This window comes from Setaria viridis, chromosome 2 (genome assembly GCF_005286985.2).
Source record: "Setaria viridis chromosome 2, Setaria_viridis_v4.0, whole genome shotgun sequence".
Lineage (NCBI taxonomy): Eukaryota > Viridiplantae > Streptophyta > Magnoliopsida > Poales > Poaceae > Setaria > Setaria viridis.
Genome location: NC_048264.2, coordinates 22,647,993 through 22,720,081, shown reverse-complemented (window position 1 = coordinate 22,720,081; position 72,089 = coordinate 22,647,993). Strand labels below are relative to the sequence as shown.

At 42.8% G+C, this 72,089-nt stretch overlaps 2 protein-coding genes and 2 pseudogenes across 4 annotated transcripts in view; 2 read left to right on the top strand and 2 right to left on the bottom strand.

The window, feature by feature from the left end:
- LOC117845920 (zinc finger protein WIP2) overlaps positions 1-28 on the bottom strand; it is a 2,760-nt gene extending 2,732 nt beyond the window's left edge. The window contains exon 1 of the mRNA XM_034726991.2: positions 1-28. This exon is cut by the window's left edge and continues 473 nt beyond it. Coding sequence (XP_034582882.1) covers positions 1-16 — 16 coding nt within the window. The 5' untranslated portion in view covers positions 17-28.
- Positions 29-39,100: 39,072 nt separating this feature from the next.
- On the top strand, positions 39,101-41,454 carry LOC140221867 (uncharacterized; annotated as a pseudogene).
- A 9,036-nt stretch (positions 41,455-50,490) lies between these two features.
- LOC117841957 (protein ENHANCED DOWNY MILDEW 2) lies at positions 50,491-66,433 on the top strand. Of its 3 annotated transcripts, none has more exons than XM_072292168.1 (19): positions 50,491-50,687; positions 50,881-51,301; positions 51,391-51,487; positions 51,985-52,032; positions 52,121-52,281; positions 52,861-52,957; positions 53,042-53,137; positions 56,666-56,913; positions 57,573-57,656; positions 57,739-58,161; positions 58,460-58,601; positions 58,690-58,791; positions 59,459-59,551; positions 60,517-60,558; positions 63,484-63,594; positions 63,899-63,970; positions 64,049-64,167; positions 64,277-64,340; positions 64,429-66,433. In XM_072292168.1, the coding sequence occupies exons 2-19, from the start codon at positions 50,889-50,891 to the stop codon at positions 66,058-66,060; spliced, it is 4,044 nt and encodes a 1,347-aa protein (XP_072148269.1). In that variant the 5' UTR covers positions 50,491-50,687; positions 50,881-50,888; the 3' UTR covers positions 66,061-66,433. The 3 variants fall into 3 exon arrangements, with proteins under 3 accessions (XP_072148269.1, XP_034578173.1, XP_034578174.1); XM_034722282.2 differs by having other exon boundaries at positions 50,784-51,301; XM_034722283.2 differs by lacking the exons at positions 50,491-50,687; positions 50,881-51,301 and having other exon boundaries at positions 51,394-51,487; positions 52,131-52,281.
- Positions 66,434-71,205: 4,772 nt separating this feature from the next.
- The window catches only part of LOC140221866 (protein ALP1-like), a 1,878-nt pseudogene continuing 994 nt past the window's right edge, over positions 71,206-72,089 (bottom strand).

Below are 72,089 nucleotides of genomic sequence, written 5' to 3'. Positions count from 1 at the left end.
TGTACGGGTTGTCCATAGGGAGCTTGAAGAGATCTCTTGCTGGAGTGGATGAGCACTACGCCCAGAAGCTACCTATTATACATGGGGTGCTGGAGAGAGACTGTCACCCGTGATGTGTTTGAGCCTCAATCACAGACTTTTGCATCTATAACCTTGCAGACCTTGTAGCAATCTTAGCTACTTGTGATCCGGGCTCTCATTCAATTCTATGCATTATGGTCTTTTCATTCTGCTGTTGCCTTTCTTTTTCCATGGAATAATGCATATATGCCAGAAAAATACCTAAATTTCTCTGCGTTTGCGGCCCTACAAGAAGTGGCATGTCGCGTGCGGATGAATGGATGATTAATTATTTCTTGGGCTATTAGCAATTCTACCCCAATTTTGACTTCCAACCACTATGCCAGACACGATTTGTGTTGGCACGTCGAAATTAGCGTGCTGGCAGGCGGAATTGACGTCCGCCAGCACAAAGGTGACCAGGGCCACCGGGTTAGCGCCCGCCAGCACGCTAGGTCATCAGCACAAATCTCATATGTGCTGGTGGGTGCATTAGGTGGCCCACCAGCACAAATAATGCCGCCCAGATAAAGCCGCAAACAGCTTTCTAGCCAACCTTCCATTTGGAGCTTGCCCAGAGGAGCTCGGGAAAACCTCCAAAACTACCAAATCTAAGGGGAAAGGTTTTGCTCTTGTTTTCTTTGTAGTAAGTGGCTATAAAATGTAAGTTTGTGCCATTCCAACCTTCTTTTTCAACTTCTATCCATCATTTCTAGCTTCATTAGGTTGTCATCTAGATCTAGATCTAAACCTAGAAGAGAAAGGAGGGAAGAGAGAGAAAATAACTAGAGATGGATTATTTTTGTAAATAAAATTCTATGGTTATATTATAACCATTACAGTGCTATATTTGTCATTTTAATGTAATATAGAATTGAGTTTGATTATATTTTTCCTATTTAATTATTACATCCATAGTTTTAATTAATGAGTTTGATTGAATTTAATATATAATTGTGGTTGATTTTTTTCCTTCGACTTATTAATTATTACATCCGTAGTTTAATTGAGTTTCATTTAGGGTAATATAGAATTATTTTTATTATATTTCTTTCTACTTTTTAGTTAATACATCCATAATTTAATTGAATTTATAGAATTGCGACCCATAGCTCATTAAATTAGTAAATATAATATAGATTTGTTGTCATAGCTTGTTAAAGATGGATCACAGAGCACAGATGTATGGCAGATGTATGGCATACGGAGGCATTCGCATACATTCATGTCAGAGGTATCAAATTGTGGAGGCTGCGGAGACAAAGCAAATACGTTATTCGTGTTTTGACTGTAGCAACAATATTATATGGGAAGATACTTATATCATCAAGAGGTATTTGATAAACCGAGGTTTGTGGATGGATACACAATTTGGTCCCACCATGGTGAGGTAGGAGGTACTTTCAACAACACAAACATCGATACTGGCTCTGATAAAGTGGGTGGTGATGATGCAAATGAAAATGATCATTTTATGATGGATGATGATTATGACCGTGGAGATTAAAATAGTGATAAAAAAGATGCGCGTGTGGAACCACAAGTAGACGAGGAATGTGATGTTGATATGGTGGACATGTTATGCCACATTGAACCGGAAGTGTTGCTAGCGAGTGCTAAAGGGTTAGAGAATTTCGAGACACTCAAGAAGGCAGCAAAGGACCGTATGTATGAGGGATGTAGGAAGGAGTGGACAGTGTTGCGTTTTGTCCTTCATGTTCTTATCCTAAAGGCTAAATTCAGCTGGTCAGACAATAGTTTCAATGATTTCCTTACACTGCTAGGCAAGTTGCTCCCGAAGCCTAACTTTGTGCCAAAAAATACATACGAAGCAAAGAAGATTATCAATCCATTGAAGATGCGTGTGCAAAAAATACACGCGTGCAGGAACCACTGCATATTGTACCGTGATGAGTATGCAAATTGCGATGCTAGCCGTTACAAAAGTAATGCCGATTTCTATAAGGACTGTGCCAGTTCCTCCATTGGGAATAAGACGAAGAAGGGTGCAAAGAAAAGTGCTGGTGCTCAACTAGAGGACGAGCCCTGGTACTGATACGACGACTCAACGCAGAGTCTCTGCCTTGGTGATGTGGTATTTGTTGGTGGTAGACCGTCTGAAGCATTTGTTCTCAAACCCAAAGACCACTGAAATGATGACTTGGCATGTTGATCGCCTAGTAAAGGTTGACAGAAAGCTTTGACATCCTTCCGATGCTCGCCAGTGGAGGACCTTCGATGCCAATCATCTAGAGTGTTCAAATGAAAAAAAGGAATGTACGGTTCGCGTTGAGTATAGATGGTATGAATCCGTTTGGTGAAACAAGCAGCACGCACAACACATGGCTAGTGCTGATGACCATATACAACCTTCCCCATGGCTATGTAACAAGAGAAAGTTTCTTTTGCTAACCATTCTCATACAAGGCCCGAAGCAACTTGGCATCAACATAGATATTTTCCTTGAGCCATTGATGGAGGATATGCAGAAGATTTGGGAAGATGTGGTTTGGATGTGAGATGAGTACGGATAGGAGCACTTCATACTAAGGGTCATTATCTTTGTTACCATCAATGATTATCCCGCCCTATTTATCCTGACAGGTCAGGTAAAAGGTAAGACAGCATGCGTAGTTTGCTTGGATGGTACATCATATGTGTACCTTAAGGGATCTATGAAAATAGTGTTCATGTGGCAAAGGCACTTCTTATTGAAGACGCACAAATACCGCAGGACTAAGGACTTTTTTGATGGCCCAAATGTAAATTGACTACGGGTAAAATAATATTTGAAATGTGCGGAAGGTCCAGTTCAAACTCAGTAAGAAGTCATTAGGTGGTGCTGATAATTCGAAAAGGGGAAGGAAGTAGGCTGAAACTACAAACATCGACATACCATTTAAGAAGATGTCTATCTTCTTTAAGTATTTGCCATACTGGCAAGAGCTGTCGGTGCGCCATGCCATTGATGGGATGCATCTTCAGAAGAATATGTTCGATAGCACCATTAGATTCTTGGACTTATCAGGCAAGGCAAAGGACGGACTAAAATCACGTAAGGATCTGGTTGACCTTCAAATTAGGCCAGAGATCCACCCGCAAGAACTTCCTAGTGGTAAGCAATACCTTCCCCCGGCTAGCTACAACTTAACACCAGATGAGAGATTGGCTATGTGCAAGTGCTTGCGCAGGTAGAAAGTGCCGACTGGATTCTCATCCAACATCCAGTCGCTAGTCTCATTGAAGGACATGATGCTTGCCAGCTATAACTCTCATGATTGCCATGTGATGATCACAGTTTTTCTCGCTATTGCGATCTGGGCTATCAAACCAGTATTCGTAAAGATGGTTATCACACAGATGTGTTACTTCTTCAACGTGATTTCATAGAAAGTGATAGATTGTGTCGAGTTGGCTAGACTTCAATTGTTTGTGTCGGAAACTCAAGCCCAGCTCGAGATGTGCTTTCCAGCATCCTTTTTCGATATCATGGAACATCTCATGGTCCACATGGTCTAGCAAATAACTGAAATAGGGCCTATGTACTTCCATCAGATGCGGACATAGGAACGGTTCATGTTGACTCTCAATGGATACATGAGAAACAAGACCTTTCAAGAGAGTAGCATGATCGAGAGCTACCGTACAGAATAGAGTGTTGATTGCTGCATATATTACATAAAAGATAAGAGAGCTATTGGTTTACTAGAATCTCGACACGAGGGTAGATTGTCCGGGAGAGGTACCATTGGAATGAAAAGATTCATCGATAAGGATAACCAGCAATTGGAGAAAGCGCATTAAAGTATTCTACAACAACTCACAATAGTCGAGCCCTTCATCGAGCAACACCTAAATGAGGTCCGTGGACAAAGTAATGGTCACTCGGAGGATTAGATCATCAAAGAGCAAAAGCGTTGTTTCCCATCATGGTTAAAGGATACACAATTTGAAGGAAATTCCACAAATGAAGTAACATTGACCAGGTTGGCGTCTGGCCCATCAAGCAATGTCACCTCATGGCAAGCATATGAAATTAATGGATACACATTTTATGTCACCGCAAAGGACAACAAAAGTGTGGCGTACAAAAATAGTGGTGTTCGCATAGAGGCGATTGATACATCCGGATATTCTCTCCATAGTCAAGTTCCCATATTTCCTCTATGAAACCGTAGTAACTTATGTTCTATCCAGATGTACTTTTCTTTGCACCCTTCTTCCTCTTATTCCAGATGCAGGAACCAGCACGGTCCTCACAGAAAATCAGCATTACTTTTGTAACAGCTAGCATCGCAATTTGGACACTTTTCCAATGCTGCGTACTCACCGCGGTACAATATGTAGTGGTTCCTACACACGTGTATTTTTCGCACACGTATCTTATATGGATTGATAATTTTCTTTGCTTCGTATGTATTTTTTTAGCACAAAGGTAGGCTTCAGGAGCAACTTGCTCAGCAGAGTAAGAAGATCATTGAAACTGTTGTCTGACCAGCCGAATTTAGCCTTCAGGATCAGAAGATGAAGGACGAACTGCAACACTATCCACTCCTTCCCACATCCCTCATACATACAGTCCTTTGCTACCTTCTTGAGTGTCTTGAAAATCTCGAACCCTTTAGCACTCCCTAACAACACTTCCGGTTCAATGTGGTGTAACATGTCGTCCATATCAACATCACGTTCCTCGTCCACCTGTGGTTCCACACGCGCATCTTTTTGATAACTATTTTGATCTCCACGGTCATAATCATCATTCATCATAACATGATCATTTTCATTTGCATCATCACCACCCACTTCATCAGAGCCAGTATTGATGTTTGTGTTGTTAAAAGTACCTCCTACCTCACCATGGTGGGACCAAATTGTGTATCCATCCACAAAACCTCGCTTTATCAAATGCCTCTTAATGATATCAGTATCCTCCCACAAAATATTGTTACTATAGTCAAAACACGGACAACGTATTTGTTTTGTCTTGCAAATGTGAGCGTGCTTCTCCGCATCATCCACAAACTTTGATACCTCTGACATGAATATATGTGAATGTCTCCGTATGCCATACATCCATGCTCTATGATCCATCTTTAACAACTTATGACAACAATTCTATGTTATATTAACTAATTTCATGAGCTATGGGTCGTAATTCTATAAACTCAATTAAATTATGGATGTAGTAACTAATAAGTAGGAAGAAATATAATAAAAAATAAGTCTATATTACCCTAAATGAAACTCAATTAAACCATGGATGTAATAATTAATAAGTAGAAGGAAAAAAATCAAACTCAATTATATATTAAATTCAATCAAACTTATTAATTAAAACTATGGATGTAATAATTAAATAGGAAAAATATAATCAAACTCAATTCTATATTACATTAAAATGACAAACATAGCACTGTAATGGTTATAATATGACCATAGAATTTTATTTACAGAAATAATCCATCTCTAGTTATTTTCTCTCTCTTGCTCCTCTCTCTTCTAGATCTAGATGACAACCTATTGAAGCTAGAAATGATGAATAGAAGTTGAAAAAGAAGGTTGGAATGGCACAAACTTACCTTTAATAGACACCTTCTCCAAAGAAAACAAGAGCAAAACCTTCCCACTTAGATTTGATATTTTTGGAGCTTTTCTCAAGCTCCTCTCGAGCAAGCTCCAAATGGAAGGTTAGCTGGGGAAGAAGTTGGTTGCGGCTTTATTTGGGCGGCATTTGTGCTGGTAGGCCACCTAGTGCACCCGCCAGCACAGATGCATCCCATCTGTGCTGGTGGGCGCTTAGATTGCCCAGTGCTGGCAGGCACTAGCCCGGCGGCTCCAGTCACCTTTGTACTACGAGTGCCAATTCCGGGCGCCAACACGCTAATTTCGACGTGCCAGCACAAATCGTTTCTGGTGTAGTTTAACATGCTTGACTAGGACATGTATATATATGAACCTAGCTAGATAATTTGAGTACATATGATACCTTTTTGGTTTCCTCATTCCATTTTGCATAACGCCAAGCTAGGTACTTAAGAGTTGCTTCTAACCAAGCTATTGGCACTTCAAGAACAACTGGGTTCATTTTGGACCACGTTTTGAGACCAGATTCAGAGTTCTGCATTCTTTTGGGGTAAGAGGTAGCTCGGATTGTTCTCATCAAACTTATAATTATAATATATTTGATGTACGGACTCGTGGCACGGATTTGATATATGGACTCGTGGTTAAAACTTGATGCATGGACTTCTTATATATATTGATGCAATGTGCTAGTGACATGTATCCTGGTCATGAAGTATATATTATAACTCTGATGATATTAGGTTCAAATTAAGAGCTGGTGGTGAAATTAACTTTCATTGCTGGTCCAAACCGGCAATGAAACGGACACACCTCCACTGGTTTGGGTCCAAGACCCGCGGTGAAAGAAGTATTATCACCACCGGACCGGCGGTGCGGTTGTTTTCTCAAACCAATGGTCATGTCTGTTTTTACTGCTGGTTCACAAAGTATTTATTATCACCGTCAGTTCCTTCCTCAAACCAAAGTGATGTGTGTTTTCACTGCTGATTCACAAATCTGCAGTGATAATCTATATTATCATTATTGCTGACTCAAATCCAAGGCTTCCCAAACCAGCGGCAAAGCAGCGAAAACATCTGTGTAGTAGTGTGGAGCCTAAGAAACATATGCATGGCTAATCATGCGCAAAACTAAACAAAAAAAAAAGAAGTATCACAAAACCTTGCACAATGTCCAGAGAGCATCATTCACGCCAGTTTACCTCTATAGTTGATCTATCTCAGGGAAGCTAGCATAGAATAGCAAATCTGCCTAGCCTGTTAGCATGTGATAGCACAAGTAAGGCATGATGTGTAGGCAGTATATATGCGCAACTACGCTATCTGTATACACTTCATCATATATATGATCAGACGACAGAGACAGGATTATTGAATGAGAATTTAATTGTGTACAGTAGCATCTTTGTTGCCTTTGGGTACTATGGCTACAGTGTGAGCGGCTGAGCGCTACTCTATTATTCCGACACCCTGTAGGCATGTGACTATAAGGGTTCAACAAGTCCTGATACTGTTTGTGCCTGGGCATTATCAGTACCCAGTGCTCTGCTAGCAAGCTACAACTACGTTTTTGTTGTCTACCGAGGTTGGGCAGCTAGTTTTCAAAACGACAAAGACAGCGAGAGAGATGGCGGTCCTCCACAATCGATGAGAAGATGATCAGCCTGATTGAACATGGAATTTCTTTAGCAAGATGTAGATGTGCATGCTGCGCCTCGATGGTGTGCTACGATGCACAAATACTTCCGAAGGTTCACGTATCCATATCCGATACTTCTCAGATACTGATACTCCTTCGATACTTGTCGGACATGTTGAAAGATAAGATAGTTAGTTGCGTGTGTATTGTAAATCTCTTGTGTACATCTTGTGGTACAAGTCCAGGAGGTTAGGCTTGAGATATATTTGTTGTAGATTATTTAGATTTGTGTAACAAACCTCCTGGTATATCCCGTGATGTACAAGCTGTATAAAAGCCACGCGTGGGCTGTTCCACGCACATTAACACGCATACGTTAAGCACCCAAGTTAGGGGCCGACGCTTCCAAAAAAACACATCTAATCTTTCAGGGTAATCAGAGACAATCCTCTACAACACAACCATGGCATCCTCCTCTTCAGCGCCGCTCCTTGCTCTGCCGGTCACCGAGAAACTTACCAAGAGCAACTTTATTCTTTGGCAAGCTCAGGTGATGTCGACAATCCTTGGTGCCCAGCTTGAGTCGCACAGGCCAAAGGTAAGGAGGTCAAGCAGCCAAATCCAGCATATGCTGCCTGGATTGCAAAGGATCAGCAGGTTCTGAGCTACCTGCTGACCTCCATGACCTGCAATATCATGGCGCGTCATACTATGTTATAGCCCGCCCTTGCCTACTTGACAGCTTTTGCTTTTGATATCTGCTTTTATGACTCTATTGACCGTAGGCTAACGTTTGACTTCCTGGAAAAGACAAATGGCTACCTACAAGACGGCAGCCAAAGTATGGGCGGTTGTGGAGGTGATCTTCACCTCGCAGACCAAGGCATGTGAGAACACGCGCATTGCCCTTGCTACTACCCAGAAGGGTAGTTCTACCATGGCAGAGTTCCTGGCGAAGATGAAGACCTACTCCGACGAGATTGCATCGGCAGACCGTCCCCTAGAAGACAACCTATTCATCTCCCACGTCATCACCAGCCTCGACTCTGATACAACCCAATTGTCTCGGTCATCCTTGCAAGGACTGAGCCAATTACACTAGAGGAGTTCTACTCTCAACTCCTCAGCTTTGAGATGTGTCTTGAGCTACAGCACAATGGCAGCCAGTCCTCTTCATCGGCAAACATGGCCTCCCGTGGTGGCCGTGGCCATGGAGGCTATCGTGGTCGCGGCGTGGCTCGTGTCGGGACTACTCCCTGGACCCACGAGTAGGCCTTGGACGGCCCACTAAGGGACGTACTTGGACGTGATCAGAACAAGGATTGGCGTATCCTACTCGGACTAGTCTTGTATGTTTATGGAAAACTACTCGGGACGATACCGAGTAGAACTCTGTAATAGTACCCGACTAGGACTCAGACTTGTCACCCTGCCCTCCCGGGTATATAAGGCCGAGCAGGGACCCCCCTCAAAACAGATCCCTCAGGACCAGAACATACATCAATACAAACCAACACACAGGACGTAGGGTATTACGCGATCTAGCGGCCCGAACCTGTCTAAATCGTGTTCCTTGCGTCACCATTGATTCCTTGATTCTCGACGATCCTTACCGCATAAAAGACCACCTAGGGTACCCCCTAGGCGGGTTGCCGGTCTAAAACACCGACAGCTAGGGCTAGACTCAAGGACAAGGGCACGGCAGCAACAATGGGAGGGGTCGAGGCAACTTCAACAACACTCGCCCCTCCAATAATGGCTCGCATGGTGGAGGCAGCAATAGTCGAGAGAAGTGCTAGCTCTGTGGCTGTGGAAATCACACAATCATCGATTGCTAGTACCGCTTTGATGAAGATTTCGTGCCGCGAGAGAAAAGTGCATCTGCAGCAATGAACTCCTATGGTGTGGACACGAACTGGTACACCGACACGGGAGCTACCGACCACATCACTAGAGAACTCAATAGATTGACTGTCCACGACAAGTACAACGGCAATGACCAGATTAAAACGGTAAGTGGTGCAGGTATGGACATTGATCACATTGGTTATGCTACTATTCCTACCCCTAGCCATTCCCTTGATTAAAATAATGTTCTCCACGTGTCTAGTGCTAAGAAAAATCTAGTTTCCGTTCATCATCTTGCTATTGATAATCATGCCTTTTTAGAGTTTCATCCAAATTCTTTCTTTATAAAGGACAAAGCTACGAGAAAAACTCTGCTTTGAGGCAAGTGTGAGGGCGGTCTCTACCCTATCCCAATCGAATCAAGAAGCCATGCTCTAAGCGCAATAAAGCCGACTGTTGCAAGATGGCACAACCGGCTAGGACACTCATCTCTTGCTATAGTTTAAAGAGTTGTTAGCAATTTTAGTCTTCCTTGTTCCAGTAGTGAAAATAAAGACTCCATCTGATGCTTGTAACCATGCCAAGAGTCATTAGTTACCTTCTCTGATGTATGGGTCCTGCTATTGATTCGGTTGGAAGAAAACAACATTATGTTAGCTTTATTCATGATTTCAGTAAATTTCTTGGATTACTTGTTGCGCCATAAATCTGAAGTATTCTAGAAATTTCATGACTTCCATAATCTTGTTGAGCGCCTCTTTAGTCGAAAAATCATTGCTGTCCAATCGGACTAGGGGTGGAGAATATGAAAGACTCAATTCCTTTTTTACAAAAATTGGTGTCTCACATTGTGTATCCTGTCCTCATGCCCATCAACAGAATGGGGCTGCAGAACACAAACATTGCCATATAGTTGAAGTAGGGCTGTCCCTCCTTGCTCATGCATCTATGCCCCTAAAATTTTAGGATGAAGCTTTTCTTGCTGCCACATATTTAATCAATCGCACACCCAACCGTGTCATTGACTATCAAACTTCCTTGGAAAAACTCTTCAAGGAAAAACTATATTATGCTTCTCTCTAGGTATTTTGGTGTGCTTGTTGGCCCAACCTACACCCCTTCAACTCAAGAAAGCTCCAATTTTGCTTAAAACGTTTTGCTTTCCTAGCATACAGTAACCTTCACAAAGGATTTAAATGTCTTGATATTCCCACTAATCGAGTTTACATCTCTAGAGACGTAGTCTTTGATGAAAATATTTTTCCCTTTGCTGACCTGCATCCTAATGCCGACGCTCACCTTTTTTCAGAGATCCTTTTACTCTCACAACTAACAGGGGTACGCTAGTACATAATCATGTGACTGATGCCCCTAATAATAACCTGACTAACGCCTCACCAAGTTCTGCAAAAAATTTTATTCAAAACCATGTTGTTTCAGGCCCATATGATGGTGATTTCATGCACACATGGACCGGCGCAGTACCCGAGGATGATCTACCTGCTGTCCTAGGCGATGCAGGAGAATCTGCTCTAGGATCGCCACCTGGAGCCGTTGTAGATCCGCCAATGCCCTCGGGAACCAGGGTCAACTCGCCTGCAGCACCTAACCCCTCCTCCCCTCTCGCCCGCCACGATCCGCTCCGCATCAGTCCACACTAGCGATGTGCCTGCCTATCTCCAGCTCAGTGCCGGCCTGTTGACGGCTGTTAGCCTGCCAAATGTGAACCGCAAGCGTACAGATCAGTTGGAGCTCTTCCCTCAGAGTATTCCCCAAGGTTTATCAATCAGTGGAACTTATAGCACAAGTTCTATTTCAACTAGCATTGTTAGTATTAACTTGATGTTTATGAGAGCTTCGGATCCAATCTAGTAAGCATGTACAGACAGATAACAGATAGAGCAGAGGTACCAATCTAGAGCAACCTACACTATGCATATAATGTAATTCTAAGCATGGATAGCAAAGCAACACATACATGATCCTAGTAAAAGCCTCTTTAAATCTACACCTCCGATCCGGATCCCGAAACTCCCCACCTTACACAAGAAAGATTCTATCATGATTACCTCTATCAGTGCAAGTAGGTTAAGAGCATGATCAAGAGAACATGTCATACTCATCGGTAGATCAAACATGCAAATCTGGTCACCACGACCACAAGAACACCATAAGCAATCTATCATCGATTCATAGATTGAAAAGCAACCAAACCTAATAAAGCATAAAACCATCAAAGGAGATACTTAGATCGCTAATAACATGAACACATCTATTACTTCACCATGAATGATTGTACATCACAAGATGACCACCGGGATCTTACCTCGATCTTGATTACTCCTAGCTCCAGAATTCCAGCGTGATCTTCCTCGCAGGGTGATCACGCTGGCAGAGGTTCTGCTACGCTAACCCCCAACAACTGCACGACCCTTGGCTCTTTGGAGAGTGTCCCTCAAGCTCCTCCTACTTCTCTGCTGCTTCACATCGAGTACGTCATCTTGGATATAGGGCTCAGTGGATTTTTAGGGTATTTGTAGTCGAGAGAGTGCATGATAAAAATTGGAAGGTGAGGGGCCAAAAGAAACCCCCAGGCCGATCGGCTTGGGAGGGTCCAGGCCGATCGGCCTAGGCCTTACTTTTGCCCTCTAGTGTCCTAGTTCATCTCCAAGTCTTCTTCGATGGTCAGGAGTCTTATTTTCACTTGCATGTGGGCCTGACACGTTAGTAGCTTCGAGATGAGATTGATCTTCAATGAGTTTTAAATCTTCGCTTGATCTTCTTGGATTCATCTTTAATCCGAAGTGATCCTTTCCATATCTTCACAAACTTAGCCCTTAAGTCATCTTGGAGGATTGCTTGCCAAAGATGCGCATCAGGCCGATTGACCTGGGCTCCTCTGGGCTGATCGGGCTAGGCCCTTCCTAGGCCCATTGGCCTTCATCTTCGACTGGTTCATTGCTTGTTTAGTGCTTTATCCAAAAATATGCTTCTAGGTCCAATTCCCTGCAAAAATAGAATATCCTCCAAATATGTTGCAATGTGAAAATGACCGGTTTATTAGGTGTGATCAATAGTTTAGGTATTAAATTCATGTAATTATTGAAGATAAACAGGGGTAAAAGTGTGTCAATAATGAGCGTCAACAATCCCCCCATGCTTAACCTTACTCGAAGATTACTCATCTTCGAGTAAGTCTTCAATAGAAATCAGCGTTGCCTTTCAGTGTTCAATCCTGCACTTGATCACACACAAGAAAACATAATGCTCTCATAGGATTTTTCAATTAATATTCAAGTTGTAACCAACTTTTTCTAATATGGAGGATAGATATCATTTAAGCACATCCCATAATAAATTAATTCTTTTGCTCTAAATCTTAAACAAACCTTAGAAAATTTTCAATAAAACTTTTTTAAAAGGAAACTAGACTGTGATCAACAATTTAAACTTCATTGCAATTGCTTAGGTTCTCTCAGCTCATCAAGTCTCTCAATTCTATGCTAGAACTTCTCCAACCTATCATTACTCATAAAATATGTGTAAGGCTTTATCTAGATTTTTGGAAAGGTTAGTCCTAGCAGAACTATTATAATCAGGATATTATCAAAAGAAGAAAGACTTCTGATGGATCTTATTAAGACTTGTCAAAAAGGTCTTGGAAAATAATTGAGTATGGAGAGGGAGAGAGTGAACACATGCATTTAGATAGTGGACATGTGCAAGGGCAAAGAGTGATCGCAAGACACAGATGAAGTTCTCGTAATCAGATTGCACATGGTTGGAAAAATGAGTATGCAATAATCCTTAATCTTGAAAGCACTTGGGATCTTTATGAAGCTCAAAGAACCGAGGAGTACTTTATTTCTCTTTTTCTTTTTTCCATTTCTTTCTTTATTTTTCCTTTTTCTTTCTTTCTTTCTTTTTCCACAATATATTTTTTCTTTTTGCTTCTCAGAACTCTTTCCAGCATATTACTTACTCAGTAATAGTCAGAGATAATGCGATGACTCTCCCCCTATGGTTAGACGATGCTCATCTTAGAGCATGAAAAAGAAGAAACATATCCTTGATCTTCTGGAAAAAATTATTTAATTCCTCTGGAGGGGCTTCCACACCAAAATTCAGGGGCAACAAAGGGGGAAGACCTCAAGCCGAGCCTGAGGGTGTCCAGGCTGATTGGCCTGATCCCTTCTGGCCTCTGTTTCCTTCGATTTTTATTCGACGCACTGGTGGTAGCCCCCAGGTCTTGATTTTCTTGTAAAGATACTAAATAATCTTCTGAATCTTCATCAAAATAATTTCCATACTCATATTGGGTTGTGGTCAAGGAGGTAGTCACAAAAATAATATATTTGGGTTTAAGTTTGGATGCCCAGTAAGGTTTGCGAGATTTCCAGTGTAGAAATCCATAATGCATGGACACAAAGGCTAGCAATAAAATGTTATACAAAAAGGAATGACCAGCATCTAAATCTCGTACCACAAAAGTAGATCCTGAATCAATTCACTCAAAAAATAAATTTTGCAATCTACGGCTTGTCACAATATAAATATTTGCCTTTTGGATGGGTAGAGTAATTCCAAGAAGCATTATTGACAAGGTTAGCATGATTTGTAACAAAAACTAAAAGAGCATTTGATCCATTTAAAAGAGAGAGCAATAAACAAATATATGGGTCCAAATTATCATAACCTCTACAAAAACATAAGCTGGTGTTTACGTCAATTTCAGTTCGTGTTAGCGAGAGCATTAGTTCAATGGTGCAATAACGAAGTACGAAAATTAAACAAAGTAGCCACGATCATCATCTTTCAACATGACAAGAATTTAAACCATCACAAATAATCATATATCATTAGGTTCGGGTGATGCATATTTTATTTAAGCATGACATGGTGAAATAGACACACAAACTGAAAATAAAAAGAAAATAAAACAGAAAAGTAAAACAAAAATACTACGCACACCCAACACACATGCTGAAATAAATAAAGAAAAGAAAAGAAAACTCAAACCACATGTGTGCGTATTTATTTGGTCTCTCCAGTCTTTAATCCAGGTCATCTTGCGAGAGCTCATAATGTGTCTCTGCTTGCTGCTGGTGCTCGTGATATCCCTACTCATAGTGTTCCTGCGCTCCACCTTGATACTGATCTGGACGTACAATTCCCATCATGCTAAACTGATAGGTGATGCTTATGTTTCTGTCCTCAATCCTGTCAGCAGCTTGCCTCACAACATCTGCATGTTGTAAATTTCTTTGCGCATACGCGCCTATGATGCGCACACTTCTTTGTAGCTGTGGCAGGTGGCTGAACTGAGCAGACAATAGAGCATATGATGGGGGTCCCTGAAAAGGAGGTGGTATGTAACCATGAAAATCATATTTTGGCGGTGGTGGTGGATGTGCCGATTGCTGAAATTTTGGTCGTGGTTGATATGCTGGCTGCGGAAAGTATGGTGCAAATGGGCCTTGCACCCATGCTTCTGCCGGTGCCTCTGGCCATTGCTTCTGCTGCCATCCTTCAGGAACTCCCTCATAGTTGTGTTCATTTTGGAACTCCGTCTGCCAGTAGCTTGAGCTCGGTGGTGGCAATGGTACTTCTGGAGCTGCTTGCTAGGATGTATCTTCTTCGATTCTTTGCCCCGTTTTGCCTTTTATTGCTGGTTATAATACTCTCTCTTCCAGCCAGTCGGTTTTGCCCACATGATAAATTCCAAGTCTTCCATAGGTCAGTTTAAAATTGGTGACCCCAATTGTATAGCCATTTTCTTCATCTCCGCTGATGAAATGTGCATTCTTCATAGTCTTAGCATTGATGCTTCCAGATTTTATAAACCAACCATGGAGCCTTTCAATATCTAGCTTTAAGCACGTTGCTATCATAGTGAGATAGTAGCCTGACCCAACAACTCCAGTTCCAAACATAGCTTCAGGCAGCCGTCTTTTGATCATCATATAGGAGGGGTCAATGACTTGCTTCTTCACAACTACGCAATAAAGCCAATTCATCTCTGGGTCAGTAATCTTGGTCTCCTTCATCGTCCTAGAGACACAATGACACATCCAAAAATGAAATATTTGCAGGATGGGATTGCAAATATTTTTCCTCTGTCGATTATCTTTTTTGGAAATTCTTTTTCCAAAATTCCTTCAGTTCTTCCTCTTCTACTTCTCCGAGTTCTGGGGCCTGTGGATTGACACCACCATATCTGTGACACCACCATATGTTATAATCTTTTCTTCATCTTTGATCCTAAAGGATAAACATGGAATTCGCTTGGTCACCTCATCATTCCACCTCATGACTTGTTTCATAGTCATGAACATCTCGATAGCCACATCCTTTTGTATGCTGACGAGACCATTGAGAGAAAATTGCATCCAACCAATGTTGCGCAAAAGCTTGTAGATATCTTATAGAAATCAATCTTCTGAAGAAAACTGTCATCAAAATCGTGGTTGGCAACAAGCCTTCCTTCAATATTCTTGAGCCAATCCTTTTCCTCCTTAATCTTTATTGTCAAGCCGTATATCGACTTCTTTTTGGTGTAGCCACTCTGAGAGAAAGTTGCACTTCTTGAATGTTGTGGCGCGGCTTTGAGAATTCCATACAGTTCGAACCTCATCAAAGAGCTTCTAGTGTTCATCCCACCGAGCAGCATTCAGTGGCTACGTGGTGCCTCCATGTCGATGTCACCACCTCTCGGTGACTCGGAGACCAAGTACCGCCGCGAAGCGCTCAACATAGATGAAGCTTCAGCCGATGATCGCAACTTTTTCGACCTTCCAAAAAGCCTTCCAATTCTCTTCGTCTCTGCACACTTTAAGAAAAACTTCTCGTCGGAGTTTCTTGCCGACAAGAATTTGCACAAGAGCAAGTACTAGCAAGAGGTTCTTGCTGAAATTTTTAATTGCTAGAATTTTTGTGTGTGGATGGAGTTTTGAATTTTTCAGAGGCTAACCATCTTGGTGCTCTTGGTGGAAAATATGATGAACAATGAGCTGAGTGACTTACTTGGCAAAGGGCACCATGAGAGGGCTTAAAAAGACCTAGGCCGATTGGCCTAAAGCACACTAGGTTGATCAGCCTAGCGTGTTTTTTCCTCCTCTAGTCCCCATCTTTCTTCCCATGGCCACGTGATCATTATTGCACCAAAAATTCAGGTGTCCATGTGAAGGGCACTGCCAAATCAATCTCCTGCACTCCTTTGTGTTGTCACTTTATTCAAAATCATACACCTATGTGTCATAGCCTTGTTATTTTCTCAATTTCACTCAATGCCTTGTCCTTTGAGCTACAACAAACAAACATGGCAGGCCACTCTTTGTTTCTTTATGCATGTGTTAGGTGAGAGTGCCTCCATAATTGTTCCCATGATCACAAATCAAGCCATTAGTGTTAATGAAGCTCATAAACCCTCCAAATCATGTTTAGATGCTTAATCCTTCTTTAATTTCGGAAATTAAAAGTTAACTCAAAGCTAGCAATGAGTCCAAAAATATTTTAGAGGAGTTTTGAAGAATCAAAAATATTTGTAAGTCGAAAGGATTTCCAACTACATTAATTTATATTGCACTAATATTGTCCATTCTCATGAATTGAGATGTAGCAACTTCGATTTCAACCACGGGGTAGTAGGTTTAGGTTCTAATTTTGGCCAAAAGTGAGAGATGAATTTTGAATGAAATAAATTAAAGATGGTCGAGAAAAATTCGAATTCTAGGAAAAGTGATAAGTTTTTCAAGTTAAGTAAACCAAAATCCTAAGGTCATGCGAGTCCTAGCATGCGTCAAAATTTACAAAGTAAGAATAGTGCAAGCTCTACTCGTGTGTTTGTCATGAAAATAAGTCAGGCTAATCATCATGTTCAAGGTGAAAAGTCTGATAGGATGTGAATATTTGGTTCTGGTTTTCTAAGAAAAATCGAATAAAAACTTAGGATGGCTCATGTCATTGGTTTAAGAAAGAAGAGAGGAATAGAAAATGACTGAGCGAATAAAACTCCAAAAATTATCTTGACCGAAGGTTCCACTTATTAAATGTTTACCAGGTATGACATAGTAAAATCTGCAACTCACTTACTTGAAAATCCAAAAGTCTATAGGGTTGTCCTCCTAGTAGCTTATTCTTGACTCAATGATCGGGTTGCCTCCCGCAAAGCGATTTGTTTATAGTCTATAGCTGGACTCTTCAATTCTTCACTTCAGACCAATGCTCGGTGACGGCGTTGCAATTTTTGGCACCCACTTCTTTACCATCTTTGGCTTCGATGTAGACACAGGCTTGGCTATCTTTTTGGTCTTCACAGGCTGGCGTTCTTCCTTCTGAACAATAGCAACTTCGCTAGCTTCTTTTCTTCTGCCTTCACATTCTTCTCCTCTTGCTTGACACGACGGTGTGGCGGTATATACTTGCTAGAAATCATATTGCATACCTCAAAGCATGGGTGAAACTTGAATCATTGACTCCAACGGTCACATCGAACTCTGTGTCAATGCGGGGCTTGGAATATCCAGGTCATCGAATGTCTGTCGTCTTTTCTACTGTCTTGTCATTTGCTGTCTTGTTTGCTTTGTTGCTTGCGTGCCATCTTGCTGCAATTTCTAACCCTTCCTTCTCGTAAGCCCGTATGACTCATGACATTGTATGCGGGTCCACCTGTTGTTGTTGTTGTGGCTGCTCTGGTGGGTCTACATGTTGTTGTGGTGATGCTGGAGATGGTGGTGTATCGTCTTGTGGCCAGTCCACCTTCTCATGTTGTGGTGATGCTAGAGCCGGTGGTGTGGCCACCCGTTGATCAGATGATGCTGGAGTGGTGGTGTGGCCACCTATTGTTCTTGTGATTCTGGAGCTGGTGGTGTGGCTGTCGGTGTTTTAAACCAGAAACCAGCCTAGGGGGTATCCTAGGTGGTCTTTTGTGCGCTGAGTGTCGTTGAGAATCAAGGAGCTGATGGTGATGCAAAGAACACGATTTAGACAGGTTTAGGCTGCTAGATCGCATAATACCCTATGTCCTGTGTGTTGGTTGTATTGAACTTCTTTGTTGTTGTCTGAAGGGGGTCCCTGCCCGCCCTTATATAGTTGGGGGAGCAGGGTTACAAGGTGGAGTCCTAGTCGAACCTGGCCCTTCCTTTTACCCCCTCACGTCCAGCTTCGTTGCCAAGTCTTCTCTGATGTTCTCTAATTAACCTTAGTTTCATTTGCATGTGGACCTAGCTCTACGATAGCTTCGGGATAAGATTGATCCCTGATGACTTTCCAAATCTCCGCTTGATCTTCTTTGATCCCGAACTCATCTTTCCAGATCTTATGAAACTTAGCCCCTAAGTCTTCTTGGAGGAGTGCTTGCCAAGAATGAGTACGATCGGGGCCCTGAGGACCCTAGGCCGATCGGCCTAGGCCCTTTTTGGGCCTGTTCGCCTTCATCTTTCTATGGGTTCTACTTGTCCAGGACCTTGTCCAATTAAGAATGTCCTCTAAAATACAATGCATATGCAAAAATGGTCCGATTATTGAGTATGATTAATAGTTATGATATCATTTGTATGCCAATATTGAAGATAAACAGGAGTAAAAGTGTATCAATAACGAGCGTCAACACCTTCCACCAAGAAGCACCTATACCCAAGGTAAACTATATTTCTAGAAACTTCTAGGAAACACCATATAGCGTCACCCATGCACACGGTGCATCCTGTCTTACCTTTCACCTGTCCTAACAAGACAAACAACGCTTCGTAATCATTGATGGTGACGAAGATAATGGCTCTTAGATTAAATTCCCTCGGTGTAAAACCGTCAATGATGTCGATACCATCCTTCCGTAAAGTTTCCACATGTCATAAGTGGCTCTTAGATTAAGACTATCATAAATGTTAAACAAACACTATATATAATTACACATGTAGTATTTCCTAATAAAAATGAAAATATAGAAAAAAAATCATCATCCATGTCAACTTGTTTTGTTCCACAAAATCTAGGAAAAAAATAAAATTATATCATGCATGTGTAAATAAAGAAGAAACAAAATCTTCTTCTCTGTCCTCCAGGGATCTAGGAAATTCATCATTCATGAATGAGGCTAAAACATCAAAGTTGAGTCAAAATGATTAGATAATCTTGTTCTCCTACATAAATAACCTAACTTCATCCAAAAGTTTGAGGTTAATGGAGCTCCAAATGGCTAATCCATACCTTGCAGATCTAGGTCTATCTAGAGGTAATGGAACTCCATTTGAGGCTAAAACTGTTGGAGGTATGCCCTAAAGGTAATCATAGAGATGATTATATTCCATTGTATCCATGTTTTATATTGTGTTCCTTGAATATTCATTAAAGGCTACTTGAATTGATTTGCAATTATGTGAATTGTGTGTGAAACTCTTTACTTGTATGGTTATTCTAAAAGTTGTCCCTAGTCGGAGTTCATGTGAGCCCACACATGAATATTAGACTAGCACATGTCTTAGTTGATGACTATGTTTCATAAGTCATGGACATGGAGATGTCAAACTAATAATGTGGGCACGTGTAGAGATATGTGCTAGGACTGACCCAACGCGAGTTACATGGTTCTCTCTTTACACAACGTGTACGCTTTGTCCTTAGACCTGAGTGTTGGGATACGAGGTAGGCTACACTAGCGCAAATCAAAATTTCTACCGCGTATAACCAGGAAGAACTGTCGTATAAGGATCACGGGATTACCACTCGACGCACTACTGGTGCGGAAGATGTAGATATGCGTCGGTGCAGTGAAGACATCACGTCCAGCAGCTCCTCAACAGCTCGTCCACGTGCAGCAAGATCGCCTCCGGTGCCGCGGCTCGTCGTCGGCTCGTCGTGGCTCGTCGGCGGCTCGTCGATGGCTCGTCCAAGTGCTGCAGGCGCAACACCTCCAAGGTATCCACACGTGCAGGGAGGAAGCGTCGCAAGCCGGATTGCTAGATCCGCGAGTTGCAACAGGCGAGGGCGTGGGAGGCGCGGCAGGTGTGTTTCGCCAAAAGGTGTAAACCCTAGGGCGCCCCCACCCCTCTATTTATAGAGGTTCCTGATGGGCCTCTGAATCCGAGGCCCATTAGTACTCCTAAACCTAATCCAACTCGGATCAGATCCGAATTGGGCTTCCAGCCCCTTAAGTGTGTGACCCTATGGGTTCGGATACGTATAGACATGGCCCGAGTACTCCTACTCGGCCCAATAGTCGGTAGCGGCCTCTAGCAAGACGTGCCAACTCCTATACGCACACGAAGATCATATCAGACGAACCATCACAACATAATATACATGCTATTCCCTTTGCCTCACGATATTTGGTCTAGCTTCAAGCCGACCGCTCTTTCTCGATCCTGTGATTCGGAATCCCTTTGTAGGTTAACTCTTAACCGTACGTAGCATGGCCATGCATTTTAAGATCCGATCACTCGAGGGGCCCAGAGATATCACTCTCAATCAGAGAGGGGCAAATCCCATCTTGATTGACCATGTCTCATAGCATGCTTCTTGACAAACCCGAAAGCTACCTTTATAACTACCCTGTTACGGCGTAGCGTTTGATAGCCCCTAAGTAGGTCGATCCACATCTAGAATACATGCGACAATCTCAGGTCTAAGGACAAAGCGTATATGTTGTTTAAAGAGAGAACTACTTCTCGTGTTGGGTCAGTCCTAACACATGTCTCCACATGTGTCCACATTATTAGTTCAACATCTCCATGTCCATGACTTGTGAAACATAGTCATCAACTAATACATGTGCTAGTCTAATATTCATGTGTGTCCTCACATGAACTCCGACTAGGGACAACTTTAGAATAACCATACAAGTAAAGAGTTTCACATACAATTCACATAATTGCAAATCAATTCAAGTAGCCTTTAATGGATATTCAATGAACACAATATACAAATCATGGATACAAATGGAATATCATCATCTCTATGATTGCCTCTAGGGCATACCTCCAACAGTCTCCCACTTGCACTAGAGTCAATCTAGAAGGTACCTAATACCCATAGCTCTTACATGCGCATCATGCTTAGCCTGCGGGAGTGGTTTTGTCAACGGATCAGAAATGTTCAGATCCGTGTGTATTTTGCATATCTTGATCTCACCCCGGTTAACGAAGTCTCGAATGAGATGAAATCGCCGCATTACGTGTTTGTTCTTCTGGTGGTTCCTTGGCTCCTTTGCTTGCGCAATTGCCCCATTGTTATCACAGTAGAGATTCAATGGGCTGGACGCATTCAGAAACACACCAAGCTCAATGAGGAAATTCCTTATCCAAACACCTTCCTTCGCGGCTTCCGAAGCCGCGATGTACTCGGCTTCTGTCGTAGAATCGGCCACCGTCTCCTGCTTGGAACTCTTCCAACTAACAGCACCACCATTCAGCGTGAACACAAATCCTGATTGTGACTTTGAATCATCTCTGTCGGTTTGGAAACTAGCATCGGTGTAACCTGTTACAACGAGCTCCTCCTCACCTCCATAGACGAGGAACATATCTTTAGTCCTTCTCAAGTACTTAAGAATGTTTTTCACCGCTGTCCAGTGACTCTCACCTGGATCAGATTGGTGTCTGCTTGTCATACTTAGCGCATATGAAACATCTGGGCGAGTACTTATCATTGCATACATGATAGATCCAATAGCCGAGGCATATGGCACTCTACTCATGCGATTCCGCTCATCAGCAGTCGAAGGACACTGAGTCTTGCTGAGATGTATGCCATGTGACATAGGCAAGAACCCTTTCTTTGCCTCTTCCATGCTGAACCGCTTCAACACTTTGTCAATGTAAGTATCTTGGCTTAAACCTATAAGCCTTCTCGATCTATCTCTATAGATCTTAATGCCCAGAATATATGTCGCTTCCCCTAAGTCCTTCATCGAAAAACTATTTGTTAGTGAAGTCTTTACGGACTCAAGCATAGGAATGTTATTTCCAATCAGTAATATGTCATCCACATATAAGATTAGAAATACTACAGAGCTCCCACTAACCTTCTTGTAAACACAAGACTCTTCTTCGTTCTTGGTGAAGTCAAACCCTTTGACCACTTCATCAAAACGAATGTTCCAACTCCTAGATGCTTGCTTCAATCCATAAATGGATCTCTGAAGCTTGCATACCTTTCCAGCATTTTTCGGATCGACAAAACCCTCGGGCTGTATCATATACACGTCCTCAGCTAGGTTTCCATTCAGGAAAGCTGTCTTGACATCCATCTGCCATATCTCATAATCGAAATATGCAGCTATAGCTAGAATAATCCGAATGGACTTAAGCATCACTACGGGCGAGAAGGTCTCGTCGTAGTCAACTCCTTGAACTTGTCGAAAACCTTTTGCGACAAGTCGTGCTTTATAGATGTGAACATTTCCATCCATGTCCTTTTTCTTCTTATAGATCCACTTGCACTCTATGGCTTTAACACCATCAGGCGGGTCAACCAAGTTCCAAACTTGATTGTCTCCCATGGACTCTATTTCGGATTGCATGGCACTCTGCCATTTTTCGGAGTCTGGGTCCATCATTGCTTCTGCATATGTCGCAGGCTCATCATTGTCCAACAATAATATTTCTCGCATTTCGCGGAGCCTTGCTGACCTTCGTGGTTGTGGCGGTGCTTCTCTTGCCATGGGTATCTCAACTTGTTCTGCTACGTTAGCATCACTCATTGATTCTTGCTCGATTGGCTCATCTTGAACTTCTTCAAGATGCACTGTCTTTCTACTCTTTTCTCCTTTGAGAAACTCTTTCTCTAGGAAAACCCCGTTCCGAGCGACAAACACTTTGCCTTCTGATCGATTGTAGAAATAATATCCCAAAGTTTCCTTTGGATATCCCACGAAAATGCACTTATCAGACTTGGGTGTGATCTTGTCCGACTGAAGTCGCTTGACAAACACTTCACATCCCCAAATCTTTAGAAAAGACAAACTAGGAACCTTTCCAGTCCACATCTCATATGGTGTCTTAACTACGGATTTAGATGGTACCCTATTAAGTGTGAAAGCTGCTGTTTCTAGAGCGTATCCCCAAAATGACAACGGTAGGTCCGACTGGCTCATCATTGATCGAACCATGTCTAACAAGGTTCGATTATGTCGCTCGGACACACCGTTTCTCTGAGGTGTTCCAGGCGGCGTAAGTTGTGGAACAATTCCGCAACTCTTCATATGATTGCTAAACTCGTGGCTCAAATACTCGCCTCCACGATCAGATCGTAAGGCCTTAATTTTCTTGCCACGCTGATTTTCAACTTCATTCTGAAATTCCTTGAACTTTTCAAAGGTTTCAGACTTGTGCCTCATCAAGTAGACATAGCCATATCTACTAAAATCATCAGTGAAAGTTATGAAGTATTGGAATCCTCCTCTAGCCGTCGTGCTCATTGATCCGCATACATCACTATGTACGAGTTCCAACAAGTCTACTGCTCTCTCAGGAAATCCTGTGAAAGGCGTCTTGGTTATCTTGCCTAGCAAGCAAGCCTCACATGTCTCGTATGATTCAAAATCAAACGAAGTTAGAAGTCCATCAGAATGGAGCTTCTTCATGCGCTTTTCACTTATATGACCCAAACGACAATGCGACAAGTAGGTAGGACTCAAATCATTAGGCCGAGGCCTTTTAGCACTTACATTACAGACAGGTGAACCATCAAGATTTAAAACAAACAATCCATTCACAATGGGTGCAAAAGCCATAAACATATTATTCTTAGAGATCACACAACCATTGTTTTCACTCGCAAATGAATAACCATCCTTCATCAAGCATGAAGGAGACAAAATGTTTCGACTTAGACTAGGAACAAAATAACAATTATTCAACTCCATAATAAATCCTGACGGGAGGTGGAGTTGCATCGTCCCGACGGTCAAAGCAGCAACTCTTGCATTATTGCCCACGCGGAAATCAACTTCTCCTCTTTCCACGCTTCTACTTCTTATCATTCCCTGCATCGAATTGCAAATATGAGCAACCGATCCGGTATCAAATACCCAAGAATTAATAATTGTATCAGCGAGAAATATGTTGTCTATAACATTAACAACAAGCGTACCTGAGGTAGAAGTACTCTTACTTCCGCCATTCTTCAAGGAAGCTAGGTACTGCTTGCAGTTTCTCTTCCAGTGACCAAGTTCATGACAGTAAAAGCACTCCTTGTCTGGAGCAGGTCCAGGTCCAGCTTTAACCTTGGGCGTTGGGTTTGGCTTGGACGTTCCAGCCTTGCCCTTCTTCTTCCAAGAATTGCCCTTCTTCTTAAAGCTAGGCTTGTTCTGTATCGCCATCACATGGCTGGTACTAGCGCTTTTCTTGATGTCAGCCTCTGCTGTTTTAAGCATGCCACACAGCTCATTCAGACCCTTCTCCGTCCCATGCATATGGTAGTTCGAGATGAAGTTCCCATAGCTAGGCGGAAGAGACGAAAGAATGAAATCAGTGGCCAACTCTTGGCCCAGTGGGAAGCCCAGCTTCTCCAACCGTTGAGTGTAACCAACCATCTTGATTACGTGTGGTCCTACTGCTGCGCCTTCTGCTAGCTTGCTCTCAACAAAGGCCTTAGACACATTGAACCTTTCAGTCCTGGCCTGTGTTTGGAACATGTCTCTAAGCGCCACGATCATATCGTGCGCCTCATGGTTTGTTTCGAACTGCATCTGCAGCTCGGGTTCCATGCAAGCAAGCATAAGGCAGCTTACTTCAAGGTTAGCATCACATGCCTTCTTGTAAGCATTCTTAGCAGCAGCGGGTGCATCATCAGCAGGTTCTTCTGGTAGTGGGTTGTCTAGAACATCTTCCTTTTTCTCAGCCCTGAGAAATATTCTCAGGTTACGGATCCAATCCGAGTAATTTGTTCCATTCAACTTGTCCTTCTCAAGGACCGAACGCAAAGCAAACGGTGTAGTGCTGCTAGGTGCCATTTAATCTACAACAAAAGTAATGCAAAATACACTAAGACAAACGTATCCATGATAGAGCAAATTACATTAAACTATTTTAACAGAATCTACTCCCACTAAAATCAATATCCCTCTATTGAAACTTAGTGATTCAGGATCCACAACTAACAAGTCTACTAGTGAGCTTTAGCATCACCGCTAGCAAACGAGGTAGATCGGTAAGCAACTTTTGCTAATCATATCACATATGACTCCTGTTGTTGGGTGACATCTCTATGTCTCGGCACCCAACCTTTATGCCCCAAGGTCCTTAACCGTTAAGATAACCTTGTTAAGCAAACCAACCCTTATGCGTGTAAGTGTCCGACACAAACCCGTCTAGTCAAGGAAAACTAGTGGCACCCTAATTTCATAGACCCACCACTAATTGTACAAGACATGGGACGGCGCAAGTTTTAGTTGGGAGGGCATACTAACTTAAAATTTGCGAGGGATCGTTCTACTTCTAACATCACAGCATGCAGAAAGTTCATAAACAGAATAGCATTCACACAGCTTGTGACACAGTATGGCCCGTTTTCATATGGTGATCTCCATCTCCATAGAACCTGTTCACCATGGTGATCTCCATCTCCATGTTCCATGTGCGCCATCCTCCTGGTGATGAGTCCTCCAAGAACTAGAGCATGCTATTACGCCTAATAGCTAGTAAAGAATCTAGTAATGAAGATTACATAGTTGCTTGGATCATCACAGATTGGTACGCAGACCATTAAATACAATAAAGTGACAACACATATAGCTCCTGCCGTGTTGTCGTACGCGTGACACGCAGGTCACGAATGAGTTACACACATGCATCACATACACAATGGGGCCATACTGATCACAAGATACATACATACATCCTGCAAAACAGAGTTAGGCGTCCTAACGTTCCAAACTTCGGAGGCCCGAAACTCCATCTTCCAAGCCGAATTTGGGAAATCTAATTTCGCCGAAAACGGCAAAGCGGTTAAATTTCATGTGTAACTTTTTCTGTAGATCAATTTTCGTATAGAAATCGCCCCGATCCGAGATCGTACCGAAAAGTTACGGCTGATTTTACCAAAGCATACGCATACGGCAAAATCCCGACCCCGGCAGTAGATCCCATCTACTATTGCACATCTAATGCGCTTGGCGTATGACCCTGGATTTCGATTTGACCAATCATATTGATCTTCCCTCACTGCAACTGGATTTACGTGTATCACTTAACTCCGATGGCGGAAACCGACCGGTAGGAGTATGTCGTTACACTACATTGCAGCAAGGGCACGAAATCAGGACATAGATCAAACAGAGAACTCGCATATCTCCATATGCACACATCCCGAATCCAAAACTAAGCAGCTACGGCTCTGATACCACTGTTGGGATACGAGGTAGGCTACACTAGCGCAAATCAAAATTTCTACCGCGTATAACCAGGAAGAACTGTCGTATAAGGATCACGGGATTACCACTCGACGCACTACTGGTGCGGAAGATATAGATATGCGTCGGTGCAGTGAAGACGATCACGTAGTCGTACGTAGTCGATCACGTCCAGCAGCTCCTCAACAGCTCGTCCACGTGCAGCAAGATCGCCTCCGGTGCCGCGGCTCGTCGTCGGCTCGTCGTGGCTCGTCGGCGGCTCGTCGATGGCTCGTCCAAGTGCTGCAGGCGCAACACCTCCAAGGTATCCACACGTGCAGGGAGGAAGCGTCGCAAGCCGGATTGCTAGATCCGCGAGTTGCAACAGGCGAGGGCGTGGGAGGCGCGGCAGGTGTGTTTCGCCAAAAGGTGTAAACCCTAGGGCGCCCCCACCCCTCTATTTATAGAGGTTCCTGATGGGCCTCTGAATCCGAGGCCCATTAGTACTCCTAAACCTAATCCAACTCGGATCAGATCCGAATTGGGCTTCCAGCCCCTTAAGTGTGTGACCCTATGGGTTCGGATACGTATAGACATGGCCCGAGTACTCCTACTCGGCCCAATAGTCGGTAGCGGCCTCTAGCAAGACGTGCCAACTCCTATACGCACACGAAGATCATATCAGACGAACCATCACAACATAATATACATGCTATTCCCTTTGCCTCACGATATTTGGTCTAGCTTCAAGCCGACCGCTCTTTCTCGATCCTGTGATTCGGAATCCCTTTGTAGGTTAACTCTTAACCGTACGTAGCATGGCCATGCATTTTAAGATCCGATCACTCGAGGGGCCCAGAGATATCACTCTCAATCAGAGAGGGGCAAATCCCATCTTGATTGACCATATCTCATAGCATGCTTCTTGACAAACCCGAAAGCTACCTTTATAACTACCCTGTTACGGCGTAGCGTTTGATAGCCCCTAAGTAGGTCGATCCACATCTAGAATACATGCGACAATCTCAGGTCTAAGGACAAAGCGTATATGTTGTTTAAAGAGAGAACTACTTCTCGTGTTGGGTCAGTCCTAACACATGTCTCCACATGTGTCCACATTATTAGTTCAACATCTCCATGTCCATGACTTGTGAAACATAGTCATCAACTAATACATGTGCTAGTCTAATATTCATGTGTGTCCTCACATGAACTCCGACTAGGGACAACTTTAGAATAACCATACAAGTAAAGAGTTTCACATACAATTCACATAATTGCAAATCAATTCAAGTAGCCTTTAATGGATATTCAATGAACACAATATACAAATCATGGATACAAATGGAATATCATCATCTCTATGATTGCCTCTAGGGCATACCTCCAACAGTCTCCCACTTGCACTAGAGTCAATCTAGAAGGTACCTAATACCCATAGCTCTTACATGCGCATCATGCTTAGCCTGCGGGAGTGGTTTTGTCAACGGATCAGAAATGTTCAGATCCGTGTGTATTTTGCATATCTTGATCTCACCCCGGTTAACGAAGTCTCGAATGAGATGAAATCGCCGCATTACGTGTTTGTTCTTCTGGTGGTTCCTTGGCTCCTTTGCTTGCGCAATTGCCCCATTGTTATCACAGTAGAGATTCAATGGGCTGGACGCATTCAGAAACACACCAAGCTCAATGAGGAAATTCCTTATCCAAACACCTTCCTTCGCGGCTTCCGAAGCCGCGATGTACTCGGCTTCTGTCGTAGAATCGGCCACCGTCTCCTGCTTGGAACTCTTCCAACTAACAGCACCACCATTCAGCGTGAACACAAATCCTGATTGTGACTTTGAATCATCTCTGTCGGTTTGGAAACTAGCATCGGTGTAACCTGTTACAACGAGCTCCTCCTCACCTCCATAGACGAGGAACATATCTTTAGTCCTTCTCAAGTACTTAAGAATGTTTTTCACCGCTGTCCAGTGACTCTCACCTGGATCAGATTGGTGTCTGCTTGTCATACTTAGCGCATATGAAACATCTGGGCGAGTACTTATCATTGCATACATGATAGATCCAATAGCCGAGGCATATGGCACTCTACTCATGCGATTCCGCTCATCAGCAGTCGAAGGACACTGAGTCTTGCTGAGATGTATGCCATGTGACATAGGCAAGAACCCTTTCTTTGCCTCTTCCATGCTGAACCGCTTCAACACTTTGTCAATGTAAGTATCTTGGCTTAAACCTATAAGCCTTCTCGATCTATCTCTATAGATCTTAATGCCCAGAATATATGAACACAATATACAAATTATGGATACAAATGGAATATCATCATCTCTATGATTGCCTCTAGGGCATACCTCCAACACTGAGATTGTCGCATGTACTCAAGATGTGGATCGACTTACTTATGGGCTATCAAACGCTACACCGTAACTGGGTAGTTATAAAGGTAGCTTTCGAGTTTGTCAACAAGCATGCTGTGAGGCATGGTCAGTCAAGATGTAATTTGGCCCTCTCTACTTGAGAAAGATATCTCTGGGCCCCTCGAGTGATCGGATCCAAAAATGCAAGGCCATGCACGGTTTCGGCCATATCTCCCTCATACGACATCAAAACGAGACGTTCTTTGATGCATTGGAATGGGGACGACGACGCCGTTCTTTTGGTTTTGGTCCTAGCTCTAGAAGGTTCATGGATCATTGTGACCAAGACAAGGTGGTGCGTCACCAGCTTTGCACCAACTTGGCCTTCTATCGTGTTAGGCCTTAAGTCCAAGTTGTGGGCACCCCCTTCCTGATCACCCCCAACCCTAGTTCACCCCTTTTGATATAAACTTAGTAGCTGTTGCATTAGAAATGCGGGTTTTGTTTAGTTCTAGTTTTCCTTTGAGAAACTGAGATTGATTCGTTGTAACTGTGGCGACAAGTCCTTTTACAGTAATCCAGGGCCCCTGTTCTTGTTCTCCTCGAATGTGTCGATTAGTCCTTTCGAATTGAGAGCTTGAACCCTTCTTACTTCATTCATATCTGCAATATCAGATTGCGTGTTTACACTTTCTTACTTGTGTCCTTCGATTCGCTTGCAGGGAAAGTCTTCTCAGCGAGGTTAATCAAGTTGTACTTGGTTGATAACCAAAGGAGCAGCGGTGTAGCAGTTGAAGGGATTCGAATCATGTCTTATTAGAAGCCTGGATCGTCAACGTCGAGTCTCCACCAATCAAATTTACCATTACCTTTCGGAAGATTGGGCCAGTGCTACATCAAGTGGTATCAGAGCTTCCAGGTTACCCGTGAGGTATACTATTGTGTTTCCCCTTTAGATTCAGTTCGTGTCCAACACCTATTGTCCACAAGAAGTCCAAAAATATTTACGCTTTCTGCTGTCCTATCGCCTTTTTAGCCTTTGCAATTTCCATTTCAGATTCGCTTTGTTGAGTTTGTGTCCGTAGTCATGTCTTCTTGCTCGTTTAGTATGTTTGTGGTCGTAATTTCAACCACCCGACACTGTTTGATTGTTTCCGTTGCTATCCCATCCACCTTTACCCAAACAACAAGTCGAGCCCCCACATTACATGACTTACCCCGCTAGCCGCCTTGTGTGAACTCTCGCCTCGCAATCCCTAGATAGGTTGCAAGCCGCATTGTGTCACCTTTGCATCGCAGCCCTTCTTGATTCATGTGGCGAATACCTATTGCTGCATACCAGGGAAGTTTGTGCTCCTATATTGCTTGCGGAGAAGCTTGTCCCAACCGTGATTGGTGTTGGAAGGATAGGGAAGCTTTGCCCTAGCCGCTACCGCCTTCCCAGCCGCGTTGTGCCTTGCCGAAAACCCGATTCGGGCGACCTTCCTTAAAATAGGCATAACTTTTCGCTCGGAACTCCAATTGGGGTGAATTTTTTTCAAATTTTTAGAACAAAAAGTTACACATACAATTCAACTCCTTTGGCATTTTTTCAACTCTCAACTTCCCTAAAAAAATTAGGAAGTGAAAGTTTTCAAGCCTCTAAGAGTTGTTGCACGGTTTTCAGCAAATGTGCCTATTTTTCTGTAGACCACATCACACCTCTGTTTAAGGTGCAAATTTTTGTGGTTCCATCTTGTGTGATTCCTATTAAGAGAAAAATCTCAAAAAATAGTTGAGAAAAATAAAAAAGTGGATTCCTACTAGTCCTAGAGGGAAAAGAATTAAAACAATCGCATGAGTTGCTGGTTGCTTGTTCTTTGAGTTCTATCCACCGTCGCTCATTCCATCTTGTTGTGCTACATCTGGGAACACGTCTTAGCCAGCAACTATGACTTGTACTTTGGATACTTATTGAACTTTGCTAATCTGCTTCGGCTATTATTTTTCCTTGCTACCATATTGTGCCTGCCCAAAGCTCCACATATACTTCTGTTAGTACAGGTTCACCTTGCAACTGTTACACCCAAGCTTGACAACCGATTGTAATGCCCTGTTGGCTTTGGTAAGAACACTTGCAAGACGGTAGTGAGCCATTTGAGATACCGCTTTCCACTTTCACCACCACCCATTAGTTGCTAGTTGATAGGGATAATACTTTAGTATTGTCTTTTGCTGTCTTCTAACCATGTCAGGGAAACGGAAAGGAGTGGAGTCCCCTTTGGACTTCAATGAGTGTGTGTCCAAGGACGAGCTTACGAAGCTTCTTGCTGACCAGCGCACCTACATCGACGGGAAGTTTGATGACTTGATTTGCAACATTAACATTCTGGTTACCCGGATTGAACATGTTGAGCAACGACCTACCCCAGTGTCGCCACGCCAACCCACCCCTCATGATGATGGTTTGGAGGATGATGATGATGCTGATTTTCATAATGATGCACGTGACATGGACCGTCTTCGGCGTAATCGTCATGGTATGGGAGGAAATAATCATCACCGTGCTAATAATGATCCTTTTGCTAAAACTAAATTTACCATGATTCATTTTGCTGGTAATGCTGATCCTGAGGCTTATTTAGATTGGGAACTTGCTGTTGAACAAAAATTTAATTCTCATTTAGTTCCTGCTGAGCATAGAGCTAGGCTTGCTACTAGTGAGTTTACTGGTTTTGCTCTCTTTTGGTGGAATGATCTTTGCAATAATAATAATGCCACTGCTGTACCTCAGACTTGGAATGTTTTAAAACAACGTATGAAATCTTGTTTTGTTCCTCCTTATTACCAACGTGATTTGCATATGAAACTGCAAACTCTAAAACAAGGTGAAAAGGGAGTAGAAGAATATTATCAGGAATTGCTCATTGGCCTAGCACGTTGTGATATACATGAGAATGATGAAGATACTTGTGCTAGATTTTTTGGTGGTTTGAATTGTGATATATAGGATATTCTTGATTATGAAGATTGGAACAGGTTCAACCACTTATATCATCTTACTCTTAAAGCTAAAAGAGAAGTACAGGGACTTCATCAACAACACACTTTCAGGTCCAACCCTGGAAGATCTTTTCTGCAATAGCGTTCTAATGTCGACAAGCCCAAGGCTTCTGTTGCCCAGCCACCAGTGACACCGTCTGCTACTACACATACTTCCGAGGTGAGAAATTTGTCTCCTGTGCAGTCCCAACCGCAGAAGAAAGCTATGGCCCCTGGTGCATCATCGAACAGCTCCAACAAAATTGTGTGCCACCGCTGCAAGGGCATTGGACATGTCATGAAGGATTGCCCAAATCGTCGTGCTTACATAGCCACCGCTAATGGAACAGGATATGTAAGTGCTAGTGATGTTGAAGATGAATTGGTTCTTGCTACTAACATTGTCGCAGATGAAGTGACTAACGAGGAGGAGGTTGCCATTGATTCTCTGGCTGCCTCGGCGGGTTATAAGAGCCTTCTTGTGCAGCGGGTGTTGACTTTCCAACTGGGACATGAGGAAGAGAAGCTCAAACGCCGGAATTTGTTGCACATGTTTCTCATCGTCAAGGATCGTTGTGTTCTCACCATTATTGATAGTGGGAGTTGCAACAACTTGGTGAGTTCAGATCTGGTCGAGAAACTTGGTTTGACCACACGTGCGCACCCACATCCGTACCACCTACAATGGTTCAACAATAGTGGTAAGACAAAGGTAACTAGATCAGTGTGCGTGCATTTTTCTATTGTCTCGTATAATAACTATGCTGATTTTGATGTTGTACCTATGCACGCATGCTATATTTTGTTAAGTCATCCATGGGAATTTGATGTTAATGCTTTACACCATGGTAGAACTAATAAATATACTTTTATACATCAAAATAGGAATATTACTTTCCTTCCTTTATCTCCTGCGGATATCAGGAAACATCATAACGAGTTTGCTGAAATTGTTAAGAATGATCATTCATTAGTTCCATCTCATGCTACACATCATGGGATTAAGTTAAAAGCGGGTGTTTATCTTGCCACCACTACTGCTACTGCTGCCTTATGTGATAATCATGATGCACCTTGCTAGACTATGCTTTTGTCGAGATGTTTGTTTTACCGATAATCCTATGTCTCGTACTTTGCATCCTGTGGTGCCTCACCTTTTGCAGGAGATTGATGATGGGATGGAGTCGAGGAAGACTCCAATTTAAGAAGGGGAGGATGATGAGGACATCACCATGCTGGACACGCACGAGTCATGGTCTTCCCCAAGTTACAATTCGTCACCAACTTGGTCGTCGTATTCGTTTCAGATTCAAACGACACCCCTGCACGGTTTTGGCCATATCTCCCTCAAACAATATCGAAATAAGGCATTCTTTAATGCATTGGAATGGGAACAACGACGCTGTTCTTCTGGTTCTAGTCCTAGCTCTAGAAGGTTCGTGGATCATTCTGTGTGACCACAACAAGGTGCTGCATCACCAATTTTGGGCCAACTTCGCCTTGTATCCTGTCGGGTCTTAAGCCCAAGTTGTGGGTGCCCCCTTTCTAGTCACCCCCAACCCTAGTTTGCCCCTTTTGATATAAACTCAGTAGCCACCGCCTTAGAAACTCGGGTTTTGTTTAGTTCTAGTTTTCCTTTGAGAAACTGAGATTGATTCGTTGTAACTGTGGCGACAAGTCCTTTTACAGTAATCCAGGACCCCTGTTCTTGTTCTCCTCAACTATGTCGATTGGTATTTTTGAATTAAGAGCTTGAACCCTTCTTACTTCATTTATATCTGCAATATCAGATTGTGTGTTTACACTTTCTTGCTTGTGTCCTTCGATTCGCTTGCAGGGAAGCCTTCTCGGCGAGGTCAATGAAGTTGTGCTTGGTTGATAAGCAACAGAGCAGCGGTGTAGCGGTTGCAGGGATTCAAATCGTGTCTGATTAGAAGACCGGATCATCAACGTCGGGTCTCCACCAATTGACTTTATCATTACCTTTCGGAAGATCGGGCCAGTGCTACATCAGAATTTGCCCCTCTCTACTTGAGAAAGATATCTCTGGCCCCTCGAGTGATTGGATTCGGAAATGCATGGTCATGCTACATGAGGTTAAGAGTTAACCTAGAGAGGGATTTTGAATCACAGGATCAAGAAAGAGAGGTCGGCTCGAAGCTAGACCAAATATCGTGAGGCAAAGGGAATAGCATGTACATGATCTTGTGATGGTTCGTCTGATATGATCTTCGTGTGCGCATAGGAGTTGGCACGTCTTGCTAGAGGCCGCTACTAACTATTGGCCAAGTAGGAGTACTCGCGTCATGTCTATGCGTATATGAACCTATAGGGTCGCATACTTAAGGGGCTGGAAGCCCAATGAGGATATGATCCGAATTGGACCAAGTTTGGGAGTACTAATGGGCCTTGGACCTAGAGGCCCATCAGGGACCCCTATATATTGAGGGGTGGGGTGGCTTAGGGTTTCACCCCTTTTTGGCCGAACCTCAGCTGCGCCCCCCCCCCCCCCACACACACACACACACCCTCGCCTTGTTGCACTCGTGGACCTAGCAGTTCGGCTTGTAACACTTCCTCCCTGCACGTGTGGATATCTTGGAGGTGTTGCATCTGCAGCACTTGGACAAGCCACCGCACGAGAGCTTGACAAGCTGACGAGGAGCTTGACGAGCCGCCTCATGAACAGGACGCCGCTACACGTGGACGAATTGCTGAGGAGCTGCTGGACGTGGACGTGTTCGACTACACTGTGGCGACGTGTGATCAACTACACTGCCCTGACGCGCTTCATCAACTTCCGCATCTGCGCATCTAGTGGTAATCCTGCGATCCATATACGGCAGTTTTCTTGGTTTACGCGGTAGAAAATTTTGTTTTGCACTAGCGTAGCCTACCTCGTATCCCTTCAAAAACCTATGCAATAAGGTTAAAAAAGACAAAAAATCAGCATCAACTTACCTCCTATAACCTCCAACTCCAAGGAAACCAAGTTGAAAACTTTACCCCACCTTTTTCGCTTCAATTCGCCCCTCTCGTTTTGTAGGTGTGGGTGATCTTTTTGCCCGCCCCTAGAAAAAATGGAGCATCCCTACAAATCTTTTTTTAATAGTGGCTATGCTCATTCTTCATCTCACTGGCAAGGCAGAGGTTGGTGGCGGGGGGTGGGGGTGCAGATTGGGGGTAGCGGGAGCGATGGATTGGGAGGGAGCAGTGCAAACATGAGACGAGAGACGGGGGAGGAAGAAGATAACAAGAGTGGATCCATGTAAAGGTATATTTCTGATTTTTTTTGGCAAAATGGACGTTTTGGTCCCTCAACTTTGCTACGAGGGTCAAGTTCGTCCCTTAATTTTGAAATCGACCAATCTAGTCCATCAACTTTTGTTTTTGCCTCAAACTCATCCTTGTGCCCATGTGGGAGCTCCATTTTGACATGAGACTAATATGAAATGTTCTTTTTGCCCTTGGTTCCTTCTTCCTCCCTTTAATTTCCGTCGTTAAGTACAATAACAGTATGATCCAAACCAAATATGAGCATATAAATATTTATATGTATTTACTGAGAGAGTATGAATACATATACGGAGGATGTATATTGTACAAGGAGTATGTGAGCACATGCTAATTTTAGAGTATGCCTACATATGTTGAGTTGTATATATACAAAAGAGTATGAGTAAATATTTATTTGAGTACGTAAATTTTTCATATGAATTTGTACAAGCACATGCATAACTTTAAAAAGTATTAGTACATATATTTTTTAGAAACCATATTATGTGTTAGTTAATAAATATATTTTTGCATGCATATATTAAGGGAATATTTAGCACATACATATTTAGTTTATATTTAGTTTACATGAGTGAAGGGCAAAAAAGACTTTCGCATTAGTCTCATGCTAACAAAGTGCACCATATCAATACAAGAACAAGTTTGAACAAAAACGGAAGTTGAGGGACGACCTTGATCCTCGTGTCAAAGTTAAGAGACCAACATGCCTATCTTACTCTTTTTCACGGTAGTATGTGCGGAGGGTCGGAGGGTCTCGACGGAATGTTATCCCGAGACCCCTCTCGGCGTATTTGCTTCCATATACAAATATTCGGTAGTCACATGCCTCGATTTTTACATGCTTGTTATCTTTGATCACTTTATTTTCTGTAGGACTCGTTTCGTGAAGAATACCTAATGCCTGGTAATTAACATCAGAATATACGTACTAATATGTTTTGTCACCAATTGACTCTCTTATCTATTCAGCAAAGCTAAAAAACTAAGGTTGTCCGCCACAATCGGACTCTTTCAACAAGAAGCCATTCAATCTATTGGGACTTAATAAAGGACATGGACTGCAATATCTATCCAATCAATCTATTGTCGCAATTTATTTCGAGTAATTTTGGATAATGAGCACATACGCATCATCTATCCGAGCTAGGAAGAAAATCCAAGAAGCATTTAAAGCTTTAAACCATGGATCAATTTTCTTAAGAACAACTATGGTCCTGTTTGTATCCGCTTATTTCCCGCTTATTGGTGGAAATAAGCGATAAACCCATCCAAACGCCTTGCTTATTTCCCGCTTGTCACGTAAGCCGCTTAGTTGAAAATCTAGAATAGAACTAGCACCCAGCTTATCTCGTACGCGGGTCTGGAGACGCTTCTGGGGCAAGCGGACCATTTTTCGCCCAGGTACCCTCGGGCAACGACGCCTCCAGGCGTCCGCCCCCGCGCCTCCCGCAACCGCCACCGCTCCAGATCCCGCCGCCGCCGCTCGGGTCGCCCGTCCCGCCTCCCTACCTTCGCCGGGCTTGGCCCCCACCGCGCCTCCCGCAACCGCCGTCGCTCCTGCAGATCCCGCCGCCGCCGCTCGGGTCGGCCGGCCCACCTCCCTACCTCCGCCAGCCGCCCCTGCCAGGCCCCCGCCACGGGCCGCCCCTGCTGCCTACGCTCCGCCCCCGCCGCGGGCCGCCTGGGCGCCGCCCCCGCCGCCGGACGCCCCTGCCCCCTGGGATCCAGCCCCGCCGGCGGACGCCCCTGCCACCGGACGTCCCTGCCGCCTGGGCGCCGCCCCCACCGCCTCTCCTGGAACCTTGTGCTCATCAGACGTTGATAGAAAGCTTAAGGTTAGCAACAGACTATCTATTACCAAATTGCAGCTTGAAGCCTTTGTGTACTACTTTTCCCACATAGCAAAATTCAGAAGTTGGGCGCTGTTTCCTTTCTTAACAATGAAAGGTGGAGCAGCTAACTAAAGTTTTTGAAAAATAAGAAAGGTTTCCATTACCACAAGGAGTTGTGCAATTTAAAAAAATCTTTTGAATAATGAAAGGTGAAGCGATGGAGTTAATACTGAATACTTAACAAGTTAAGAATAACATAAGGGTGCAAAAAAATAGAAGTTATTACACAGTATGATACAATAATGAAAACATACCCCCAATGTAGCTTCCTTTTGTCCCTTGACAGGGGTTGTGCAGGATCCTGTACATATATGGTGATAAAACCATCATGGTTATTGCATGAAGTCACAACTGTGGGGTATAATTAAAGTAAGATGAGGACTCCTAACGATATCTAAACTGTAGTCAATTAAATATGGAGTATCATAGAGGGTGCAAAGTTGACTCTGTTAACCACCTAATGGCAACCAAGTATGCTCAATGGCATATCAAAGTTAGAGTACTTGCAATTTGCCAAACCTGTCTATTAATTCAATTAACTACATTTCTTTTTCACAACTTATGCGTAACCTTTCTACTTGGTAGTTTAAATGAAGTCATTAATTCTTTTTTCATTTTGCATTGGAGTCTCTTTGGAGCTGTATGATGATGGAGTAGCTCATAACAATTTTATGCATGCGTGCAGTTGCTACGGAGGATCTGGATCGCTGTAGCTGTTACGACTGCAAGGCCGCCAACAAATAGCAAGGTAAAATTTGTATCACTTCTTGATGGATTGCTAAAATGACAGATTGTGGGTTGTATGGTCAGTGAACAAGCTCGTAGATTTGTATTTAATTCTACACTACTGTAATCAAATTTTAGATGGAAAAGTCGTCAAAGATTGTGGCAAAATGGGATTCATTTGCCGCGAAAGCTTTCAATGACATTTGTGTGGAAGAAGTACTTGCTTATAATCGGACGCAGCAATGTTTGAATGCGGTAGTATATGCAAACCTTCTTAGAAAGTTTTATGAGCGTACCAAGAGGCCATACGGTGAGAGTCAAATGAAGAATAGGTGGGATATATTGAAAAAAATGTATACCCAATGGAAGACTTTGAACTTGAGATCAACCGGATTGGGAAGAGATCCTGTTACTGGTTGTATTGTGGCTGACGATGAATGGTGGGAAGAACAAAATAAGGTGAGCCCACTAACAATCATACTAGAGATATAGTTCACATATACGTTGTTTGTTTTTTTTCAATTGGAGTATAATAGCATGCTATTTTGGTGATATTTTATAGGCTATGCCAGGTTGTATCCGGTTCAGAACAGCTCCACTTAAATATGAGGATCAGATGCGAATCATGTTTGAATCGGTCATTGTTACAAATGAAACTTCATATGTTCCAAGTGGTGATGGAAATATTGATGTTGATGAACATGATGTTGTTGATGTTGAGGGCAACAATGATAGGGAGGCACATAAGGCCCCATCCAGTTCTGAGCGGAGGGCTTCAAAAAGGCCAGCTCCTAGTTCCCCTAAAGGAAAGAAGAAGAAGACTTTTAGAGACCAGTGCATGAAGCGGTTGGTCGATGCATATGAGTTGAAAGCTCAAAGTAGTAAACATTCAGCTACTTCACAAGTTGTTGATCACGTTAGAGATGAGATTGGAAGTATGTTGGAGCAAGTCATTAACGATGGGGCTAAGGAGGGGAGTGATGAACACTTCTATGCCACACAACTTCTTCAAAAAAAAGGAAAACTGTGATGTGTTCATTACATTGAAGACACCAAATGGGAGGTTGAATTGGCTGAGGAGGGCTTGGGAGATAAGGAAGAAGCACTAGGGTGTTGCATTAGTGTGCCATTTCTCTTTCATTTCTCTTATGTTGTGTGAGATATAATTTCAATTTTCTAAGTATGCTGTGTGAGACTATGAACCTTCTATTAGTTGTGTTGTAACAATAAAAATTCATCTGATGACTTGGTTAGTGCTTTTTGACAGGCTTGCATTTGTTTTGACGAGTACCTCTAGTGCAACTAGTGAATGTGAAGGCAATAGTGATTCTATTCATACCATGGATGTTGATGAATCTGATGGCACTGATGATGATTACATAGTGGCAATGCTTGGTCTGGACTACATGGCATCATCTGGTATGAACAAGAAGAAGATTACTACTACGATAGCAAGGATGACTGGAATACAGTGCGTTGAGTTGCAACTACAAGATCAAGTGGAGTGCTTTAACATGTTCAGAATGAGGAGGTCAGTTTTCTTAAGCCTTCATGACACTTTGGTGCAAGATTATGGATTGAGATCAAGTAGACAATTTTGTAGCAAGGAAGCACTAGGAATGTTTCTATGGGCTTGTGGTGCACCTCAATCTTTTAGGCAATGCAAGAATAATTTCCATCGCTCATTAGAAACTGTGAGTAGAAAATTTGAAGAGGTTCTTGAATCTATCATGAGATTAGCTGTTGACATTGTGAGGCCTAAGGATCCATAATTTTCTACTATTCATCCTAAACTACAAGAACCAAGGTTTTGGCCTCATTTCAAAGATTGCATAGGAGCAATAGATGGTACCCATATACCCGTAACTGTGCCATTAGCTGATCAATCGAAATACATTGGTCGGCATGGGTATCCTTCACAAAATGTCATGGCGGTATGTGACTTTGATATGCGGTTCACATTTGCTGTCACTGGTTGGCCTGGTTCTGTCCATGATACTCGTGTATTATTGGACACGCTTCTCACGTACGAGGATCAATTTCCACATCCTCCCGATGGTAAGGATGAGTTATGTTGCAATTTATTTTTCAGGGAATATTTGGTCATTGTGATATAACATATAAATATAACATGCAAGCAAGTACTGTCTTGTTGACTCTGGATATCCTAATAGAAAAGGATTTCTTGCACCCTACAAGGGATAGAGGTATCATGTTTCTGAATGGCAGCATGGTCAGCATCCGGTAGGATTGAAAGAAGTGTTTAATCATGCACATTCATCCCTTAGAAATGTGATTGAGCGATCATTTGGAGTTCTAAAGATGAAGTGGTGCATTCTCTTGAATTTGCCCAGTTATCCGGTTAACAAGCAGTCGAAAATTATAGTTGCTTGTATGGCCCTTCACAATTTCATCAGAGATAGTGCCATACATGACGTGCATTTTGAAGAGGATTTTGAGGAAGATGGTGGTAATCCAACCCAACCTAGCACAGATGGTGGTGGTGGTGCTTTAGGAGATGATATTGATATGGGTGCATTGCATGATGCTATTGCTGTCGCTATGGTTTCGTGGTTCGTTGTTGTACCCATGATGGATGTTTCCATACTAGACCGATCTATCATATGAATTTTATATTATTGTAATGTAATTTCTATTTAACATACTCCAAAGGCATTACAATTATTGTCTTCTCCTCAGATTCACAATAAAAATGAGCTATTATCAGCCTTAGGGGCATTCAGGTCAATTTACCAACCTGGACAGACAATCGACACAAAATAATAAGGATTGCCAAACACCCTGCTTATTCAGACAGCAGATTCTCCAGGCAGCAGGCTTATCAGATAAGCTTGCTTGCCAGATAAGCGAGTTCCAGAAAAGCGTATACAAACAGGGCCTATGGCTAACGAATCGTCAACCTGAACTTCTCATTGAGTGTATGGCAAACCACGCATTTTCCATCAGTATTTGCAAGCATAGCGCAACAACAACCGAGATACAAGAAAACAGAACAAAGGCGAGGCATGACTCGGACCCAAAACAACCAGTCAACCACCAACGATATGATGCCGATTAGAGCTGCCACCGAATAACCTGCTTGCTACTTCGTGGAAATTGCGCTACCATGCCACCCCTCATAGCTACGCTGCTCTGTCGCTGCCCAAGGAGCCATCAATGGAGTGGGGTCTAATTAAGGGCAAACAAAAATATGTAAGCCAAAGCTCCCCGGATACAATGATCTCCCATGAAGCTGATAATAACATCTTTTGTGTATTTTTCACACCACCTCATAGGGAGGAAACAACGAAGGGGATGGGAGAAGAGGTAGAAACTTGACCTGACATTTGATACAATGGCACCACCAACAAGGAGATTGTTGGACAGAACAAAGATGCCAAATGAGGATATTTGTCTAACAGAGGGGCCGCCTGCAACCAATGATGGCCAGGCCCCATAAAGAAGTGTCACACCCAATGTTGAAAAATTTTAGAAACATGAGAAAATTGTTGACAGGACTTTGTAGTCAAGGGTGGTTGTAAAATACTCTGTGTGACAAGAAAATTCCCTATTTGATACCAGTAAAGTTACTGATTCCTTCATTGGCCCTTCAAAGTTTGAACTTCCAAGTCTGAATTTCATTCTCAATTTGACACTTCCATCCAATGTGTTAGCTATTGCCATCAAGATGTGACAAATTTTTGACATATAGACCAGAATACCGTTGTGAAGGTTGAAGCAAAACAGACCGGTGGCTCCGCCACGCATGGCAATCGCTGGGCACGTGCATCCTGGGTAGCGCAGGCCACTCACGTCCAGGAGGCGCAGCCGCGCGGGCCATGGAAGGTGACGGGGCCGCGGGGGACGCAGACCTTGCGCGGCCATGGAGGGCGACAGCACGCAGGATAGCAAGGAAGTAGAGGGCGTGTCGTTGCCGGCCAGGGCTGTTCGCTACCGAAGAGCGAAGAGGCCGAGAAGAACGATGCGGAGGGTGGTCGGACGTTCATCGAATTCCTGGCATTCGTGGAGGGGCGGCAGCAGCGGCGCGCGGCGTCATCCGTGGTGGTGTCATCAAGCTCCCTGACAGACAAGTTGCATGAGTGCAGCACTGGCGGAAGCAAGCAAGAGAAAGGAGAAAAGTTTGGTTGTACCACCGAACAGAGGTAATTTGTTTTTAGTAACCCTCACTTATGAAAGTACAAGTTGTGGTATCTGACACCTCCACACATACCTAACACGGACATCAGTTCCCAACATATGTTGAGGCTACAACAGTTCAGAAAAATTTCTAAAAAATCCCCCCGAAATCCGTTTCCGAAGGAGATCGAATCTGGGACCTCCTACTGAGGCTGGTGCCAGTGAGGCTTCTGGTGACCAACTGGTCCCGGACCCATTCACGACAGAGCGTAATTTGTTCAGTCCAAGTAGAAGTAATAGATTAGCAACCGCAGGAGAGCAAAGCTAGGCCAGGCAGGCTTCAGTCCGTCCAGTCTGATTGAGTCTCCAGCGTTGCTGCTGAAACTAATGTACTGCCAGAATCTGATTACATGCTTGATTTTTAGGAGCCTTTTTACTGTATGCATGGATTTGTCAACCTTGCTGATTAACTTGTGCCACAATATTGCTACATGCTTGCATAAAAAAAGATACCGACTATCAAATGATGTTCAAAATGACGCCCAAACAAAACCCTTAAGTGAAAAATACATCTTTCTAAAATAAAATTGCATTGGTTACTATCATGGGTAAATGGTCTTTTCAACTGACAACTAACACTGTTACTCCTTAAAATGGACGGAAGTGTTAAATTCGGAATAAAATTTAGACTTGGTGCCAAATAAAGAAGTTAAAAATTTTGAGAGAAGGAATCACTATCTTTACCAGTGTCGAATAGGGAATTTTCCAGGGTGGAGCCAGAAGTAGCCTGCACCCCGGGCTGACTTTGTAGTGTGCTATAGTTGGTCTCTAACGAAAGAACGTACAATCAGCCTCTCAGTGAGTCAGTAGTGAGTAGTAACTTGATGCAACACGGCTAATCCTAGGCTTCTGGACCTTGTTTCATAAGTAAAATCACACATGTTAAGCTCTCTAGACTAGTTATCAACACACATGGACACATGGTGTTACAAAGCATTGCCAAGGTTGGACCCGGCTGCAGCCCAGCCCACCTAGCTCGGGTCATAGATCCGCCCCTGATCTTTTCTACAGATATGTTGTAAACAGCACTGAAGCTCTACAAAATGATGAAGGACCAGTTTGGCACAGCTCCTCTCCTCCGGCTTCACCTACTGTAGCGCAACTGTAGCAAGGAGCCGGTGAAGCCTCAAAAACTGGTTCCACCGGCTCCTTCTCTCCTCCAGTTCATTTTTTTAACCTGTAGTAAGGAGCCGGAGCCATTTTGACATCACACAGTAGTGCTACAGTTACGAAGAAGCCGGAGTAGCGCTACAGTTACAAAGGAGCCGGAGCCGAAACTAGCAGAAGCCCGGCCAAACTGGGCCCGAAGTCTAGCTCCTGTACTACGGCCGAGGCACGAGTTTTTGAATAGAACAGAGAACCATGCGTACCATAATTCACTCTAGCTTTAAATTACAGAGATAAAAATGAAGTGGACTTTTTTCCGTAATTTTACTATTGATGACTAAATGAGATTAACTTCTGTACAATTTTAACGAGCTTATGGACTTACAGGATGATCACGTGTTTTATCCGGTGTATTGTTCACTTACAAGACGATCTGGTGTTTTATCTTGTGAGTGTATTTTGCACCACTTCGTTTTGATCAATAGAGCAAGCTTCTACAGAACAGATAAAAAACTACAGCTACTAGCTAATCACTCAGTCAGAACTGAGATCAGGCAGCACTACTCACGTACGCGTACGGGAAATGGAATAAACAAAAAGCCATAACCATTGATCAATGATCACTGTAGCATGCAGCCAAGGGAGAAGAAACGACGACGTAGAGGACGGTCCTCTCAAGTAAAAGAAAACCAATATCGGAATGTCCTGTTCGGTAAAAAATGAGATGGAAATCAATCCGATGTGTTTAGAAAATAAACAGACAGGACTATCCTGTCAGTTTATACTTCAACTCTTTGTACTTTTGGCTTAACTTTTCAATTTAAACTCTAGTTTTATGATCTTAGACTCTTATAGAAGCTTGTGCAGAGCTCCTACAAAAATTTATTAAGATTCATATAATTTATAAGAGTAGTTCTGGCTTTACAAAACTAGAAAGAGACAAATAAATTGGACCTTTCTAATAAATTTTTATAGAGCTGTAAAGGACATAATCCATCTCATTTAACTATCAAATATTTTTTCTGGAAAAAAGTCTGTCTCATTTCTCTCTTTGTTCTATTACAAAGAGAGGATTGGACTTTTTTAAGAACCTTTTACTTAGGGAAATTATTCTTATGATTTTTGGACTCTGTGAAGGGCTCTAAAAGATTATAAAAATTGATCTCATCCTATCATCCAATTTATTCCTCTTTTTAAATTTATGTGCATGCTTTTTAATCAACATGCATTTTCACTATGGAAAATATGCAGGGAGTTAATTTAGTAAAAAGCTAATTTGTAATCCATGAATATATATGATTTTTGCCAGGTTTTAGGAACATATCTAGATGCCAAACAGCTTAGGTGAAAACCCAATTATATCTTTATGGGAAGAAATGGGTTGAGCATGGTTTATAGCATCTACTACCTCCATATTCACTTTGACTTTTGATCACAATGTATACGTCTTATTCAAAAAATTATGTAATTATCATATATTCTTTTATTACTTACTTTATTATGAATGGTACTTTAAATATAACATATCTTGTGTCTTACTTTATTATGAATGGTACGCTAAACATAACTTATCTTTTCGTATATTTATAATAATATTTTAAATAAGACGAATGGTCAAATGTTGTGAGCAAAAGTTAATAGCGATAAATATAAGCAGTAGAATTTTTAGAAGCTTTCAAAGCAATTTTTTTGTTAGAGCGATTCGTAGGCTCATATGTTTTGTTTTGACTCTTTCCGTTCACGCTTCCAGCTCACATGCTGATGTAGCACTGACCCGATCTTTCGAAAGATAGTGATAAATTTGATTTGATGGAGACTCAACGTTGAAGATCCGGCTTCAAATCAGACACAATTCGAACCCTACAACCGCTACACCTTTGCTCCATTGGTTATCAACCAAGCACAACTTGAATGACCTTACCGAGAAGACTTTCCCTGCAAGCGAATCGAAGGACACAAGTTCTCAATTCGAAAGGACTAATCGACACAATCGAGAAGAACAAGAACAGGGGCCCTGGATCCCTGTAAAAGGACTTGTCGCCGCAGTTACAACGAATCAATCTCAGTTTCACAAAGGAAAACTAGAACTAAACAAAACCCAAGTTTCTAAGGTGGCGACTACTGAGTTTATATCAAAAGGGACGAACTAGGGTTGGGGGTGACTAGGAAGGGAGGCGCCCACAACTTGGGCTTAAGGTCCGACACGATACAAGGTCAAGTTGGCCCAAAACTGGTGACGTAGCACCTTATCATGGTCACACAAAATGATCCATGAACCTTCTGGAGCTAGGACCAGAACCAAAAGAACAGCATCATCGTCCCCATTCCAACGCATCAAAGAACGCCTCGTTTCAATGTCGTATCAGGAAGATATGGCCGAAACCGTGCAGGGGTGTCGGATGAATCCGAAACGAACTCGACGACTGAGTTGGTGACGAACTGTAACTTGGGGAAGACCATGACTCATGCGTGTCCAACATGGCGATGTCCTCATCATCCTCCCCTTCTTGAATTGGAGTTGTCCTCGACTCCATCCCATCATCAATCTCCCTCAAAAGGTTAGCCACAACAGGATGCGAAGCACGAGACATAAGATTATCGGTAACACAAACATCTTGACAAAGCATAGTATTGCAAGGTGCATCATGATTATCACATAAGGAAGGAAAGTAATATTCTTTTTTTATGCATAAAAGTATATTTATTAGTTCTGCCATGGTGTAAAGCATCAACATCAAATTCCCATGGACGGCCTAACAAAAGAGAGCATGCTTGCATAGGTACAACATCAAAATCAGCATAGTCATTATATGAGCCAATAGAAAAATGCACACACACTGATCTAGTTACCTTTGTCTTACCACTATTGTTGAACCATTGTAGGTGGTACGAATGCGGGTGCGACCAGATCTGAACTCACAAAGTTGTTGCAACTCCCACTATCAATAATGGTGAGAACACGGTGATCCTTGATGAGAAACATGTGGAACAAATTGTGGCGTTGGAGCTTCTCTTCCTCATGCCCCAGTTGGGAAGTCAACACCCGCTGCACAAGAAGGCTCTCATAACCCACCGAGGCAGCCAGAGAATCAATGGAAACCTCCTCCTCATTTTTCGCTTCATCTACAACAATGTTAGTAGCAAGAACCAATTCATCTTCAACATCACTAGCACTTACATATCCTGTTCCATCAACGGTGGCTATGGAAGCACGACGATTTGGGCAATCCTTCATGACATATCCAATGCCCTTGCAGCGGTGGCACACAATTTTGTTGGAGCTGTTCGATGACGCACCAGGAGCCATAGCTTTCTTCTGCGGTTGGGACTGCACAGGAGACAAATTGCTCACCTCGGAAGTATGTGTAGTAGCAGACGGTGTCGCTGGTGGCTGGGCAACAGAAGCCTTGGGCTTGTCGACATTAGAACGCTGTTGTAGAAAAGATCTTCCAAGGTTGGACCTGAAAGTGTGTTGTTGACAACATCCTTGTACTTCTCTTTCAGCTTTAAGAGTAAGATGATATAATTGGTTGAACCTGTTCCAATCTTTGTAATGAAGAATATCATGTATATCACGATTCAAACCACCAAAGAATCTAGCACAAGTATCTTCATCATCCTCATGTATATCACAACGTGCTAGACCAATGAGCAATTCCTGATAGTATTCTTCTACTCCTTTTTCACCTTGTTTTAAATTTTGCAGTTTCATACGCAAATCACGTTGGTAATAAGGAGGAACAAAATGAGATTTCATACGTTGTTTTAAAACATTCCAAGACTGAGGTACAGCAGTGGCATTATTATTATTGCAAAGATCATTCCACCAAAAGAGAGCAAAACCAGTAAACTCACTAGTAGCAAGCCTAGCTCTATGCTCAGCAGGAACTAAATGAGAATTAAATTTTTGTTCAACAGCAAGTTCCCAATCTAAATAAGCCTCAGGATCAGCATTACCAGCAAAATGAATCATGGTAAATTTAGTTTTAGCAAAAGGATCATTATTAGCATGGTGATGATTATTTCCTCCCATACCATGACGATTACGCCGAAGACGGTCCATGTCACGTGCATCATTATGAAAATCAGCGTCATCATCATCCTCCAAACCATCATCATGAGGGGTGGGTTGGCGTGGCGACACTGGGGTAGGTCGTTGCTCAACATGTTCAATCCGGGTAACCAGAATGTTAATGTTGCAAATCAAGTCATCAAACTTCCCGTCGATGTAGGTGCGCTGGTCAGCAAGAAGCTTCGTAAGCTCGTCCTTGGACACACACTCATTGAAGTCCAAAGGGGACTCCACTCCTTTCCGTTTCCCTGACATGGTTAGAAGACAGCAAAAGACAATACTAAAGTATTATCCCTATCAACTAGCAACTAATGGGTGGTGGTGAAAGTGGAAAGCGGTATCTCAAACGGCTCACTACCGTCTTGCAAGTGTTCTTACCAAAGCCAACAGGGCATTACAATCGGTTGTCAAGCTTGGGTGTAACAGTTGCAAGGTGAACCTGTACTAACAGAAGTATATGTGGAGCTTTGGGCAGGCACAATATGGTAGCAAGGAAAAATAATAGCCGAAGCAGATTAGCAAAGTTCAATAAGTATCCAAAGTACAAGTCATAGTTGCTGGCTAAGACGTGTCCCCAGATGTAGCACAACAAGATGGAATGAGCGACGGTGGATAGAACTCAAAGAACAAGCAACCAGCAACTCATGCGATTGTTTTAATTTTTTTCCCTAATTTTCCCTCCAGGACTATTAGGAATCCATTTTTTTATTTTTCTCAATTATGTTTTTAGATTTTTCTCTGAATAGGAATCACACAAGATGGAACCACAAAATTTGCACCTTAAACAGAGGTGTGATGTGGTCTACAGAAAGACAGGCACATTTGCTAAAAACCGTGCAACAAGTTAGAGGCTTGAAAACTCCCACTTTCTGATTTTTTTGGGAGAGTTGAGAATCGCAAAAATGCCAAAGGCATTGAATCGTATGTGTAACTTTTCATTCTAAAAATTTGAAAAAACAATTCACCTCAATCAGAGTTCTAAGCGAAAAGTTATGCCTGTTTTAACAAAGGTCGCCCGGATCAGGATTTCGGAAAGGCACAACGCGGCTGGTAAGGCGGCGGCGGCTAAGGCAAAGCATCCCTATTCGTCCAACACTGATCACGGCTGAGCAAAGCTTCTTAACAAGCAATATAAGGGCAACAACGTCCCTGGTATGGAGCAATTAGGTATTCGCCATATGAATCAAGAGGGTTGTGATGCAAAGGTGACACAATGCGGCTTGCAACCTATTTAGGGATTGCGCGGTAAGAGTTCACACAAGGCGGCTAGCGGAGCAAGTCAAGTAATGTGGGGGCTCGACTTGTTGTTTGGGTAAAGGTGGATGGGATAGCGTCGGAAACAATCAAACAGCAACGGACGGTTGAAACTACGACCACGAACACACTAAACCAGCAATAAAACTTGATTACGGATACAAACTCAACAAAGCAAATCTGAAACAAAAATTGCAAAGGCTAAAAAGGTGATAGGACAGCAGAAAATGTAAATATTTTTGGGCTTTTTGTCGACTATAGGTGTTGGAAACGAACTGAATGTAAAGGGGAAACACGATAGTATACCTCACAGGTAACCTGGAAGCTCTGATCCCACTTGATGTAGCACTGGCTCGATCTTCCGAAAGGTAGTGATAAATTCGATTTGGTGGAGACTCGACGTTGACAACCCAGCTTCAAATCAGACACAATTCGAACCCTACAGCCGCTACACCTCTGCTCCGTTGGTTATTAACCAAGCACAACTTGATTGACCTCGCCGAGAAGGCTTTCCCTACAAGCGAATCGAAGGACACAAGCAAGAAAATATAAACGCGCAATCTGATATTGCAAATATGAATGAAGTAAAGAAGAGTGCAAGCTCTCAATTCGAAAGTACTAATCGACACAGTCGAGGAAAACAAGAATAGGGGCCCTGGATCACTGTAAAAGGACTTGTCACCACAGTTACAACAAATCTATCTCAGTTTCTCAAAGGAAAACTAGAACTAAACAAAACCTGAGTTTCTAAGGCGGCAGTTACTGAGTTTATATCGAAAGGGGCGAACTAGGGTTAGGGGCGACTAGGAAGGGAGGCGCCCACAACTTGGGCTTAAGGCCTGACATGATACAAGGCCAAGTTGGCCCGAAACTGGTGACGTAGCCCTTTTGTCGTAGTTACACAGAATGATCCACAAACCTTCTAGAGCTGGGACCAGAACCAAAAGAACAGTATCATCATCCCCATTCCAACGCATCAAAGAATGTCTCGTTTCAATGTCGTATGAGGGAGATATGGCGAAATCGTGCAGAGGTGTTGGCTGAATCCGAAACGAACGCGACGATCGAGTTGGTGACGAACTATAACTTAGGGAAGACCATGACTCGTGCATGTCCAGCATGGCGATGTCCTCATCACATGCCAAACAAAAAAATTAAACCCACACGCTCCAACCTTATCTTCTCACCTCACCTTATCTTCTCCCCCACCCATATCTCTTGAAATGTCTATTTCTATGCTATGGTCTTTTATTTAAGAGTAAATTTCACCAGCGGTCCTTAAACTTATCCCGAGTTCTCATCTCGGTCCCCGTACCCTCAAAATGCACAAAGCAGTCCTTAAACTTGTCCCGAGCTCTCATTCTAGCCTTGATACTCTCGAAGTGCACATTACACTCATTAATCTTGTCCCAAGCTATCATCCAGGTCGTAAACTTGTTTCGAGCTCTCATCCAGATCCATAAACTTGTCCCAAGCTCCAATCCACTAAAAATTTGAGTTGGATTTGAACTTGGTTTGAAATCCTCATGAATTTTTTTTTATCAATTTTGAATTTATATAGTGTCTAGAAGTTTCTACCATGTATTAGCTATGATGGTTTCATGGAGCGTGAGAGAGGGTGAGAGGGGGGTGTTGCAGGAGGATATTTTATGCTTGATCTTGCTAATAAATAGAAATACTCCCTCTGTTTCCAAATTATAGGTCATTTTAACTTTTCTAGGTTCATAGGTATTATTATATAGATGTCTTGCTTTTGGGGCTGTGCCTTGGCTCACCTAGCACGTATGCCCTAGGGACATGATTTTGTGAATAGTCACATATATTTATTATTAGGATGAAAAATAAATATTTAGTTTTGTAAGGCGACAACCTAACATGGGGAACACTATTTTAGTTTGGTATAAGAGAAATATTTTCTTCTAAAACAGTTTAAATACAAAAAGTCTTTTTGAGACGAAAATAAATTGTTTGAAAAGCATTCAAATACTCCGGAGTAGTAGATAATGAGTATTTTAAAGGCTTCTAAGGCCCGGTCCGGCCCATAACCAGCCCGGCTGCAAGATCTCCGACCCTTCTTCTCCCACGGTCCCACCGGCCACCGCTTCACCAGCGCCGCGCCCGTGCCGTCGAAACCGCCCCCAGCCCCCAACGCCCGGACGCCTGCTCGCTACCCCGGAGGAGCCTCCCTGCTAGTGCGCGGCCGTCGCCGCGGACCTCCTCGTCTCCGCCCACCACCCGGCTTCCTTATCGCCGTGCGGTGAAGATCCATCCGGTCCTGGGATTGATTCCCTTTCTCGGTAAGTAGGAAGAACCCTAACTCGCTTTAAGAATCTGGGTTTTGTCCCCAAAACCAAACAAATTCTCATCGACCTCTATCTCTATCGACCCACTAGTTGTTCACCGATTTCTCCGCTGCACTCCGCATGGTGTGGCGGCTGATTCTCCAAGAAATTTGGGGACACTGACCTGAGGCCGTACGGAACATGGCAGCCGCCGCCATGATGATGTCCGACGACGACGATGCGGAGCCGCAGGTCAGCGCGGTGGAGAACTACTACCTTGTTGACTCCCTGAAGCACCCTGTTTGCTTCTCCACCCTGCCGCTCCGGCATAGGGACACCGATGATGTCCCTGAATGCAAGAATAGACTGGGGCTGTGGGGGACAGCAGACCGCATCAAGACGGTGTACAAGGAGGTGGTGGCCTGGAGGCTGGTTCTTGAGGGTAAGCAGCCTGAGATCGCGGTGCTTGTTGCGGATGGTGGTGGGTGGATACGCCTTGTGAAGCCCAAGAACAGCTACGAGGAGATGGTCAGGACTGTGCTGATCACGGCACAGATGCTGCATTTCCTCAGGAGGAAGCCTGATGAGCCAGAGAAGAACTTGTGGAGCCATCTTCGAAAAGTTTTCGAGTACTTTCCTTGCATGCTCTATGTTGTGTTAGTCCTTTTGTTGGGTGGTGCACTGTTGAGGCTTACAGAGTTGACTTGTTGTTCTGCAGCAAGTTTGATGTTAGACCCTCAGAGGATGACTTCAGGGACCACAGCTCACTGATGAAGCATTTTGTGGAGAAAGATCCTGTCTTAGCAAAGTCAGAGGTATTTGTCTTATCCTTGTTGTCAGCAATTCTCAGTTGTGATGGTTAGCATAGCACTGTCTAACATGATTGTGAATCAATATATAAGTTATGACTTATGAGGGGTTAGCTGCATATTCACACCTTGTCTGTTGCCTTGAGCTGTGTTATGTTTACTATTCTACTTAGTTGCCATAGACAAAATATCTTAGATTAAAACTTTTTCGGCATGTCTGAGATTGTTTAGCTATCGTTCTTACCATTAGAATTGTATTTGATATCTGGTTTGGATTGCCATTATTTGATGTTGGATTTGTGATGCTTATAACCTTAGATGATAATGACCTAATGGATTGAGATGAACATAGGCTATGGAGCCTTTCTTCCTTCCTCTAACTCTCTAACTAACTTAAGTGATTGTAACAGCTTTTTATTGTGTTTGATTGATGTCATTTGTAAGGTAATCTGAACCTTTATGATGATTATTAGAAATTCTTTTCTATGATGATTATTTGACAGATTTTGCGAGTATTTGTTGAAGGACGATCTAGGAAAAATATCAGTGAGGTATGTGACCTATTTTGCATTTTCATAAAAGTTTGTGAAGAACCATTAGTCACAAATTAATTGGTTCTCTTAATACAATTTCGACTAGGTTGTTGCAGATAACATTGGGACCAAGCAGCCGTTCATTGCTGATGATGAGGACATGGATGAGATGGTCACTGAGGATGCTAATAATGAATCTGATGAAGAGGATGAAGATTTGTTTGATTCAATATGTGCCATTTGTGACAATGGAGGAGACATATTATGGTAGGTGCAATCCTTGATATGGTTGTGTAGGCTACATGAAAATATTCTGTTGAGAATCTTGGAAGCTTGAAGTTTATTTAGTTCTTAGTTTTTCATGTCTTATATATTGAATGCAGTAACACGCACTATCAGTATATTCGGATCTATTAAACCTGAGTTATTAGCCCATAGGAGTTGTATGAGGAAGGAGGTGAGGTATATGACAGTAGATGTCAAAGGTCCAGGTGTCTACCTTCTATCAATAAATTAGATGCCGTGCAGCTTTGATTAATGAAGCAAGTTCTCCATCAAAGTTGCTACATCAATTCAACCTAGGTTTCTCTAGCTCCTGGACCCTGCTTTTACTGCATGCTGGTCGGTTGGTGGAAAATGCACCCACTGGAAGCTTGGTCGCAACATTCTTGGATGCATATTAATCATTTATATGCAATCTCTGCTGGTTATTTTATTGCTTGTGTTTTCATCCTTAAAAAAACTTTTTGAATTAATTACGAAATTTGTGATGTGACGTGGTTACGAAAAAGCCTTTTGAATTAATCTTTTTCTTTCTTTGGCCTACTTGTTTCATTTTTCTACTAGCTGTGATGGCCCGTGTATGCGCTCCTTCCATGCAAAAATAGGGAGCGGTGAAGACTCCTATTGTGATACCCTTGGATACACTGAGGCACAAGTTGAGGTATCTGTCAAACCTCTGAGTGATGGATTAGGGGCTTGGATTTGTTGTTATAATTCTATATTGAAATGTCTTTCTGTTGTGTAGGCAATGAAAATATTCCTGTGCAAGAACTGTGAGTATAAGCAGCATCAATGTTTTATATGTGGAGTGTTGGAGCCTTCAGATGGTGCAGCAGCTAAGGTATGCTAGCATTGCCAAAAAAATAGGGATTTATACATAAACATTCTCACAAGTCGGGGTGTTAGTCAAAAGCATCAAAAGCACCCACAATTTTCTCACCAGTCTTAGACCTGCAAGGATCTGTGGTAATAGTCTATATCCAAAGGATGGGAGGTGAAGGGATCTCATGCTGCTTCCTCCAGTTGTGCTAATAAGTGGATCACTGGGAATGATTTTACCTTTGTTTTTACAATAAATCTCAATTCTCCATTGTGCTGGAATGCCATGTAAACCACATAAGATGGTACTTGGGGTATGCCTTGCCTGCTTTTTTTTCACTACATAAAAATTGTGGGCACTGCCCTGATGCAATGTCTGTTTCAGTTCTTTTCATAAGCACCCTAATTTATGACAGGTTTGTGCAGAATCCCTACAAAGATGATTGCTGTGACTTAAGCTGTTAATCTTGCAATTATCAATGAATTTTCATTAGCTTCCGTCTAATTTTCATTTCACAGTAGTGTCATTCTCCTTGCTGACACATCATGATTTTACCATATTGCCACATTATGAAGCTGTAAAGATTCTTGTCCAGTTGTTTTAGGCGTTGAATTCCTATAAAACCAACACCTTTCACCTAGGACTTCAGTATAAGGCTAGCAATATTTTCTAATTGATTTTCTGAAATGTTAAAGAGAATTGCAATAATTTTAGTCACAGCAACTCTGTAGTAGGGCTGGTAGGGCCATTTGATACCAATGCTGGCAGCATCTATTTGATGACAATTTACTCATTATCCGATTAGTTAATAATGTAATGGAGATGGCCTGTCCCTATTTTAAGTACCTGCAGACATATTTAAAAGTACAATGTCTTCCCTTGTGGCCTTGCGAGTAAACAGGCATGAATGCACTTGTGCTCATCTTGTCCATTTAGCTGAGATGGGGCCAAATTCAAGCTACACCAGCCTCCACCAATCTGCATCCTTGGGGCTATACAAATCCACACACTACTGCAGCTTAGCAGGCCCAGGATAAAAGCTCACCACTGTTAGAACTTAGAGCCCTGGTTCCAGTCCTTTCCTTAGCAACTAGTGCTGCTGATTTGCAACAATATCTGTCAGAGGAACCAACGCCAACATTTCTGTCAGGATCAAGCTCCACAGTAAAGGCTCAACATCGTCTCCTTCAAGTCTTCAACCTCAGCCCCTGGGAACCGGATCCTGTGCAGTAGTTGAAACTACCTTAGAGGGATGTCCAAGCCGCATCGCCGATCGTTGTGCATCCGACGGCAGCATCCGTGAAACTAAGAGCGTCGTTCTGTCGGTCCAAGTACGTGCTTATTTGGCCGGCCCACAAGCAGCCCAACCGGATCTCTTCTTGCTCTCGCTTGTTCCAGACATCCGTTGACCGTCGTATTTGCTCCGTCGCCTGGGACAATGGAGAAACGAAGCTCGGCGCAGTGCCGCCGCCTCTGTCTAGCCGGCATCGCCACTGGAGTTAGATCGACCGCCACGCCGTTGAGGCCGTGACGCATCGCCGAGCCCAAAAGGCCATGGTATGGAGGAAGCCCAGGACGCTAGTACACCATGGGACAGAGGACGGCCAGTGCGCCGATTCAGCACCACACGCGATCTTCAGGGCACGGCATGCAAGCTTTATCCTTGAAGCGTGGCCCCACACATTTGCAAACAAGAATTCTTGGAGCAACCAAGTCTGCATATGTTCAGTAATGTCCATCTCTTCACTTTTATTTCTTGAGAAGAGGTAACTGTATATGTATAACATGCAGAATTGACATTGTTTTGCCATACTGAAATCCCGTTCTCTTTGTCCATACTGAATTCTTCTTCAATTCGGCAAAACATTCAGTTCTGAAAGCAATAAGTCATCACAAACTCCATTGGTCTAATATTCTCAATTTACAGATCCATCATTTAGCAAATGTCAATCGCAGTCAATCACCATTGATCCACAATGACAATACACAAAATAATTGGTCTCAATCTCCAACCATTCAGAATTGATTCACAATCAAATACACGAAACAAGTAATCGAGATGCTTCAACGCCTTAATCAATTCGGCCACCGGATTTGTTGCATCACGTTACTAGGACCTCCAGCCGCGATGCTCCAAACCTCCTGACGCAGCCCTTCCGTGGCGACGCGGCAGTCGCCCTGCCTCCTGCGACAGCACCAGCTCGGTGGAGCATGTGGATCTCCGGCCAGCGATGGCATTGGGTCGTCGTGATGTTCGACCTTCTTGCAGTGGTGACGGCATGGCGGAGTCCCTATGCGAGACTGCAACCGAACTTGGGAGGCAGGGAGGCGGCGGCTGGAAGAGAGGGAAGAAGCCAGCGGAGAGACTTGGGCTGTGTTACTGGGCCGTTGTTTCACAGATGCTACCGTCGGATGCGCAACGAACGACGATGCGGCTCGGTCGTCCCACTGAGGTAGTTTCAACTATTGCAGAGGATCCGTCCCAGCCTCTGAGGCAAGCTCCAGCATTCGTTGCTTCGCAACCTTAAGCAACAAGGCATGCCAGCTACTATTTTCTTTGTGTCTGTTAGGGGCTGGGATTGGTCAACCAGCTGAGAGCTCATTAGGGCAGCTCCACCTCCAAAAGCCTGGCCTCAGTGGTTGTTGTCCCTTCACCATCAAGTTAGTCACCAAGTTAGGACCGTCAGGAAGGTTAGCTCTAAATAACGAACTCTATCTCTTAAGGTTTGGAAAGTCTCTAAGTTAGAACACTCAGGTAAGGAAGCACAGTTAGAAGCCTATAAATATAAGTCCGTGGTTTCATGTTATGAGTAAAGGAATAGAAGGGACAGCCATTGTAGATGTCAAGCCTTCTTTCCCTCCTTCCCTCTAGCCGTACACCGCCTCTCATCACTGCCACTTCCTTGCGCAGCTGCCTTCAATGCCGGCCACCGACTATCACCTATTTTCCCTTAGGTCACCTAAGATCCCATCCCTAATCTAAATCCACGCACACAACAGTTGGTTTATTTGAAAATTTTAGGAGCTTCTGGGGTTGGGGGTCTTATGGAGCAAAACCAAACCCAAATATTTTTTAAAATTTAGCCGCTGGAAGAATCTTTTTAAATTGAGCAGAAAATGTTGTAGCATTTTTAAAAATAAATTTTTTCATTGCTAATTTTATTGGATGGCACATTGGTCCTGATGCTGACATTTGATAAGCTGATGGACGTGAGTTTGGGCAAAAAACCATGCCTATTGAGGGTAGTGAGCATGCCTGTAGGCAAAACATGTCCAGCGGGTATGGGTATGTACACTTTCTATCTGTACATGTACCCACTGCCCGATTGCCATCAGGCCGTCATTAGTAGCATCTGGCTGTATGCCTAGAATTGCTAGGAAATTAATTTCTTTTTTCCTGTTCAATATTTCAAATTGAGTAATTTTATTGTTCTAGCAGTTAGGAAGTGCATCACTGCATCTCATAAACCACAAGTGCAGAAAACTTATTGCTCTACAATTTTCAATGCATGTTTTGTTTCTGTGATTACTAATTCCTGCATCATTCAGGTATTTCTGTGTAACAATGCTACGTGCGGACACTTTTACCACCCCAAATGTGTTGCAAAGCAACTTCACCCTAACAACAGAAATGAAGCCACTGAGTTGGAGAAGAATATAACAGAAGGATTTTCATTTACATGTCCCATTCACTGGTGCTTTCGTTGTAAAGGTTTGGAGGATAGAACACAAGAGCCTTTGCAATTTGCTGTCTGCCGACGCTGTCCGAAGTCATATCATCGAAAGTGTTTGCCAAGGTGCTATTACAAGACTCGTTCTCAATCTTGCTTTTTAATTTTAGTAGTTACTCCCTCCATTCCAAAATGTAAGAGGCTTTAGTTTTGTCCTAAGTCACTTCTCTAACTTTGACCAAGTTTATAGAAAAATTGCACCAACTTCTAGTTTTATTAAATCCACCATGAAATGTCTTGATAATGCATTTATCTTTTTTTTGAAACTGTACAGCAGGGGAAACCCCCACTATGGTAAAATATATTAAATATAGGAAAGGAAAATAACTATGCACGGACAAGAGTCCAAAGGGCACCAAAGCACCCAAAGAGAAAAAGACGTCAGGGAGGGGCCTCAAAGAAAGCTAAGAGTTAGGGCTAAATATGTCCATTGCTGACCCAGTTAAGAAAGGTCTGTTTTTTGTTTTCCTTGATTCTGTGGGCTTGAAGTCTTGCCGCCTCTATGAAATTGGACATCCAGTCCTGGACTGCTGGTCTTTTCCTTTCAAAGATGAGATTATTCCTTTGCAGAGAATGCATTTATCTGGTATTGTAGATCTTAATATATTTTTCTATAAACATGGTCAAAGTTAGAGAAGTTTGACTTAGGACAAAACTAAAACCTCTTACATTTCAGAGGAAGTATCTAGTCTCTTATTCTTCTCATACATCAAATTATTTTGCAGAGAAATTTCCTTTCAAGATATTGAAGAGGAGGAAATCATCACAAGGGCTTGGGAGTTATCAAAAAGAATCTTGATTTACTGCCAGTATGTAACCTTGTCAGTCGTTAAATTCCTTGTGTACATTGCTCAAACCACTGACTTCTCAAGTTCTTATAAACTATCACAGGGACCATGAGATCAATAGTGAAATTGATACACCTGTCAGGGATCATATAGAGTTTCCAAAGATTCGAAAACCAGCTCAAGGAGCTAAGTTGCTGGTTAAGAAGAAAAAAAGGACTTTCAGTGATGCAGTTCTTGATCAACCTTCGATAGATACTGGGAAAATGAAAGGCATGGTCCGTGTGCAAAAAAGCGAACAAATCAAACAAACCAGCAGGGAAGTTTCTACGAAGAGTTTCACCGAGGACCTTGTTTTCAAACCTGAAAAGAAGAAAGTCAAGCTTTTGAAAGAGAAAATACAGCCAGAACCACGTGTAAGCAGTCCAAAACCTGTAAAAGAGCAAGAGCTGGTAGTTTTGCCTTCATCTGCTACAAGGAAGATTCCCCTGAGTTTATTTCCTATAGTGGATAGTGAAGTTGAAAAGAGGTGAGTCACTTGGCTATATACTTGGGTAGTGAAGTCTATAGTTCACATGGTATATGACTATGTGTGCAAAATTTTGTGAGCATGCATTAGTTCCCTACATGACTGTCAGAACTGGTCAGGGCCTGGGAATTTTGTTCGTTTATCTTGTCACAGATTCTTCTCCTGTTTTAGCATTAGTGGGAGATGATGAAATGTTTTTTTGTTATTTTTTTATCTTAGTTTCATGTATGTGCATTTATTAGATGATGAAACAATGTCTGAAGTCCATGCAGTATTAAATGAGATCTTTCATTTACAGGGTCATTGCCATACTGGGAAATGAAGCCTCTAAATTGACACTGAAAGATGTTACAAGGAAATGCAGTGTGCCAACAACTCATGTATACTCTGGCAGGCAGACAGACAAGATTGCGCAGGGAAAGATTGAGCGTTCTGTTCAGGTGCTTTTATATTTCATCATAAAACAATTACAAATTAGGATTTTGTGCTTGCCATTATTTTTATTGACATCTTGAGGATGGTTTTTAGGCTGTAGGAGCTGCTTTAAAAAAGCTGGAAAATGGAGGTAATGTCAATGATGCTAAAGCAGTATGTGAACCTGATGTTTTGAGACAGCTTGCAAAATGGCATGTAAGTAAGGCTGCTACCTCCCATCCTTAAATGTATGAAGTTTAGGACAAGCAAATTAGTTCGTGTTTGACTAATTTGCTTGTCTGAAACGTCATGTATTTGTCCTAAACATCGTATATTTGCCCTAAATGTAATATATTTGACAGTGGAGGCAGTAATACATATTTATTCATTTTTTGGTTCTACTGTTTTTTGTGACATGCATTGCAGTAATGGCATTCCTACTTTGAAATTCTTTTGTGTACTCTTTTCTGTGTGTTTGAGGTAGATTTGCAAGAAATGTGCTGAAATTGTTCATTTTTCTATGTTAATATATATTATGCTTATATCTCAATCTGCACTTTGCTTGTTATTTCATTATTACTGTCATCGTCGATATATCTATTTTAGCTAAATGTTATCTTCCCAATGTTAGTGCATGCTATGTGGATGTCAAGTTGCTAGTTTGTCCTTTTCTATTTTAATGGAAATAAGCATGAACATATTATATCTGATTGGATACATGGTTGAACGCGTTTAAGTGGACTTATGATATGTTGCAATCACAAATTTCTCTTCTGCATCATAGCATTCTCTTTTGAGTAGTTTGCAGTAATAAGCACTTCTTTATTCTTTCTTAGTTAGTAGCCAATCAATTTATGAACTTATATTTTTTTTCTCTTACCAGAGTAAGTTCAGAGTATATTTATCACCTTTTATTCATGGCACACGCTACAGTTCTTTTGGTCGACATTTTACGAAGGTGGAAAAGCTTGTTGAGGTATATTGAAATCTACATATCATGTTGAGATACCATGTATAATTAGGTGGTTGAAATCCACACTACAGTTCTCTTGTTGAGGTATATAAGAAAAGTTGATTGTATCACTTTTTAAACTGTAAATTTTTCTACATCTTGTGAGATATTGAAATTTACAGGAGCAACCAAGCTCGAGATTTTTGAACTTGTTAAAACAAATTCCTGTTATAATTCTTGATCGTGTTGGGTCCTTGAAACACATACCTTAATGTATTTAACAGCTGGAGTTTGCTTTCTGCTTCTCTTGAATTTGAATCATGTGCACTTTATGGATAAGTGTTATCATCATAGAAAACACAATCTGCAGACCTTGGAATAAGAATGTGAATTTGGTAATTGTGTTTGTAAGCACTTTGTACGCACCATACAAGTAAAGTAAGGAGTGGGCAGATGTGAAAAAATGGAAATGAGAGAAAACTATGGAAGAAGAGGCTAAATTGTCTTTATATGTAATTGCTCCCATTCATAACCCCTACTGTTATCTGTTATTTCTGCTGATTGAATAATGGGGATGCCTAAGTTATGTTCATATGATCATATCTAAACTTAATTACTTAAGCATGTTTTTGAAACTTCTCAAGATGCAACCCATTAAAAAAAAATACCTAAAGTTCAATCACAGAAAAATGTGGGGCAAAAGGAAAACATACTTAAAAAAGGAAAGTAGCAGGAAAAACAAACTTGTTCTAAAATGCATCTGCAGAATATGATGATGAGAGGAGAAATGGAAGGAGTGGAACTATGGCAATGTCACAGGGATGTGGGGTTGTATGGGGAATTGAGCATAGTTCATGGAGGTGGGAGGTGGGAGGAAGGGAAAGTTATGTATTTTTAGTATGGATAATATGGTGTGTACCATAGTTACCCCTTGAATATTTATTATATTATTCCATATTCATCATTAACTTGCTTGTTTCTTCTTACAGATTGCTGATAAACTTCACTGGTATGTGGAACCTGGTGACACGGTATGTTTCTTTTCTTAGTATGAGCAGCACATTGTGTATCATCATTTAGTATAGTCATGGATAACGCACGACAGGTCCTGCTGGGAGCTAGCGCGCACCCTATCCTGCCTTACCAACCAGCTGTTTTGGTTAAACCGCAATTTCCTTCCCCTGCCTTCTCTTTTGTTGAGATTGTAACCTCCCTCTTTTTTTTTTCTTTCTTTCCAGTGATCTCCTTCTATCTCCTCATTTCTTCCTTTTCTGCCCCTCCTATAAGGCTATAACAGATATGATGGGCGATGGGCTGATGGCTTCCCTTGCATTTATTGAACTCCATAGATTTATTGCCCTGACGTATATACGATGGATCACTTCATACCCCAATCTACAAAACCAGATGTTTTACCCCCTAAACAAGTGAAAACCATTTATATAACCCCCTACGGTGGTTTTCCAACACCGTTTTGCTGACTTGGCATGCCATGTTGGATAGAGTTGACACCTTGATGTTTAGGGCCCACTTGCCGGTTCTTTTATTCATCTACACCCTCTCTCTCCTATCCTCTTTGATGTTTTGCCGACGGACCGAAAGCCCAGCCTCGTCCGTGGCTTCCTTGGCGGGCTTCGCCTTCCTGTTACAGCGCCGGCGGCAGGCAAGGGCGCGTGGCATCTTTGGAGGATGCACTAGTGGTGGACCAAAAGCTCGACCTGGTTCGCGGTCTCCTTGGCAGCGCCTGTCACGAGTGAGCCGAAGAGCCGGCGGTCCCGGCACCGGCAGGCACTTTGGCCAACCCACATTGCAGCTAGCCGGAAGTTGAAGAGGCAACCCTGCTGCCCAAATTAAGCTTCTCAATGCTGGAAATTGAGTTCCACAGTGCTGCGGTTGAGATTTCCATCCCCAAATTGAGTTTTTTAGTGCTGCAATTGAGATCCCTATCACCTGAATCGAGATCCTTGCCACTGGAATCGAGCTTTGGCCTTCTCCCTCGAGCAAACCACAGCCTAGATTGAGCTTCTCGTTGCAGAGCTTGAGCTCCCAGCCACTCGAATCAAGCTTGTTGATGTTGGGAATCACTCCCTCACTTTCTAGAATGTGTCTGTGATAGACACCTGGAAAGTGAGGGAAGTAGTTTTTACGGTGATGCTGGCCACCATAGAGGAAAGCTAGTGTGTCTGTGATAGACACCTAGAAAGTGAGGGAGTGATTCCCAACAGTCGACGGCAAGCGAGGGCCAGCCAGGGAGAGCCGAAGGGGAAGCGCATGGAGAGGAGCAGCGAGCTAGTGCGCGACCTCACACCGAGGACCGGCGCTGGAGGAGGCAGCGATGATGAGGATAGCAGAGCGGCTTTGCTGGCGGGTAGTGTGGGAAGCCTACGCCATGTAGTGGTGCAAGCGCGGGCATGGTGCGTGAGAGCTCGACGCCATCGAGGCGTGCGTACAGGCGGCAGGCTGCTTGTTGGGGATGAAGGATAGGGTCGAGAGAGAGAGCGAAAGGGATGGGGAATGATGGGGTGGAGGGGTAATTTTTTAATAGAAATAAATATACCCACTTACAGGTGGGCCTATATGCTAGCGTGGCTAACCATGCTAGCGTGGCGGGTCATGGTGGCAAAACAGCTTTAGAAAACCACCATATGGGGTTATTTGAATGGTTTTATATACTTTAAGGGCTACAATACCTCGTTTTATAGTTGAGGGGGTTATGTAGTCCACCCCCAATACGTTGGGGGGTTATATAGACTTTTTCCTATTGCCCTGACTCCTGCCTTCCTGTTTGATAACACCATGGCTTTAAAACCATGTCTTTTTCCACTAGTCTTCCGCCATATAACTTGTCCGCAAAACTGGCTCCCATGGTCTTCCGAAGGATCAATAAGAACAGTTCTTTTATTCATTTTATTATTTGGTAACAACTTATGTACAAATTGTGTATCAACTTAAATGAATATCAGGCGCCAAATTTTGTATAGACTGCGTAATAACTGAAATTTAACTATGATTTTGAAGTACAGATTTTACTAAGCATTAGAATGTACTGTGACTTGGTAGCAACTTCAGCGAATATTTTGTAACAAATTATATAGAGATTGTGTTATGGTCCAAACTCATATTCCAACTTACTGTAGCATTCTTGTGTGAGGGTCATTTGCTTACTTTAGTGAAGGTTTAGTATCAGGTTACATGGAGTATAATGTAACAACTTTCGCGGTTTTTTTCATTTGTAATAAGTGCGCATAACAATTAGTAAGTGTGTGGCCATTAATTAGTTACAGTTTGTGTCCAATAATTGGTGCATGCTTTGGCCCAAAATACCATCCGCACGTGCTCATGTGATCCATTTCTTAGTGCACCATTCAACCCAGACGTGTACAAAATAATCCAGGCAAATCACCCCTTGCTGAGTCATGATTGTGTTGTTGCGCGTTGAGTGCAGAACGCGGCTCATGATGGAAGCAAACTTTCTGATTTAATATTGCCGTTCTTTGGCGTACTTGTCTTTAGCAGTTTCAAAAACTCTAAAGAAATCCTCAATAGAGAAAAAGGACTGTTAATGTAACAAAAAAATTAGTGATACTGGTATGCCCCCATGTTCTTGACCCTTTGTTTTGTATGTCCTATACACCTATGCCTATGAATGATTGTAGTGGAAATGATGTATTGGTGCATGTTAACAAGGGTTATACGTTTGATATATCATTATAGAGGTCAATTATATTACAACTTTTGTTCTTATGCTTATCAGTTGCTCAAATAATAGGCGAAAACATTTTTTAATAAGAAAACCAGGAATGAAATTGAAGGTTCTGGACGAAGTTATTTCATGAAGTTGCTTTGTATAAATGTTTTATAGTATGGGGGGTTTCCTTTATGAATGCAAGTATAATCGGTTCCGATGTTGTTGTTGCACATGTTTATGATCATTTTAAGCTCCATTAATCTTGCAGATAGTGGATTTCTGTTGTGGTGCAAACGATTTCAGCCGGCTGTTGAAAGAAAAACTTGACAAAGTTCAGAAGAAATGCCATTTCAAGAATTATGATCTTATCCAACCAAAGGTGAAACTGAAGACAATTGAATCCTTTTTTCTTTGATTGGTTTTCTTTTTAAACCATTAAATCATTGTTTCAGTGACCCAACCAGACGTCATTACTTTCTTTTAATGAAATGGAACTTTTAAAGCTGATGACTAGAAAGTACCTTTACTGACTTCCAGTTCCTTGTTATTGATTACAATTTAATTTATGATCATACTATCCATTCAAAGTTGCAGTTAAAAAGTTTCAAGCTTTAACTGTTCATCATACTTAGTTCTTCAAAGTTTTTGCTTCATGTAACCTGTATGTGCTTTCTACATTGCAGAATCACTTCGGCTTTGAAAAGAGGGATTGGATGACTGTCAAGCTGAATGAGCTGCCTCGTGGATCTCAACTAGTATGTTCTATTTCAAATTTATTAGACACAATTTAGGGTATCTTAAATAATTATAACTTTTCATTGTTTCTTGATTAGATTATGGGGCTTAATCCTCCATTTGGGGTCAAAGCAAGTCTTGCAAACAAATTTATTGACAAAGCATTGTCATTCAAGCCTAAGCTCGTTGTACTAATTGTCCCTAAAGAAACTAAAAGGTATGCACCATATTCCTGCTGGCAGAATATTTTGCTGACATCTCCTTCTCACATCTCCTTTTGGGAAATTTGTGTTTCCTTTGTGCTTTCATTCTCTGGGTATATCCAGGTTAGATCAAAAGAAGACGCCTTATGATTTGATTTGGGAGGACAGTGAATGTCTTGCTGGGAAGGTAATAAACTTTTATGCATTTTATTGAAATTCATTGAGCTTTTCGTTCTCCAGCTGTTTTTGCCTGACATCTTTCTTGTAATTTGCAGGCATTCTATTTGCCTGGTTCTGTGGATCTTAATGATAAAACAGTTGAAGGGTGGAATGCATCTGCACCACCCCTCTACCTGTGGAGTCGTCCTGATTGGACAAAGAAGCACATGAAAATAGCTGAAGAGCATAGTCACACCAGCATGGGGAAGAAGAAACCTCGCCATGTTGACTCTCTATCAGATGACCCTGTGAGGGAAGAAGCTGAACCTTCTGACAAAATAAAAACTAGATCAGAGAAAGGAAAGGAGAATACAGGAAAAGCATCTTTCCATTCCAAAGAGGATAATATATTGGATGATCTTCCAGTGAGGAAACAAGCTGAGGCTACCAACAAATGGAACTCTAGGTCAGGGAAAGAGAGAGGGACAGACAAGACTGCATGCAATGACAGAGAGGCCAACCTACCTGATGACCATGCTGCTAAGAAGCAAGCTAGATCTGAAGAAGAGAGAGGAACTCTAGGGAAGATTGCAGTCCATGTGAAAGAGGCTAATATGTCAGATAACCTTCCAGTTAAGAAACAATCTGAACCTACCAGCAGGGTCATCCCAGGGAAAGAGAAAGAGAATGGCAGTTATGAAAACAGATCTGATAACAGGAGGAAGTGGACACCTGATCATGTAGAGAGCCTCCCTCCCGAAAAGCAAGTGGAAGTTGCATATGAGGAAACAAAAGTTACTATTCCTAGGAAAGAGAGTATTCATAATGAACACAGAGGTGCTTGCCACGAAAATAGAAGAAATTCTCATGGAGAGGAAATCAAGAGCCGGCACAACTATCAGCAAACAGCAGCAGGGATGCTGAATGTCAAGTCCATGGATGGAGGGGATTCTGACATGAGTATCCCATCCCCTGACAGCAATAATGCTGGAAGCAAATCCAGAAGCTATTCCCCTGCTATACCAACTGAACACCCTTCTGATAGGATAGCCCACCCAGATAGTTACTGTCCCTCAGAAGAACTTTATGACCCTATGCTAAACAGGGCTAATCTTAAGGGAAGTTATTTGGCAAGCAATGATGAATACTTTGATGAACTCAAGTATGCTGACATTGACAATAGCTCAAGGATGAGGGGCTCCAGCATTGATGAAGTAACCAAACCCTATATTGGCGCATCAACCAGTCTGTACAGCTTTCAGTCTAGAGACGATGGCAGCTTCTACAGGCGTCCGAGCTCAGAAGACTTGAACACTACTACTGGGAGGAACCTAGTTGCTGATGTGGCTATGCAAGGACACGGCATAAGATATGATGGCCATGGTGACAGTTGCCAAGCTAGTAAGATCCCGCTAGCCATGGGCTCACGAACACATCTAAGTATGAATGGTGGAACTGGTGCTGATTACCCGTTGGCAAGATTCTCCCTAGGATCTTCTGGTGCTAGATTTAGCCAGCCTGCATCTACTCCCTCTTTTGGGCTCTCAGGTTCAGGCTTACAACGAGGTTCGGTAATGGACAAGTATGGGTACGGGCTCTTGGGTCCAAGTGGGCCACAGAGCTCCATTATTGATAGATATGCTCCCTCTCTTGATGGAAGAAACAACACAAGACCGGAGAGCTCCTTGCCTCAACAGTACCCATTCGGACGACAGGGCTCTTATGGTGGTGGGTGGCCACAGAACTGACAATTGGAGTTTGAGGTGATGATGTCTGCTGACATGCCTTTTAGCGGTCCTTTTCATTCAAGGCATGGTAGTACTGATTGTACAGAAGGTGCGAACTCCGGCGTTGTTTAGTGACTAAGATTAGCAATCTTTTTTTTTGAGCAGACTGTTTCACATTATAATAGCATTCGGGGGGAAGTAGAATGCCTGTCGTGAATGCTGCGTAGTGTAGAGAGGCAGCATTGGCCAGTTGGGTTCCGTAATTGTGAATCTATGATATGTAATGCCTGTTGCATCTGCACAGGACGAACGACTGAAGAGCAGGCAAAACATTTTTCGGAAGGCCTGGACAGGCTTTATTTGTATATATATCACTAACTTACGCTTGATTTAATGGTTCTTGTTATTGGCTTGTAGCGTTTTTACGTGCTGCCCAAAGACTTGTGCCAGGCATTCAGCGAGCCTGCGAATCTGTGTTGCAAAAATATTGGCAAAGGTTATCGACGCTGTATGCGAAAACGTAATGCCTTCATGAGGCTTCCTAAGTAAAGCCCAAGGTAAGTGGGCAGAATTAAACAGCAGGATCTTTGGATATACCTCCTAAAGTCCTAAAGTTTACCCATCACATCGGATGTAATGCCTACCCATCACATCGGATGTAATGCCTTCATGAGGCTTACTAAGTAAAGCTCAAGGTAAGTGGGCAGAATTAAACAGCAGGACTCTTTGGATATACCTCCTAAAGTTTACCCATCACATCGGATGTTTGGATACTAATTATCGGATGTTTGGATACTAATTATCGGATGTTTGGATACTAATTAGGAGTATGTTTTATTAAACATAGACTATTTACAAAACCCATTGCACAGATGGAGTCTAATTCGCGAGACGAATCTATTGAGCCTAATTAATCCATGGTTAGCAATTGGTTTTATAATTAGCTCATGTTTAATGGTTCTGCAATTAGTTTTATAATTAGCTCATGTGTAGTCTAATTAGTATCCGAGCGATGTGACACTTCTAAAGTTTAGCACCTCGTATCCAAACACCTCCTCAAACGATTGCGCACGCTTGTGAGAAGAACTCAGAACATGTCAGATTGTTCAAAACGTGGGACTCGAAACATGTCATGTTGTTCTAGAACATTTAGGATTGTTTCAGAATGAATAATTTTTTTCTGAAATATTTAGAATTAGTTTGGAACAAATTACAATCACATGAGAAAAAAGTTTCCAAAAGGAAAAGGAAAAATTGGATTTATGGCATAGAAAGGTCCACGCCCACTTCTGTTATTCTTTTTCTGTTTTTATTTTCCCACTTTCTTCTCATATTGGAGAAGGCGAAATGCCATATTTACCCTTGGGCTCTTATTATTCTCGGGAGAACTTCAGGTGTTCTAGCACCTTGAGGTGCTCCCGTGCTCTACAGGCTGCGGAAAGCACCCGAAGGTGCCCTGTTTATTTAGGTTTATCTGAAAATCAATTATCTGATAATCTGAATTTTTGGAGATTCTGTTATCGAGAGAATCTGCGAACGGGATAAGCTAGAAGTTTGACAATCTTGATTATTTGTAGTTGATTATGTGTTCTAAGTGTAAAATGATCTCTACATCTCCGTGGCTTATGATAGCTCATTTGATTCGCTACTCATTAGTATGAGTAGAAGATGATTTTGACAATATTTTTGAAGTTTGTATAACATAAATTTTGATAAAATAATTAGTAGTACATCTATCATCCATATACCCCACATGTCATCCTCCCTTTTCTTATCTTCTTTCTTTTTTCCTTCCTTTTTTTATAACGTTTTTTTCCTTCCTTATCTTCTCCATGCCATCCGTCGCCTCCATCCGAGCCCAGCCGCGCCGCCCCCATGGCGGGCTTGTCCGCCGCCGCGCTACCCCCACACCCCAAGCCGCCCGCCGCGCCTCGCCTCCCTTCTTGCCCGCCGCCACGCCCCCGGCCGCCGCCCGCCGCGCCTCGCCTCGCTCCCTCCCTTCTTGCGCTACGCCCCCGGCCGCCGCCCGCCACGCCTCGCCTCGCTCCCTGCTGTCCATGCCACACCCCCCGGCCGCACCCAGAGGTTCAAGCACCGGAGTTGAAGAAGCTGCAGCCTGGGAGGCGGTGGCGACGTGACCTCCTCCACCAGCACCTACCTTCAAGCTTGCGAGAGGAAGGGGAACGGGAGGGTATAGGTGAAAACCGCATCGATTAATCGCGTACCGCAGGTGGAGAGGCGCGTTTCGAGCGTAGGCATCCCGCGGTGGGGGACGGGGCTTCACGGAGCGGTACCGCGCGGTGGCCGCGACCCGTTCGGCAGGATTATTCGTGGTCCCCCGCACCGCGCGGTCACCGCGGTCCCAAACGGTGCTATTATGCCAAGCAAGCACTGTGCCACCAACGAAGTCGCACTTCGGACACCGCTGGCAGTCGATTCGGCCCCTATCGGTGGAGACGGGCGCTCGATCCGGATGCGACAAGGCGACATCTAGGGTGTGATTGGTTGTCTTCCCTGAGGAGCCTAGCTCGCACCAGGGAACCAGGCCGGCCGGAACCAGGATCTGGGGATGCAATGGGGTCGTGTTTGGTTGTCGTTTGAGTTGAACCAGGCTGCGAAGATACGGTGATTGGTTGCACGTATGAACCCGGAATTCAAAAATCAGACGCTGTTTGGTTGGTCGCATAGAGGCGGTTCCAATCACCACTTGCATTGAGCAGGTGAAAGTTACCTGGCCGAACATAGTTTTTGAGGAAAGTAGAGTTTGTAACTAAACTAAAATTACTTAGACTTTGAAACTAAAACCACAATTATTATAGCTTGAACTAAGATAATTAAAGCCTCTAACAACATTAACATATATTTACAGTCCCATTGAGCATTGTTCATAATAGGTCGAGGTTGCGCCGGTAGCTCTGTAGGTTGAAATTTTGCACCATGAAAAGCTTGCATCGCTTCGTCTTTGGTCTTGTACTTCTTGTAGCATGCTCCCTTGAATCCATTCACCTGATCATGGCAAGCCTCCCAGGTAGAGTACACTCCAGTTTGACGACCAACACTGACAACGTACCAAGCCATGTGTTCTAAAAAATGGACAAAACAAAGTATCATTAGCCTTACAAATAACCTGACAAGAACTGCTCAATTTCAGAAAACAGAAATGACATATCATTGGCAAAAGGCTAATGCTCAGATTCAAGAACAGATTAAAGGAAATAGGAAAATGACAGAAATTAACACAGAACAAAGTATCATTGGCCTTACAAATAACCTGACAAGAACTGCTCAGATTTAGAAAATAGAAAGGCACATATCATTGGCAAAGGGCTAATGCTCAGATTGAGGAACAGATGAAAGCATATAGCAAAATGACAGAATTTAGCATAGATTATGAATTAGATGAAATCATGTTGCAAAATGACAGGATTTAGGACATAATTGAGATAAATGACTGAATCAGGAATGTACTGCTCAATTTGAAAGGGCATAACCTCATATTCTGAATTATATGTAAGTAGGTAGCAAAATGACAGTAATTAGGACAGAATGTATATAAATGAGTGCAACATGAATGAACTTATCATTGGCATTGGGCATATGCTCATATTTTGAATCAAATGAAAGCATGTAGGAAAATGATAGAAATTAGGACATAATTGAGGTAAATCAAAACAACAGCAACATGCTTAGGCAGCACAACAAGTACCTGCACAAATCAGGAGCCAGATGCCCTGAGTAACATGAACTTATCATAGGCATTGGGCATATGGTCACAGTAACATTAGAACAACACAACAAGTAGCTGCAGAAATCAGGAGCCATATGCTTAGACAGGCAATGACATGAAAGCAACAAAGCAACAGCAACATCATTGGCAATGGGCATATGCTCAGAACGAAAATAACAATAAAGCAACAACAACATCATTGGCAATGGGCATATGCTCATTCATCAACACAACAGCATCATAGGCAATGGGAATATGCTCAGTCATGACCAGTCAGTCAGTCATCACATCTGATGAATCAATGTTCAGTCACTAATCAGCTACCAGGAGGCTACCAACAGAATAGGGTCAGCCTGACTGCACAAAAGAATGAAGGAGTGGACCAGGAGGCTCATGCACAAAAACAAGCCACCATCTGATCAGCACTCACTGCACAAAAGAATAGTCACTGCACAAAAGTAGGTCTCTGCACAAGAGCCTCACTGCATGTAGAAGTGCTTTGCCAAGTAGGTCCTCAACCACAGCACCTTGTGAGAACCATTCATCTTGACAAAAGCAGCACCATGAGCCTTGTTGCCAAGAAGGTGTTCATAGGCAGCCATCAGTTCTTCATCAGTGAAACCAGGCATGAACATGATAGCATCATAGAGATCAGGGTGCACATCCTCTACATTGGTCTGAATAATGGCATTGGCAACATTGTTGACAGCATCAGTCATCCCAGTCATCACCAAAATGTCCCCCTCACTAAGCATGGACCTCTTCCTCTTGTTTCCTGCTTCTGAACCAAGAGGACCAGCAGGTTGACACTTCCCTGCCACATCATCCAGCTTGATCTGGTCATTCTCTGAATCTGCAAAGTCAGAAGGGGACCCCAAAGGTTCACTGGATCCCATAGCAAATTTCCCTGTTGCCAACCCATTCCCAAAGATCACCTCCATCTGCTGGTAGTTCTCAATGGGCTTGTTCAACAGTTCAGCATCCTTTGGGTATGCCTGAAATCCAAACAACACATCATCAGTATATGCTCAGATTTTGGATATCTTACAAAACAGATGAGTTAGTAAACATAAGATTACCTACACATGACCCTTGTAGTGCTCATCCTCCAAAGTGATCATGAAGTTGTCATCATCCCACAGTGCACCACTCAGTTCTCTCAGCTTGATCACCCTGATCCACCTCTGTCTCCACTTCCTCAAATGGTTGTAGACCTGAGTCCCTGTGACCTCAAGCCCTGAGAACTCATTGACACTCTTGGCAACTTGGTTCAAGTGCACTTCCTTGAACCCCTTGTCAGTTCTCACACCAGTAGAGATAAGTTGACAGAAGCGGTGAAGCACAAATGCAGACATCACATTAGTCCACCTCATAGCAGCCCTAGGTTGCTGCCCAGCACCACCAACACCTGCAGCCAGGCCTCCAGCAGCTGCGGCAGCCTAGCTAGCAGCTTGAGGTGCAACCTGGCCAGCAGCTTGAGCTGCAGCCTGGCCACTAGTAGCTGCGGCAGCCTGGCCACCAGCATGGATGGCAGCTTGGGCAACAACCTCAGCAGCCTTAAGTTCCTCCACCAGGTCAAACTGACCATTCACTTGTGCCATGTCATAGTAAACATCATTGCATGTTGCCCATTGCCTCAGGAACTAGTCAAACATCATTGCATACAGCCCAATGCCTCATGTATGTGCAATAACTATACAACAATGCATATAGAAACAGAATGCACATATCATCATTGCATATAGCCCAAAGCCTCATGAAAATTAACAGAATGCACATATCATCACTGCACACTTGTCCATTGATTGTAGTGCAATTGGTTGGCTAATGCCTCAAAGTGAGAAAGAAAAAGGAATACAAGATCATCATAGCATTGTTGTCCAAGCCTCAAAGTGAGAGAGAAGAAGGAATAACAGATCATCATAGCATTGTTGTCCAAGCCTCAAAGTGAGAGAGAAGAAGGAATAATAGATCATCATAGCATTGTTGTCCAAGCCTCAAAGTGAGAAAGAAACAGGAATAACATAACATCATAGCATAGTTGTCCAATGTTTCAAGGTACAAAGGGAATAGAAACATTACAACACCCTAGCAAAGTTATCCAATGTCTACAAATGTGCATTACCCCTACTAGCCCACATTTGATTAGCCCATTCATCTCTAACAGAAGTCCAAGCTGCATTGTCATCAACAGGGACCCCATGGCCATTAACAGAATTAGGCTCCCATGTGGACTCAAGAGGAATAACCTCATCAGGTCCATGCCCCAGAATTCAATTATGTAAAATGCAACAAGTAAGGACCAACTTCACTTGTGTCTTGA

What these genes read in the sequence shown, in the direction of transcription:
- LOC117841957 (XM_034722282.2), top strand. Translation starts at nt 50,874, where the DNA reads ATGGCAGCCGCCGCCATGATGATGTCCGACGACGACGATGCGGAGCCG. An exon ending in CAGATGGTGCAGCAGCTAAG is followed by an intron (nt 53,138 to 56,665) that starts GTATGCTAGCAT and finishes TGCATCATTCAG; the next exon opens with GTATTTCTGTGTAACAATGC. An exon ending in AGATTGAGCGTTCTGTTCAG is followed by an intron (nt 58,602 to 58,689) that starts GTGCTTTTATAT and finishes GATGGTTTTTAG; the next exon opens with GCTGTAGGAGCTGCTTTAAA.